This window comes from Oncorhynchus gorbuscha, linkage group LG18 (assembly GCF_021184085.1).
Source record: "Oncorhynchus gorbuscha isolate QuinsamMale2020 ecotype Even-year linkage group LG18, OgorEven_v1.0, whole genome shotgun sequence".
In the NCBI taxonomy this organism is placed as follows: Eukaryota; Metazoa; Chordata; class Actinopteri; order Salmoniformes; family Salmonidae; genus Oncorhynchus; species Oncorhynchus gorbuscha.
The window spans coordinates 36,564,928-36,637,016 of NC_060190.1; the positions used below are offsets into that span (position 1 = coordinate 36,564,928).

Consider the following 72,089-nt stretch of genomic DNA (forward strand, 5'->3'; position numbering starts at 1 on the left):
GATTATTAGTATATTATTATTTGTGCACTGGTCCTATAAGAGCTCTTTGTCACCTCCCTCGAGCCGGGTTGTGACAAAAACTCACACTCTTTCTTATGTTTCAGAAATGTATCCAATAGTGTCTGTGTGGCAGGCTTACAATGATGGCAAACAACATTTGAGAGTGCACTGACCCTCGTGCTGACCCTCGTGCTAGAGCGGATACGCAGCTGGAGGTTGAATGTTTGAAGGGGGACAGGACTATAATGCTGTTGATGTGAGCCATGACCAGCCTTTCAAAGTACTTCATGGCTTCCGACGTGAGTGCCATGGGGCAGTAATCATTAAGGCAGGTTACCTTTACTTCCTTGGGCACAGGGACTATGGTGGTCTGCTTAAAACATGTAGGTATTCCAGACTTGGTCAGGGAGAGGTTAAAATGTCAGTGAAGACACTTGCCAGTTGGTCTGCACATGCTTTGAGTGCACATCCTGGTAATCCGTCTGGCCCCACAGCTTTCTGAATGTTGACCTGTTTAAAGGTCTTGCTCACATCAGCTACTGAGAGTGTTATCACACAGTCGTGCCGGAACAGCTGGTGCTCTCATGCATGCTTCAGTGTTGCTTGCCTCGAAGTGAGCATAAAGGCATTTAGCTCATCTGGTAGGCTCGCATCACTGGGCAGCTCACTCCTGGGTTTCCCTTCGTAGTCCATAATAGTTTTCAAGTCCTGCCACATCCGGCAAGAGTCAGAGTAGTAGGATTCAATCTTTATCCTCACATCTAGGAAAATATTTGTAATGTTGTACTTCTTTTTGACAAAATTCGTGCCTACCTACCTAGTTAGATAGCCAGCTAGCCCATAGAGTGCATTGCATCGTGGATTTTGTAGTTGACTTTTGTAGTCGACATGTTGCTACCAACCTTATAATGGAAAAATGTAACGTTCGTTCACATATTATTGTTATTTAACACTGTAAATTAAAGGAAATAGTGTTTATGGGTGGATTTTTCTTTACATTTTTTTCTTCAGAAGGTTTTGTGATTCCAGGCCCTGGCTGAAATACATGTCTATTTAGGTATTTTTATTTGAAAATGCTCTTTTTTGAGTATTTTCAAATGAACAAGCCAATACTACAACTTACTTTAGAAGTATTTCTACAATGTATACATTAAACCAAATATTCTACCAGATGCAAAAATCCCAAGTTCATTGTGACTTGTTTCCTCTGTTATAAATTAAAATATGTTTTAAAAATTACATTATTCGACTCCACATCACATTGACTGGATTATTGTCCTAAGGTATGGTTCACAGCTGTTATTTGAAAGTAGTTTTGTATGAGGGATCTCCCCAGAATTCATGGGGATGTCAGTTTGTCAGTTTGTGTCAGTTTGAGGTGTTTGGTGCAGAGTGACAGTAGAGCTTCTTTTGACTAGTCCGAAGACAACTTCTGTTGCATCCGAACAGTTTGGGCTACACACTAATAGGTGAGAATCTCACGAACACGTACATGTCGGTTGTTTTGCTCTTTGACTCCCACAGGTCTTACAAGACTCGTCTGAGGGTCCATCGGTACCGTTTGAAAAAATATATGAGACAGTCAGTTTTATTGGACTCAATTTGATCAATCAGTTTCTCTTGAAATAAAGCCAATTCCGGGAGATTAGAAGTCAGTAGTAATTATATACGTATTCTTGTCTGAAAGCCTAAATTACGTTATTAGTTTACTGCCTAGTTATTATTTTACTGTCTAATCAGGCTATTTTAATAGGTGTTCATTTTTGCTGCTGACATGGAAGGTGTAGCTGATAACTAGTTCTTGTTTACAAGTGAGGTTATCACACAGCAACATTTGGCACAAACACAAGACCAGTGTGCAGAAGTTGCTTTTTGACAATGAAAAGGCTGTGGTTGAACTGTAAAATACCCAGCTAGCCCATCTGATAGCTCCCACGTCTATGCGACTGAGGAGAAAAGGAAAGCAGGGTTAAGGGCCATCATTTCCCGGCATCATTCAATTTAGATGTATGACATTAAGAGCCAGAAAATCTCTCCAAATCTGACAGGGGATGACCTACACAACAGTCCTCCTCTCCACTGCAGAGAGATCAGCCTGTAATATTCTGCAACACCCCCGAACACCCCTGCCTAACCCCTTACCAACCAAACCAGCTAAAACCCAGAGGAACTGGACTTATATAAATAGAGTCGGGCTCATTTTGTGGTTTTGGATGAATGGTAAGTGGGGCTTTTGAGTTTGCCTTCAGTACAGCGCCACAAACCAGTCATAAAAGACAAAAGGTAACAAATATACAGAACAAAAATATAAACGCAACATGTAAAGTCATCAAAAAGAAAGGAGGACCAAGGCACTCTTCATTCAATTGATTAAAATGCCTTTATTAGTATGGCATGTTCAATAGAAACAAAGTTGTTTTTTAAACAACACGTTTCGGCCTTCTTCAGGGAGTACTCCATGCAGCCAAAACGCGTCGGTTTTTAAAAGGCTTTGTTTCTATTGAACATGCCATACTAATAAAGGCATTTTAATCAATTATATGAAGAGTGCCTTGGTCCTCCTTTCTTTTTGATGACCAATTTACACCTTTTATACCAAAGAGGGCTACAATATCCGGATCGCTTCTACAGCCAGTACAACCCAGCAGATCCCCTATGACTGGAATACCGACATAATCTGCCCGAGGACTCCAACAGGCCCCTCAGGCGCGATGCCCGCTGAAGGCCCATTATGCTAACCAGCTAAGCCTGCTAGCTAGCTAGAGCTACATGGAACCCTACTAATTCCACGACCGGTCTATCGACGTCACCACATGAAGAGGCAAAAACAGACTTAACCCCATCGCGACGTCCCCCAAAGGCTTACTTTCTAGCCCCTGCTACATGCTTGCTTGCTAACCCGGCCTGCTAAATGCTAGCCTGCCCCTTGTTTAGCCCCGGTCTGCTAACTGCTAGCTTGTTTAGCCCCGGCCTACTAACTGTTAGCTTGTTAGCACAGGCCTGCTAACTGTCTGAATCGCCGTGTCACCAGCCAGCCCAACCACTCACTGGACCCATATTAATTTTCAATTTCTTTTCGATTTTTAATTCGATTATACCTTTCGGTAACCTGCCTCACCCAATGTGATACGGAATCGCTATTATTTTTAATTTTAGAATACATTCAAGAACCTCCAGAGGCTAACCCTATAATTAGCTACAAGCTGTTTAGTCATTGTTAGCCACTGCTAGCGGCTTTTACCTTCTACACAGCCAGCCCTGTTTTTAACCTGGATAATACTCGCCAGTCTACTAGTATCGAACTGCCTTTCCACAACCACGTCGGATTCCTGCCGTAATCCCTGGACCATTACTTCTGATCTTCACAGCTAGCTTGCACCCAGTACCAAAACTATCCCTGAGGCCCACCTCCCGGCCTACTCAGCTGTTCACCCGAACCCCACTCATACATGGGTAGAGCCCAATACTCCACCGGATCCTTGCTGTAAACTCTGGACCTTGGCTAACGCCACTGCCACGAAGCTAGCAACAGTTAGCCATGAGCCAGGCACATCTCCCTGCTAGCAAACTAAATTCTACAATACCTAATTTCGCCACCTGGTTTGGATTCTCTGTCGACACAGCCCCCTGCCGCACTACCAAGACTGGTCTGCCGATGAATACTCCATCCGCTATGCCTTCAACCGGCCTCCGTCTGACCCCCCTACCACCCCCGGGCTACTAACTTTAAACGCCGTGTTGCCCGCGTGCTAGCGCAGTGGCGGCTTCCCTGTTCCATCTACTGCTTCCCCCTGGACACTGTGATTACTTGGCTACATAGCTGATGCCTGCTGGACTGTCTGTTAATCACGGTACTCCATTCTGTTTATTTATGTTTTATCTGTCGCCCCCAGCTGCGAACTCAGGCTCTGTGTGTAGTTAATCCGACCCTCTCTGCCTAGTCATCACCATTTTCCCTGCTGTTGTTGTGTTAGCTGACTAGCTGTTGTTGTCGTCTCAACTGTTGTTTTAGCAAGCTCTCCCAATTAAGACCTGCGATTACTTTATGTCCTGCTGTATGTCTCTCTCAAATATCAATATGCCTTGTATACTGTTGTTCAGGTTAGTTATCATTGTTTTAGTTTCCAATGGAGCCCCTAGTTTCACTCCTCACACCTCTGATACCTCCTTTGTCCCACCTCCCACACATGTGGTGACCTCACCCATTATAACAGGCATGTCCAGAGATACAACCTCTCTTATCATCACCCAGTGCCTGGGCTTACCTCCGCTGTACTCGCACCCCACCACATTATGCCCTGAATATATTCTACCACGCCCATAAATGTGCTCCTTTTAATTCTTTGTCCCCAACGCTCTAGGCGACCAGTTTTGATAGCCTTTAGCCGCACCCTCATCCTACTCCTCCTCTGTTCCTCGGGTGATGTGGAGGTAAACCCAGGCCCTGCATGTCCCCAGGTACCCTCATTTGTTGACTTCTGTGATCGAAAAAGCCTTGGTTTCATGCATGTCAACATCAGAAGCCTCCTCCCTAAGTTTGTTTTACTCACTGCTTTAGCACACTCTGCCAACCCTGATGTCCTTGCCATGTCTGAATCCTGGCTTAGGAAGGCCACCAAAAATTCTGAGATTTCCATACCCAACTATAACACTTTTCGTCAAGATAGAACTGCCAAAGGGGGAGGAGTTGCAATCTACTGCAGAGATAGCCTGCAAATTTCTGTCATACTTTCCAGGTCTATGCCCAAACAGTTCGAACTTCTAATTTTAAAAATGTATCTCTCCAGAAATAAGTCTCTCACTGTTGCCGCCTTCTACCGACCCCCTTCAGCTCCCAACTGTGCCCTGGACACCATCTGTGAATTGATCGCCCCCCATTTGCTTCAGTGTTTGTTCTGTTAGGTGACCTAAACTGGGATATTCTTAACACCCCCGCAGTCCTACAATCTAAGCTAGATGTCCTCAATCTCACACAAATCATCAAGGAACCCACTAGGTACAACCCTAAATCCGTAAACATGGGCACCCTAATTGACATGATCCTGACCAACTTGCCCTCCAAATACACCTCTGCTGTCTTCAATCAGGATCTCAGCGATCACTGCCTCATCCTCACTCCCTGTATGCGCTACGGGTCCGTGGTCAAACGACCACCCCTCATCATTGTCAAACGGTCCCTAAAACACTTCTTCGAGCAGGCCTTTCTAATCGACCTGGCTCGGGTATCCTGGAAGGATATTGACCTCATCCCTTCAGTTGAGGATGCCTGGTCATTCCTTAAAAGTAACTTCCTCACCATCTTAGACAAGCATGCTCCGTTCAAAAAATGCAGAACTAAGAACAGGTACAGCCCTTGGTTCACTCCAGACCTGACTGCCCTCGACCAGCACAAAAACATCCTGTGGCGGACTGCAATAGCATCGAATAGTCCCCGCGATATGCAACTGTTCAGGGAAGTCAGGAACCAATACACGCAGTCAGTCAGGAAAGCAAAGGCCAGCTTTTTCAAGCAGAATTTTGCATCCTGTAGCTCTAACTCCAAAATGTTCTGGGACACTGTAAAGTCCATGGAGAACAAGAGCACCTCCTCCCAGCTGCCCACTGCACTGAGGCTAGGTAACATGGTCACCACCAATAAATCCGTGATAATCGAAAACTTCAACAAACATTTCTCAACGGCTGACCATGCCTTCCTCCTGGCTACTCCAACCTCGTCCAACAGCGCCACGCCCCCCCCCACAGCTACTCGCCCACGCCTCCCCAGCTTCTCCTTTACCCAAATCCAGATAGCAGATGTTCTGAAAGAGCTGCAAAATCTGGACCCGTACAAATCAGCTGGGCTTGACAATCTGGACCCTCTATTTCTGAAACTGTCTGGCCGCATTGTCGCAACCCCTATTACCAGCCTGTTCAACCTCTCCTTCGTATCGTCTGAGATCCTCAAGGATTGGAAAGCTGCCGCGGTCATCCCCCTCTTCAAAGGGGGAGACACCTTGGACAAAAACTGTTACAGACCTATATCCATCCTGCCCTGCCTATCTAAGGTCTTTGAAAGCCAAGTCAACAAACAGATCACTGACCATCTCGAATCCCACCGTACCATCTCCGCTGTGCAATCCGGTTTCCGAGCTGGTCACGGGTGCACCTGAGCCACGCTCAAGGTACTAAACGATATCATAACCGCCAAACGAGCTTCAATGCCATACAACACTCCTTCCGTGGCCTCCAACTGCTCTTAAACGCTAGTAAAAACCAAATGCATGCTTTTCAACCGTTCGCTGCCTACACCCACACGCCCGACTAGCATCACCACCCAAAGCCTCCTTTACTCACGCCGCAAAACTTATCCTAGTAAAACTGACTATCCTACCGATCCTCGACTTCGGCGATGTCATCTACAAAATAGCTTCCAATACTCTACTCAGCAAACTGGATGCAGTTTATCACAGTGCCATCCGTATTGTTACTAAAGCACCTTATACCACCCACCACTGCGACCTGTATGCTCTAGTCGGCTGGCCCTCGCTACATGTTCGTTGCCAGATCCACTGGCTCCAGATAATCTACAAGTCTATGCTAGGTAAAGCTCCGCCTTATCTCAGTTCACTGGTCACGATGGCAACACCCACCCGTAGCACGCGCTCCAGCAGGTGTATCTCACTGATCATCCCTAAAGCCAAAACCTAATTTGGCCGCCTTTCCTTCCAGTTCTCTGCTGCCTGCGACTGGAACGAATTGCAAAATTCTTTGAAGTTGGAGACTTTTATATCCCTCACGAACATTAAACATCTGCTATCTGAGCAGCTAACCGATCGCTGCAGCTGTACATAGTCCATCGGTATTTAGCCCACCCAATTTACCTACCTCATCCCCATACTGTTTTAATTTTATTTGCTTTTCTGCTCTTTTGCACACCAGTATCTCTACCTGCACATGTTCATCTGATCATTTATCACTCCAGTGTTAATCTGCTAAATTGTAATTATTCACTCCTATGGCCTATTTATTGCCTACATCCTCATGCCTTTTGCACACAGTGTATATATATTATGTTTTTCTACTATGTTATTGACTTGTTTATTGTTTACTCCATGTATAACTCTGTGTTGTTGTCTGTTCACACTGCTATGCTTTATCTTGGCCAGGTCGCAGTTGCAAATGAGAACTGGCTCTCAACTAGCCTACCTGGTTAAATAAAGGTGAAATAAATCAATAAAAATCATCCTGGTTCCATGAGAATATGAGTGAGATGTCTTATTATGGGATATGCCTGGCCTTGTCCACAAGTTTGAAGTAACCAATCACACAGCGTATGTTCGAGACTGACAGGTTGAGTGGTGAATAGGGTGAGCCCCTCTCCTTCATAAAGGGAGCCACTCGCCCGCTGACTGGTCATTCTCAAGCATACCTCTCTTCCTAGCACTCTTGACAGCAGGGAAAAGCTGAGACATCTCACTCGTATTCTCATAGTACCGGGTTTAGGCAAGGGACCCTAGACAGGAAGAGAATGTCACTTTTGTGCCATGTTCTTGCTCTATCCACGTAGATGCACAAGTTGCATAATGAACATAAACGGTGGAGACACCCTTCTTCCATAGAGGAGAAGGGCAGAGTTTGGAAAACAATAAGGGTCTTTCTTTAAACTAGGGTACCAGTGAGCATTTATTGTAGTGGAAAACATTTTGGAGCTGTTACAAATTCATGAATAATAATTCTCCTTTTTCATGTTTTTATTTTTTTATTTTTTTTATTTCACCTTTATTTAACCAGGTAGGCAAGTTGAGAACAAGTTCTCATTTACAATTACGACCTGGCCTTCCCCTTCCTGCCCTTCAAGGAGTAGCTTGTCTACAGCTCCTCTGTTCCAATTTTTCCTCATCATTCGTCTGATTCCCGATCCCAGGTCCTGGCCACAGCAGAGGGCCAGGTATCAGGTCTTATTTGAAAGATATATATATATATTTCCCACTCCTTTGTGTGTTCTTCGGCTAAAACAGTTGGCCATACAGTTCTGATTGATAGTAATGAGAAGTCATTTTTGTATTGTATCATGTAATCATGGGGTAAAACTTGTGTAAACAGGCAGAGGGCTGATTGTTCCTTCTTAAGATTAGATAAGTGTTTAAATGGGAAATCAATCCAAACACTAAATAGGCATATGGCATATATGACAACTGCATTTCATTGACATTAAGATATTTTGATTCAATAATATTGCAGGTTGCATTCAAGTGGCTCTCGATAAATAGCTAACTTTTTTTTGTCAATTGCTGTTCAAATACGTGATATCATTTTTTTTTTTTTTACAAACATATACATTTTAAATGGCCATCCCTACCATTTTCTTTCGGTAGTGTGAGTTTTTAAGTATTTCACAGATATCCTTCACTTCCTGATTTGTTTCTGCAGGGTTTTGCAGCATTTCAAGTTGTCCCAAGGACTCTGAATCGTTTGGCTGCTGGGCCTCTATGGCCTCCATCACTTGGTTCAGAGCAGTCTTGAACTCTGTATGAATCATCTCCAGCTTCATTATTATACTCATCTCCACTGCTTGAAGATCTGCAAAATAATAAAGACTCAGATTAGCTGCTAACAGCGTGACAACATAAGACACAAGTAACAGGCAGGACATGTATGAAGGCCATGTGGAATACCTCGATCAAAATATCCACCCTTCATATATATTAGTATTATTGATAACCATATAGCTGCTGACAGCCATTCATTTTGGAATTAATGTTGATAATAAAAGAGAAGCAACATTTTGTAACATATAGGCTTGCAATAATATACCTTCAATTTATCCAGCGGGCATGTCAGAAACCATGGACTCATCAAGCAGGGATTGCAACTCTTGGTCTAAAATATAAGTCAAAATCCATGCTGTTATTTAAACTGTCTACATTTACGAGTTCAATATCAATACCTTGATGGCTCAAGAAACCTGATTCGGGTGCTGTCTTGGCCAGCTTCTCCTGGCTGCCACTTGGACTGACTGAGAAAACTGAAGAAAAGACATACTTTTGCATGCTTTTGAAACTGACACCACAAAAAGTGAAGGAACGTCAGTATGGAGCTCAGTGGGAAGGTTAAAGAATCCCAACAAAAATATATTCTTAGCATCGTTTTGTTTTTAAATAATCATTTTAGTGTTATGGCAAATACATACAGATACTTACAAACATGGCATCACACTTGTGTTTTACTCAAGAAAATATGCTGATTTACTACAAGTTTCACCCATACACAGCACCACAAGTATTTGGAAAGTTGTAACATTATGCACAAAGTAATAATAATACTTTAAATAACCTAATATGAAAACATGTGATGGTAATGTATTATATTGAGTGGCTTTGAAATGTCTGTAATGCTATAACAATTCATACAATTCAATTCTTTACCCTAACACATTACAACCAGACACTAGACACCAGACGTTGTCACTCTGGCTTGAGGTGGCAAATGGCAGATGGCCTTGACATCTGCAACTTCAAAGAATATCACAGATGTCAAACCACAGTGCATCCCGCACAGTTGGTGGGAACAGAACTTTGAGAAAGTAGGCTCATTTAATCAGACTTGAAACATTTAAAACATGATGTGGCTTTTCAAAGACACTAGCAGTTGAAGTTGCTAATAGAAGAAAGAAATAGAACTGTTACACTTTGGTAATTTGGTTGGTAATGTGACTAATTACCAAGTATGTCAAGATCAGATGGGTGAGGTCATTTCTTCTCATATAAATAATAATAATATATGCCATTTAGCAGACGCTTTTATCCACTCTACTTAGGTTATGATTTCATGCCGCCTCTACAATTCTACACTTCCGGCGCCGACAGAAATGGACGCCTCGCTTTGCGTTCCTAGGAAACTATGCAGTTTTTTGTTTTTTTTACGTGTTATTTCTTACATTAGTACCCCAGGTCATCTTAGGTTTCATTACATACAGTCGAGAAGAACTACTGAACATAAGAGCAGCGTCAACTCACCATCAGTACGACCAAGAATATGACTTTCGCGAAGCGGATCCTGTGTACTGCCTTTCACACAGGACAACGGAATGGATCCCAGCCGGCGACCCAAAAAAAACGACTTCGTAAAAGGGGGAAACGGAGCGGTCTTCTGGTCAGACTCCGGAAACGGGCACATCGTGCACCACTCCCTAGCATTCTTCTCGCCAATGTCCAATCTATTGACGACAAGGTTGATGAAATCCTAGCAAGGGTAGCATTCCAGAGGGACATCAGAGACTGTAAAGTTCTTTGCTTCACGGAAACATGGCTCACTGGAGAGACGCTATCGGAATCGGTGCAGCCAGCGGGTTTCTCCACGCATCGCGCCGACAGAAACAAACATCTTTCTGGGGCGGGGGCGTATGCTTCATGGTTAACGTGACGTGGTGTGATCATAACAACATACAGGTACTCAAGTCCTTCTGTTCACCTGATTTAGAATTCCTCACAATCAAATGTCGACCGCATTATCTTCCAAGGGAATTCTCTTTGATTATAATCACAGCCGTATATATTCCCCCCCAAGCAGACATGGCTCTGAACAAACTTTATTTGACTCTTTGCAAACGGGAAATGGGAATGGCATATCATTGGAAGATTGACCATAAGAGACTACATTTGCCAGGTGTCCGCCTGGTGTCCTGCGTGGAAATTGGTGCACAAAACTCAGCTCCTGGTATTTTTCCATGGGATTCTGAGACGAAAGCAGGCTTCCACGAACGGCATATCAATGAAGAGATATGTGAAAAAACACCTTGAGGATTGATTCTAAACAACGTTTGCCATGTTTCGGTCGATATTATGGAGTTAATTTGGAAAAAAGTTTGACGTTTTGGTGACTGAATTTTCGGTTCGGTAGCCAAATGTGATGTACAAAACGGAGCGATTTGTCCTACACAAAGAATCTTTCAGGAAAAACTGGACATTTGCTATATAACTAAGAGTCTCCCCTTCTGAAAACATTCAAAGTTCTTCAAAGGTAAATTATTTTATTTGATTGGTTTTCTGTTTTTGTGAAAATGTTGCGTGCTAAATGCTACGCTAAATGCTACAATAGCTATCAAACCTCTAACAGAAATACTTGATTTTCTATGGTTCAAAAGCATATTTTGAAAATCTGAGATGAGAGTGTTGTTAAGAAAAGGCTAAGCTTGAGAGCAGGCATATTTATTTAATTTCATTTGCGATTTTTAGAAATCGTTAACGTTGCGTTATGGTACAATGAGCCTGAGGCTGTATTCACGATCCCGGATACGGGATGGGTAAGTTCAAGAGGTTAACTATGCCACTTTGTTTACATACTCATCTCATATGTATATACTGCACTCAATACCATCTACTGTATCTTGCCTATGCCGCTCTGTACCATCACTCATTCATATATCTTATGTACATATTCTTTATCCCCTTACACTTGTGTCTATAAGGTTTTGGAATTGTTAGCTAGATTACTTGTTGGTTATTACTGCATTGTCGGAACTATAAGCACAAGCATTTCGCTACATTCGCATTAACATCTGCTAACCATGTGTATGTGACAAATACATTTGATTTGATTTGATTTTTGATTTGATTTGATTTAAGACTTGTACTTGCATTAACTGTACGCTTTTCTTCACCCACATACTTGATTGTGTGTCAAACGTACTGTCAACTTGCTGATTATACATTTAATGACCTAGTTGCATAATGCAGGATCTTACCACTATGGACTGGTGGAAGCTGGGGCACTGGAAGCTGGTCATGTCTGGGTTCATTTGTCTTTTTCTGGAGTGCTTCACTTGCATCATCTTACAAAGCACAATACAAAAAAAGTAGTCCTTATTTTAATCTACTTCCTGATGCATGTAATGCACACAATGGAAGAAGAGTAGTTAAGAAATTCTCACCAGGTGGCTCTACAATCAATCTAATTGGTTTAGTCACCTCCCTCTTCGCTGGTTCCTCGTCAGAGTCAACATTGGAGGTGTCAACCCACCTTTTGGCTCATTGCTCTGCCACAGAGTAATTGTCTGTATGTGCAATTAACATTGTCATAAATACTTTCCTATTAACACTGACAAAAATGGGTCAATTGAGTATTAATAATTCACATAGTAATATTTTCAGAAAATACATATATTATAATTTTTAAAACATAACATTGATCAGAAATACAGTGTAGACATTGCTAATGTTGTAAATGGAAACTGCAGATTTTTTATGGAATATCTACATAGGCGTACAGAGGCCCATTATCAGTAACCATCACTCCTGTGTTCCAATGGCACGTTGTGTTAGCTAATGCATTGATCATTAGAAAACCCTTTTGCAATTATGTTAGCACAGCTGAAAACTATTGAGCTGATTAAAGAAGCAATAAAACTGGCCTTCTTTAAAAGTATTACTTTACTTTATTCCAACCTGTCCAACACACAATGTAGGGCATTTGAGTTGAAGGTCAAGATTATCCGGAAAATAAACTAAATAATGGAACATTATGGAGAAGTGGTTTGATGAACATGCACCCTCATTCCCATAGTATTTTCCCCGATATTGGTCCTTGTTCTTGTATTTAAACTGCACAAAAGGGGGTCAGGGTGTTACAAAGTAGCACTAGTCCTTTTCCCTTCGCTCAAAAATATGCGAAAAAATGTATTCATGAGACATTCTGAATAATAGAAGGCATTCCTATTTATATCTATCTAAATGAAATACAGACATCACCCAAAACTTTCGAAATGTACACCGTCACCTACAAAGTAATAGATTACATGTTTACCTTAAAATAAAGTGTGTAGTAAAGGATATGATAAACTGTAGATCAAAAACATGGTTTTATTATAAATACATTAGTGGAATGGCAAACACTCATTGCCACACATGGTTTCTCTGGTAGATCATTTTTATACAAACGTTTTAAGAAGAATAGTTCAAGTCCATTGGTTAATACTTGTTGATGGAATGGGCTCTTAGCTACCTCGTCTCCACCACTTCTCTGTCAGTCTCTGTCAAAATTGTAGCCAGTCTTAGCCCATAAGCTTTTCCTTTTTTAATCCATCACGTTCATTCCTCCTCTCTTCTTTGCAGCCTCTATTCAACTCTTCCACTCTCATTCTCGTTCCTCAGACCATGGAAGGGCCACTTCCTAGGAAGTTGTTGCGTAACGGAGGTAAGAAAGAGAAAGCATAGAGATAGTGAGAGAGAGACATGTAAGAGAGAGAGCTTCCCCTACCTTTCTATTCTCTCAGACCATAGAGGAGCTGTTTCCCTGGGAGAAGGACAAAAAGAGAAGAAAGAGGGAGAGATTTCAGTCTTCATGAAGCAGGAATATTGGGAGACTACTGCTTTCCACTAGACACATTGTGAAATTGTTATGTGCAGTGATCCTCTCTTTGTTGAAACATAAAAACCTAGACACAAACCTCAAGCAGTCTTGGAGTGGGCTAATGCATTGTAGTTTTTTTCCCATTGCTTTCTTAGCTCAAACAATGGTTCCCAAATGTACTTTTATATCTCCATTATTTTATGGGAAAATTATACAAATCATGCTTATAAATAAATCATAACTTATTATGTTTATACAAAGTTATGAGCCTGGCATAGTCACTGTCAGTTGAAAAAAATAAAGATTATTGCTCTCACCACATTGAGATAGGGGATATTAACCAACGATAAAATTAATCCAAACGCCACAGGGAAGAATGACCTGGAGGGAGATAGACAAATAAATATGATGTGAGAACATTCTGACCCAGCAAATGCTGTCAGTTCAACTACCACAGAGTGAGTCTGTCTTTAATGTTGCCCAGGTTTCCTAGGCAAATTTCCATTCGGAAAATATGACTGTAATCTTATTTTCTCTTAGAACCACAGGGAGGTATCAGACATTTGTGATTTTTTGAAATGTAAGCTTTCTCACATGTTTTGGCCATGGTAAAATGTTTGTCTTAGAAAGTGGTTCAAGGCTGGTCCCTGGATGTGGTCAGTAAAGTGATATACACTCTGTGGCCAGTTTAGTACGAACACCACCCCGTTCATGAAAAGTGATCACTCATACAAACAGTCACGTGGCCATGGTTTGATTTATAAAGCAGATTAAACTAGAGGCGAAAGAAACGCACACCTACTTAGGCGAGATGCTGGATAGCGAAACAGAACACTTGAAGAATTAAAGGAGAGCCGCACACTCTAGGAGCTCAGATGCAATAATTTAACAACCTAATATCCAACATTTTCAACAGACAAGCTTTATAAAGCAGGCAGACAGGCATTGAGGCATTCAGTTACTGTTCGACTGAAAGTTAGAATGGGCAAAATGAGTGACCAACGCTACTTTGAGCATGGTATGATCATTGGTTCCAGGCTTCCAGGTGCCTGGTTCCAGTATCTCAGAAAAGTTTGGGCTCCTGTGCTTATCACGCACGACAGGGTCTAGGGTTAAGTCTTGTGGGCAAAAACAGCTCTTTGATGAGAGGTTGAAGGAGAATCACAAGAATCGTGCAAGCTAACAGATGGGCCACAAACAGGCAAACAGTGGTGTACAGAACGACATCTCAGAGAGCATAGGGATCTAACTGAGGAACAGACAGATATAGGAGCGGCAATCAACACGGTAATGGAGTCCAGGTGAGCCCAGCAAGCGCTGATGTGTGTAATGATGGTGACAGGTGTGCGTAATGATGGGCATTCTGGCGTCCTCGAGCACCAGTAAGAAGGAGCCGGAGCAGACGTGACACATATGATATGTGAATGGGCAACATTCCATTCTGAAGTTTATATTCTCTTTCTTCAGTCCAAATAATTGCTGCCATCGATTTCAATTAATTTTGCGCCATTTTTTTGTGGTTGAAACGAGGCAGGCGTTTAAAAATACAGTGCTGTCGCAAGGTACTGTATGTTTCTCATCTAGCATAATCCTCTCCCAGCTATCCTGTTTTTTAAGTTGTTGTTCCAACTTGCTTCCATTAACGCATGTCTTCTACGATGCTCTGGATGTCTAAGACCCTCAATGATGAAAGTGTCTGCTGAATTCCTAAAATGTAAAATGTCCTCTTTGTCACTATCCTAGAGGTGCTCTTTTTTTACACACCTGAACAGGAGCACGAAGCCGTAGCTTTCCACAGCCATGCCGATGATTGGCCAGCGGAACAGCACCAAGGCCACGCCACCGAGGAAGAAAGTGGAGCCTCTGAGCTTCTGTCTCTGGAAGAAGAACCCTGCCGTCCTTCTCGGGCCAATGATGAACGCCAGGCCAGCCAGAAACAGAACCTGAAGGAAAGAAGGACGAGACAAGCTTTGTCTGAAACGTAAAACATACATTCTTCCTGTTTGTGCAGCTAATATTGTCACTGTCACTATTACTTCCTGTAAAAAAATATTTAGACAGTACAGTGCAGGTGTGTATTAATTCCTAAATATTGGTTATAGATTTACAGAGTACCATGTGAAAAGAGTATAAGTCATGCTGTGTGTAACATCATGTTATTAATGCTATATCAGTGGCCTCTGTTGACCTGTTACCTGCTTCCCCTAGCCAGGCGGTGAAGGAACGTTGCATGATGGTGAGAAGGGAGCACAGTGTCAGTGTGTGATAGCGATTATTACTCACATTCCCAAATGCCAGTAAGACAGAGTCAAAGTACAGCAGCACGCCAAAGAGCAGAAAGAAGAGGCCGAAGCCTGTGAGACCAACACCAATCTCTGGAACACACACACACACAAAACATTTGTGAGGTAGTTCAACCAACTATAGGCCTACAGACTGTTTACACATTTAGATCATCTTTAGAAGTAAAACTCACAGTATTCATATCCATAAAGGCTTTCACCATAACACACTTCAAAGTTCAAAGTCTTCACAATGACATCACTCAAGTCCAAGTACATGTTGCTTATTAACGCAAGTCTCAGAGTTGAAGGTAAAACAAATAAACACTGTGATTGTATGGACTGCCGTTCCTAACCACTTACTCTGAGTCTCTGTGATTGAAACCATGATGATGTTTTCGTCCTCCCCTGAATTCTCTCTCCTTCACTCCCCCATGTTGCGTATCTCTCTCGCTCCTTCTCCTTGGGAGTTCGGTGTAGATCTGTGGACTTTGTGGTGACCTTTGAACTGAGCTGTCACCATGTGAACATTAACCAGACTGGGGGGGGGAGAGATGGAGGGAACCCCCAAAAGCCACCAGATCTTAGCGATGAGAAATGTAGTTGTCAATCAATACTGGGATTGCCAATAGCATATGTTTATCCATTCATTTATCCTTCCATGAAAAGGTGTCTCTTTGAAAAGGATTCAGATTCAGAAGGGATTTCCAAATTTGAAATAATCCCTTAGTTTGAAGAAATGAACCAGGGTTGGATTGGCCATCTGGCAATTCTGGAAAATGCCAGATGGGCTGGGTAATTTTTTTGTTTGGTGGGCTAGTCGAAATTGACATGACCTGTTAAGATGTAGTTTTATACATTTTGCTCAATTTCTCTGGTGCATGCTGACTAAACTGGCCGCGTTGCGTGCACAAGTGTTGCAAAATAAATGTACATGTAGAGTGCATTCAGAAAGTATTCATAGCCTTTGACTTATTTCACATTTTAATGTGTTACAGCCTGAACTCAACCATCTCAAATAAAATCAATTACAATTTTATTGGTCACATGGTTAGCAGATGTCATTGCGAGTGTATAGAAATGCTTATGCTTCTAGATCTGACAGTACAGCAGTATCTAACAAGTAATATATAACAATTCCACAACAAAACTTAATATACTGTATAACAAATTCCACAACAAAACCTAACACACACAATCTAGTAAAGGAATGGGATGAGAATCCATAAGTATAAAATATATGGACAGAGTGGCTAAGATGCAATAGATACTGAAGGATACAGTATACAGTATATACAGTTGAAGTCTGAAGTTTACATACACCTTAGCCAAATACACTTAAACTCAGTTTTTCACAATTCCTGACATTTAATCCTCGTATTAATTCCCTGCCTTAGGTCAGTTAGGATCACCACTTTATTTTAAGACCACCACTTTATTTTAATAAGAGTAAAGTGATTTATTTCAGCTTTTATTTCTTTCATCACATGCCCATTGGAAGAAGTTTACATAGTTTACATCAGAAGTTTACATACACTCAATTAGTATTTGGTAGCATTGCCTTTAAATTGTTTAACTTGGGTCAAATGTTTCAGGTAGCCTTCCACAAGCTTCCCAAAATAAGTTGGGTGGACTGGCCCATTCCTCCTGACAGAGCTGGCGTAACTGAGTCAGGTTTGTAGGCCTCCTTGCTCAAACACGCTTTTTCAGTTCTGCCCACAAATGTTCTATAGGATTGAGGTCAGGGCTTTGTGATGGCCACTCCAATAACTTGACTTTGTTGTCCTTAAGCCATTTTGCCACAACTTTGGAAGTTTGCTTGGGGTCATTGTACATTTGGAAGACCCATTTGCGACCAAGCTTTAACTTCCTGACTGATGTCTTGAGATGTTGCTTTAACCTCTTGAAGCTAGGGGGCACTATTTTTATTTTTGGAAAAATACCGTACCCAAAGTAAACGGCCTATTTCTCAGGATCAGATGCTAGAATATGCATATAATTGACAGCTTAGGATAGAAAACACTCTAAAGTTTCCAAAACAGTAAAACTATTGTCTGTGAGTATGATAGAACTGATATTGCAGGCGAAAGCCTGAGAAAAATACAATCAGGAAGTGACTCTTATTTTGAAACCTCTGTGTTCCTATGCATCCCTATTGACCATTGAAATGAATATCAAACAGATTCCTTTTTATATGGCTTCCCTAAGGTGTCTACAGCCGTTAGACATAGTTTCAGGCCTATATTTTGAAGAATGAGTGAACAACCACATTACGAGAGGGAGGCAGCCATTGTTCACCCGGTCCTAGTGAAAAGAAAACTGTCCCGGTTGATATATTATCGAATAGATATTTGAAAAACACCTTGAGGATTGATTATAAAAAACGTTTGCCATGTTTCTGTCGACATTATGGATATAATTTGGAATTTTTGTCTGCATTGTCGTGACCGCTATTTCCATTGGATTCCTGGGCATTACACACCAAACTAACAGAGGTATTTGGATATAAAAAATATCTTTATGGAACAAAAGGAACATTTGCTGTCTAGCTGGGAGTCCCGTGAGTGAAAACATCCAAGATCATCAAAGGTAAACGGTTAATTTGATTGCTTTTCTGATTTTCGTGACCAAGCTTCCTGATGCTAAGTGGAAATAATGCTATGCCAGGCTATCGATAAACTTACACAAATGCTTGTATTGCTTTCTCTGTAAAGCATAATTTCAAAATCTGAGATGACAGAGTGATTAACAAAAGGCTAAGCTTTGTTTCACTATATTTCACTTGTGATTTCATGAATATGAATATTTTCTAGTAATATTTTTTGACTGTTGTGCTAAGCTATTCAGCGGTTGCTTATGACATTTTTTTTTCGTCTGGGTTGATAGAAATGAGGTAAAACTGATTTAGGTTTCCCTGCATTAAAGTCCTCGGCCACTATGAGCGCAGCCTCTGGATGAGCATTTTCCTGTTTGCTTACACTTTGTATTCAGGACAAAAAGTTAATTGCTTTGCCACATTTTTTTGTAGTATTACCTCAGTGGCTTGTTGCAAACAGGCTTCCTTCTTTTTAGTTTGTCAATGAGGTTAGTATTGTAGAGGAACTACAACGTTGTTGATCCAACCTCCGTTTTCTCTTATCAGAGCCATTAACATTTAAAAATACCTAAAGTTGTATGTGTTAATAAAACAACAAAACCAAGACCACACCACTAACATCAGGCAGTATGACGATACACAAGAACAATACCAAGTGGTGAGTGAACATGGGAGATTGATATATAAACGGGAGGAAATTATGAAGGTAATGGAGTCTAGGTGTGAATCACAATGATTTACAGGTGCGAATAATGATGAGTGCCAGGTGTGCGTAATGATGATTCCCATGACTGGTGGTTAGTACTCTGGCGACAGTGTACGCCGGAGGGGAAGAGCAGGAGCAGATGTGACACTAACCGACGTGGGTGATTGAAAGATGAACAAGGTTCAGTTGGTGGTGATAATGCACCTTAAAGTTGGTTGGTAAAATCCACAGAAGTAGGAGATAGATGAACAAAAGATTATTACAAGAAAATTAACTAAAAACAAACTAGTATCCCCCCTTTTATCTGTGGATTAATTGTCGTAGATTAGAGAACACGCAATTTTGTATGACTGAAAATGGGTCATAATTATACACAAAAGAAGAACATGCATTTCAGGTCAAATAACCACCCAAATGTCCCAGGTCAAATTAGCGAGCAACAACAATCTAGCTAAATGTCCATGAATAGTTCTATGTGTTTCGACCCATTCCCAAACTAATATAGCAGGTTCAGAGTTGGTTTTGGTATTTTAAACTCTGAAATTTGTAATCATGTAATCTCCAAAAGTAATTATTTATCATGACAGGGACATAAACAATCACTAGTAAACCTGCATACTCCAAGAAAGGTTAAAATCTCATCATTCTTGTAAAAATAGTTAGTTGTCACTTTTGAGGACACAAGCACAAGTATACTGCACAAATATGATACATTTTATATGATGTATTTCCTATTCAACAAAACTGTATGAAGTAAGATTTTAAATTACTTATTTTTCTAAATATATATAATTAAATAAAAAAATGACTAACTATAAAATGTCACCTTCCTTATAACTGTAAAATAAATATTTGCATATTTAGTGTTAGAGAAAATGTGCATATTGTCCAAAGGTCTCTCCTGATCAAAATGTCTGCCCCCATCGCTGTGAATGTCACATAGAATTCTAGCTTGGCTTCCTGAACTCCCTAGGAACTCACCTTTCCTTGTCCATCTATGACAAACAGAGAGTGGATTCTGTTTAAAATCTATTCATTAAGTTAGGTTATTGTCAACAGCAGCACTCTCTCCTGCTGCGATATGATGCAAGGATTCCAGGCATATAAACTCAACAAAAAAAGAAACGTCCCTTTTTCAGGACCCTGTCTTTCAAAGATAATTTGTAAAAATAAAATAACTTCACAGATCGTCATTGTAAAGGGTTTAAATACAGTTTCCCATGCTTGTTCAATGAAATATAAACAATCAATGAACATGCAACTGTGGAACGGTCGTTAAGACACTGACAGCTTACAGACGGTAGGCAATTAAGGTCACAGTTATGAAAACTTAGGACACTAAAGAGGCCTTTCTACTGACTCTAAAAAACACAAAAAGAAAGATACCCACGGTCCCTTGTCATCTGCATGAACGTGCCTTAGGCATGCTGCAAGGAGGCATGAGGACTGCAGCTGTTGCCAGGGCAAAAACTTGCAATGTCCGTACTGTGAGAAGCCTAAGACAGCGCTACAGGGAGACAGGAGGGACAGCTGATCGTCTTTGCAGTGGCAGACCACATGTAACAACACCTGCACAGGATTGGCACATCCGAACAGGGACAGGTACAGGATGGCAACAACAACTGCCCGAGTTATACCAGGAACGTACAATCCCTCCATCAGTGCTCAGACTGTCCGCAATAGGCTGAGATGCTGGACAGAGGGCTTGTAGGCCTGTTGTAAGGCAGGTCCTCACCAGACATCACTGGCAACAATGTCGCCTAGACAGGACTGGCAAAAAGTGGTCTATAATGATGAGTCGTGGTTTTGTCTCACCAGGGGTGATGGTCAGATTCGCATGTATCATAGAAGGAATGAGCATTACACCGAGGCCTGTCCCCCAGAGTGGGATCGATTTGGAGGTGGAGGGTCCGTCATGGTCTGTGGCAGTGTGCCACAGCATCATCGGACTGAGCTTGTTGTCATTGCAGGCAATCTCAATGCTTTGTGTTACAGGGAAGACATCCTCCTTCCTCATGTGGTACCCTTCCTGCAGGAAGTCTGAGACTTGTATCGGTCCCAGAGTCCGTGGAAATGCATCGCGCCACAGATTTCGTTTCAGGGCTGCTGAAGGATGTTCTTACCTTAGATGAAAAGCCCCTGATTGATCGAGCCCACCGGTCGCTGCGCCCAAATCCCCGGGATGGGGAGAGGCCCCGTGACATAATTCTTCGAGTGCACTTTTTTCATGAGAAGATGGAGATCCTCCGACGAGCCCGCAATACCACCCTGAGCTTTCAAGGACAGAGCTTTTCCATCTACCAGGACTACTCCCCCACTGTTTCCAGGCAGCGCGTAGCTTTCGGACAGGCCAAACGAGTACTTCGGGACCATCCAAGTGTGAAGTATGGACTGCGATTCCCGGCCCGTTTATGGATATCTCATGAGGGTAAAGACTACACATTTGAATCTCCGGATGAGGCTATGGCTCACATTCAACGTCACATCAAGAAGTCTTGAATATGCTCACAGTTCAGCAACTGTTGCTTGCGAACTGTGGATAGTAAGTAACCCACTTGTGGTACAATTATGCTTAGATATAACAGGCTAGTCTTGTATAGTTGGTGAAACTATTCAGGCTTATTTGATGTGATCTAATGTTTTGATCATCTAGTGTGCGTGCCTTATCTCGCTCACCTATTTAGTTTGTTTACACATTGTCTCGGTGACTCAAAATATTTTTGGTTATTTGTTTACTGCATCCGTTTGCATTGACCCAGTAAACAGTGAATGTCTCCCGAGGCTACACGGTTTTTGGGGCCTCACTTTAATTTTAAAGGTTTTGAGCGTCATTTATGCCCAGCAAACGTTCAACGTTGCGCACACGTAGGTTTTTGGTATTGGTTGTAAGCTGTCTCAGCTTCAACTAGACTACTATTATAATTACTATTATTTTTGATTGTCTTACTACGATTTCCTTACTTCAATTTAGATTTTTGGCTGAGAGCCTTTATACATTTGATTTATTTTCTCTCTCAATGCCTGTTATGAGACTGGAAATACAATTATATACATCTACAAGTGGTGCTTTTGTCATTCCGTTTGCACAAGTGATTCGCCTTATTTTTATTTGAAAAAATACATACAAATCTTTCTTTTTGCTGCTTGATCCACTAACAAAACACGACTTTAAAGAGCGGGACTGTGGGTTTAGGTTTAAGACCGCACTCTCACAGACATACTGTGTGAAGACAACATGTTCTACTTAGGCTTGTACCTCGTTTGGGGAGGTATTGTCTGGAATGGGGTGAGGGGGTGGGGGGGCAGGTTGAATTGTTCAGTTCCAATGTTGTCATTCTGTCTTTTTAGTTTTTTTTAATCTGTTTTTTTCTGTACTTTTTCCAAACATTTACCACCGTATATTATTACTCTGAGACAAGTTATTCTGGGGGTTTTGGGCGCTCATTGCTTTTCCATTCTATGCTCTAATGACAGGGTTGAATAACGGGAATGCCCAGAGGGGCCGAAATAATACGATCAAGTACATTTCTTGGAATACCAAAGGGGTTAACAACCCGGTGAAGCGTAAGAGGGTGTTGACACACTTAAAGGGTTTGAATGCAAATATTGCATTTCTACAAGAGACTCACTCGAGGACTGGTGAGCATTTAAAGATGCGTAAGGACTGGGTTGGTCAAGTGTCACACTCAAACTTTCATAGTAAATCAAGAGGTGCTGCTATTCTGGCTGATAAAGCTACTCCCTTTGTAGCTTCTGAGGTTATTGCTGATCCTAAGGGACGATACGTCATAGTAACCGGTGAACTGTTTTCTACCCCTCTTGTTTTGGCTAGTGTTTATGCTCCCAATTGGGATGACACAAGTTTAATTTCTTCCTTTCTGTCTGCTATTCCCAATTTAGATTCTCATTTGTTGATTTTAGGGGGGGATTTCAACTGTAAAATGTCCCCAGTTCTTGACAAGTCCTCACAAACAAATACAGGCCCATCTAAATGTGCCCATATTCAGAAATATGCTATGTTTGAGGCCTGGCGTTTCCTACATCCTACAGATAGACAGTATTCCTTTTATTCTCATGTTCATCAAACATACTCCCGGATTGATTACTTCTTTTTGGACAAAAAATGTCTGCCTAACCTTCGGCAGTGTACTTATGAGAGTATTGTTATCTCTGACCATTCACCATTAGTGCTTGAACTAGAGTTTCCCCAGCGACCTCCTATGTGTTATCAATGGCGGCTCAACCCCATTTTACTCTCAGATAAGGAGTTTGTCAATTTAATTTCTTCTGAAATCACCTTATTCCTAGAAATGAATTCAACATCAGGTATGTCCTGCTCTACCCTATGGGAGTCTCTCAAAGCATACCTACGTGGCCAAATTATTTCTTATACAGCCAACCAAAACAGAGTTCGCTCCCAGCGACTTCGGGACCTGAGCAAGTCCATAGCCACACTAGATGAGAAGTATGCTACGGATCCTTCCTCTGATCTGCATAAAGAGCGCCAACTACTCCAATCTGAATTTGATGAGCTTTCTACCAGGCAAGCTGAACAGTTACTCTTGCGAGCTCGATACAAAGTCTATGAACAAGGCGACAAGGCCAGTAAACTCCTTGCGCATCAGATCCGTAAATCTCACAAATAAGGACCCCGTCTGGTGCCACCACAGTTATACATAAAGAGATCAATGATCAATTTAAACTATTTTACTCTGCGCTATACACCTCTGAATCCCCTCAAGACCCCTTGCTGATTGACTCCTTCTTTAATGGCTTGAATATGCCTTCAATTGATACAGACTCCCATGACTGTCTAGAAGAGGAATTTACGTTTGAGGAGATTGCAACAGCAGTGTCCACAATGAAAAGTGGTAAATCACCGGGTCCGGATGATTTTCCAACCAAATTTTACAGGACGTTTTCTGGTCTGCTTTGCCCATTCTTGTCTCGACTATTTGCAGAGTGCCTCAATACTTCAAAGCTACTGCCTAGTGTTTATCGGGCTTCAATTTCATTACTACTAAAGAAAAACAAAGACCCCCTGGAATGTGGATCCTATCGCCCAATCTGGCTTTTAAACTGTGATTACAAAATCCTAGCTAAGCTTTTAGCCATCCGTATGGAAGGCTTACTGCACCAAGTAATACACTCTGACCAGACTGGCTTTGTGAGAAATAGGTATTTATTTTTCAATATTAGGCGCCTTATGAATATACTGTACTCCCCAGCGTCGGAGGACCCGGAGGTGGTGGTCTCACTTGATGCCGAAAAAGCGTTTGACCGCGTTGAGTGGGATTACCTAACAGCTGCCCTTTATAGATTTGGCTTTGGCCACAAATTAATTTTCTGGATAAAGATTCTTCATTTTGTTTTGGCTTCGGTACGGACTAATAACTTGTCCTCTGACTATTTTCCCTTGCACTGCAGATCCAGACAGGGTTGCCCACTCTCCCCCTTGTTGTTTGCTTTGGCAATCGAGCCTCTCACCATTGCACTACGCTCTAATGATGCCATTCAAGGCATAATCAGGGCAGGCTGGGAGCAGAAAGTCTCGCTATATGCTGACGACCTCCTTTTGTTTATCTCCAACCCCGATACCTCATTGCCACGTGCCCTATCTGTTCTTAAAAAGTTTGGATCAATCTCAGGGTACAAGCTGAATCTAGGCAAGAGTGAGCTTTTTCCAGTAAACAAGGCTGCTTTAAAGTGCTCTTTTACAAGTTCTCAGTTTAGGATTGTCCGGGATTAATTTACTTACTTGGGTGTAAAAGTGACAAGGAAATATTCAAATTTGTTTCAGGAAAACTTTGTTGCTCTAGCAGACAGATTGAAACAATCTTTTACTTTTTGGAATTCACTACCCCTTTCTCTTATCGGAAGGATTAATGTCATTAAAATGAATGTGTTGCCCAAATTCTTATATTTATTTCAATGTTTACCCATTTTTATTACAAAATCTTTTTTTACTTCACTGGATCAAACATTCATTCATTTTATGTGTGATGGCAAGGTACCATGGATTGGTAGAAAACATTTACAGAAGCCTAGGTCATTGGGGGGGTTTAGCTCTACCAAATTTTCAGACATACTACTGGGCTGCAAATTTCAGAGCCGTTCTGTACTGGCTGCAGACTGATCCTACTGGCCCTAGACCACTCTGGGTCCAGATGGAGTCTGAATCGTGTAAACCTGCAGCACTTTCCTCTGTGCTGTGCTCATCTCTCACAGTGTCCCTAGGCAAAAGGTGTGTCAACCCAATTGTAAAGCAGTCTCTTAAAATTTGGAATCAGTTCCGTTTAGCCTTTAGCCTCCGAGGCTTTTCTCTATCAGGCCCAATCAATCAGAACATTTTATTTCCTCCATCTTTGAATGCTGGGGCTTTTGGCATTTGGCACTCACTAGGCCTCTCCTCGCTAGCCCAATTATTCTTTGATGATACATTTGCCTCTTTTTCTCAGCTGCAGGAAAAGTTCAATCTCCCCCAATCCCACTTTTTCCGCTATCTCCAGACTAGAAACTTTGTCAGGGCTAACACACTTGGATTTCCCAATAGGCCTGCGAATACAGCTATAGAGAGCATCTTGGAGCTGAACAAGCTTCCTAGGGGCGCAATTTCAGATGTATATGCAATCATTCATGACTTACAGAACCCTTCTTTGGTGCCTTTAAAGACTCGATGGGAAAAGGATTTGGGGGAGGAACTTGGGGAAGACGCCTGGGAATCTGTGCTGCACAGGGTGCACTCGTCCTCTTTTAGCACTAGACACAGCCTCATTCAATTCAAGGTGGTTCACCGTATCCACTGGTCGGGGGCCAAACTTGGAAGAATATTCTCTGATTTTGATCCTACCTGTGTCAGATGTAAAATGGAACCAGCCACACTGTTGCATATGTTTTGGGGCTGTCATAAACTGTCAGGTTTCTGGGAATTAATATTTAAATGTTTCTCTGATATATATGACACTGTTATAGATCCGTCTCCCCTTACAGCCCTTTTTGGAGTACTGCCCATGGGTACCCCCCTATCAAGAATCCAGTCGGACACTGTTGCTTATACAACTCTTTTAGCTAGACGGCTAATACTACAGAACTGGAAGATGGCAGCTCCCCCATCTTATAAAAATTGAGTGAGGGATGTGTTGTGCTCTCTGAAACTATAATTTTTTTAAATTAAATTCCCGTGGGAACCCCAAACTGTTTGATGAGGCTTGGGCTCCATTCCGGTCTTACTTTAAACCGTCCATCCTCTGATGGCATTCCAATTAATACTAAAATAAGTCTGTGACTTAAGGGTTGGAGGAGCCTCTCCGTGTTTTTGCTGGGGGATGCATTAAGGTCCATGTGCTTATTGATTGTGATCCGCAGATTCCTTGTTCATCTTGCTCGGGCAGAGACTGAAGTGTGAGCTTGTTTTTCCCAGTTATTTTTACATTTTGTTCACGCCTACATGAATAATCATTTTTTTTTATGTTAAAGCATTGTAAACTTTTTTTCTGTCCAGTGGATGGAACAATGGTGAGGTGTTTGCTCTGTCCCAGTACTATAGATTGCCCTTTAACCTCTGTAGCCTTCTGCCTGGTATGTTTAACTTGTCTAAAGTATGGTTTTATTTGTATTTTTTTTCTTCTAGTTGAGTATATTATTTATATTGCTTTGTCTTGTCTGTGTGTGTGTGTGTGTGTGTGTGTGTGTGTGTGTGTGTGTGTGTGTGTGTGTGTGTGTGTGTGTGTGTGTGTGTGTGTGTGTGTGTGTGTGTGTGTGTGTGTGTGTGTGTGTGTGTGTGTGTGTGTGTGTGTGTGTGTGTGTGTGTGTGTGTGTGTAAAACTTAATAAACAGAGTTTTAAAAAACTATGACAGACAAAATGAGAAGAAAAAATCCAGAAAATCACATTGTAGAATTTTTAATGGATTTATTTGCAAATTATGGTGGAAAATAAGTATTTGGTCAATAACAAAAGTTTATCTCAATACTTTGTTATATACCCTTTGTTGGCAATGACAGAGGTCAAATGCTTTCTGTAAGTCTTCACAAGGTTTTCACACACTGTTGCTGGTATTTTGGCCCATTCCACCATGCAGATCCCCCTCGAGAGCAGTGATGTTTTGGGGCTGTTGCTGGGAAACACGGATTTTCAACTCCGTCCAAAGATTTTCTATGGGGTTGAGATCTGGAGACTGCCTAGGCCACTCCAGGACCTTGAAATGCTTCTTACGAAGCCACTCCTTCGTTGCCCGGGTGTTTGGGATCATTGTCATGCTGAAAGACCCAGCCACGTTTCATCTTCAATGCCCTTGCTGATGGAAGGAGGTTTTCACTTAAAATCTCACGATACATGGCCCCATTCATTCTTTCCTTTACACGGATCAGTCGTCCTGGTCCCTTTGCAGAAAAACAGCCCCAAAGCATGATGTTTCCACCCCATGCTTCACAGTAGATATGTTGTTCTTTGGATGCAACTCAGCATTCTTTGTCCTCCAAACACGACGAGTTGAGTTTTTACCAAAAAGTTATATTTTGGTTTCATCTGACCATATGACATTCTCCCAATCTTCTTCTGGATCATTCAAATGCTCTCTAGCAAACTTCAGACGGGCCTGGACATGTACTGGCTTAAGCAGGGGGACACGTCTGGCACTGCAGGATTTGAGTCCCTGGCGGCGTAGTGTGTTACTGATGGTAGGCTTTGTACTTTAGTCCCAGCTCTCTGCAGGTCATTCACTATGCCCCCCCGTGTGGTTCTGGGATTTTTGCTGGGTTCTGGGTAAAATGCCGTTGACTAGGCAGAGAGGGTCGGATTAACTACACACAGAGCCTGAGTGTGGTTGGGGCCGACAGATAAAACATAAACAAACAGAATGGAGTACCGTGATTAATGGACAGTCCAGCAGGCATCAGCTATGTAGCCAAGTGATCACAGTGTCCAGGGGGCAGCAGTGGATGGGGCAGGGAAGCTAGACTGGCAAATATTATCCAGGCTAAAAAAAGATAAAAGCCGCTAGCAGTGGCTAACAATGACTAAATAGCCTGTAGCTAGTTAGCTGGTTGGCTTCTGGAGGTTCTTGAATCTGTTCTAAAAATTTAAAATAATAGCGATTCCGTATCACATTGGGTGAGGCAGGTTACCGGAAGGTATAATCAAATTAAAAATCGAAAAGAGATTGAAAGTAAATATGGGTCCAGTGAGTGGATGGGCCGGCTGGGGACGCGGCGATTCAGACAGTTAGCAGGCCTTTGCTAACAAGCTAACAGTTAGTAGGTCGGGGTTAAACAAGCTAGCAGTTAGCAGGCCGAATTAGCAAGCAAGCGGATAGCAAGGGCAAGAAAGTTAGCCTTTGGGGGATGTCGCGATGGGGGTTAAGTCTGTTTATGCCTCTTCATGCGGTGACTTCGATAGACCGGTCGTGGGTCCGGATATTGTAGCCCAGGAGTATGCTTCGGTGGTAGCACAGGAGCTCTGGCCGGGCTAGCTTCAAGCTAAGTGGATGGAATTGCTAGCCAGGAGTAGTCATCCGGGGTTGCAGTTAGCTAGTTGTGAAGATCCAGATGAAAAAGTTCCGTTTGCGGTGGGAATCCGGGGATAAAAATAATAGGTCCATTATGCTCTGGTTAGAGTCGCGTTGTTCGTACTGGCGAGAGCTTTCCGAGCTAAAGGTTAGCTGATGACCGCTAGCAATGGTTTGCTGACTGATAGCGGGTAGTTATAGCTGGCTAGTTTCAGTTGAGGGGTTCCGGATCCGAAGTAAATATAAATACTTTAGAAAAAAAAGCAGATCCAAGTTACATTGGGTGAGGCGGTTTGCAGGAGAGTATTTGGATGTTGAGGTTTAGATTTTTTTTTTAAAGATATGCGAAGAAAAATATGTTTAAAAAAACGAATATATACAAGGGACACGACACGACAAGACGTCTGACTGCTACGCCATCTTGGATTGTCCGTGAGTGAAAACATCTGAAGCTCATCAAAGGTAAACAATTTAATTTGATTGCTTTTCTGATTTTCGTGACCAAGCTTCCTTCCATTCAGAAATGTTGAATTTAAGACCTGAGATAACAGAACCTGGGTGTAGGAGAGAAGAGAGGGGGACGGCACTCACTATCACCAAAGAGGGCCACGTCATAACACCTCTTATAAACTATATTAGGCCCAGCCATTGGAACTTTGGTTTTCCTAGATATGGCTACTATATTGTGATGACTGCATCCAATGGATCTGGATACTGCTTTCAAGCAGCATTAGTAAAGATGTGATCAATAAATGTTGATGATTTCATTCCTGTGCTGTTTGTAACTGCCATGGTAGGTTGACTGATAACCTGAACCAGGTTGCAGGCAATGGTTACAGTTTGAAGCTTTTTCTTGAGTGGGCAGTTTGATGAAAGCAAATTGGCTCACTCCGATTACTACAGAATGTCACGGATGGCTGCCGATTTACGGGCTCAAAGATTGATTCCAGCTTACAAGCAAAAACTAATGCAGGAAGTATCAGTGACTCACTCGATACGGAAGTGGTCTGATGATGCAGATGCTAAGCTACAGGACTGTTTTGCTAACACAGAGTGGAATATGTTCCGGGATTCATCCGATGGCGTTGAGGAATATAACACATCAGTCACTGGCTTCATCAATAAGTGCATTGACGATATCGTCCCCACAGTGATAGTACGTGCATATCCTAAAGAAGCCTATAAGAAATCCAACTAAGCCCTCGACGAACCATTAAAACGGCAATGCATTAATACAGGTCTAAGATTAAATACTACTACAACGGCTCTGACGCTCATTGGATGTGGCAAGGCTTGCAAACTATTACGGATTACAAAGGGAATACCAGCCGCCAGCTGCCCAGTGATGCGAGCATACCAGATGAGCTGCTTGCTCACTTCGAAGCAAGCAACACTGAACCATGCATGAGAGCACCAGCTATTCCGCATTACTGGGTGATCACGCTCTCCGTAGCCGATCTGAGTAAGACCTTTAAACAGGTTGATATTCACAAGGCCACAGGGCTCGACGGATTACCAGGATGTGTACTCAGAGCATGCACCAACTGGCAAGTCTCTTCACATTTTCAACCTATCCTTGACTGAGTCTGTAATACCTACATGGTTTAAGTAGGCATAGTCCCCGTGCCCAAGAATGCGAGGTAACCTTCCTAAATGACTACCGCCCCATAGCACTCACGTCTGTAGCCATGAAGTGCTTTGAAATTGCTATTCATGGCTTACATCAACACCAGTTCATGACTCACATCATCCCAGAAACCCTAGAGCCACTACAATTCGCATACCGCCCCAACAGACCCACAGATGACGTAATTGCCACTGCACTCCACACTGCCCTATACCACCTGGACAAAAGGAACACCTGCGTGGCCACGCATGACTCCAACACCATCATTACATTTGCAGACGATACAATGGTGGTAGGCCTGATCACAGACAACGATGAGAACCTACAAGGAGGAGGTCAGAGACCTGACAGTGTGGTGCCAGGATAACAACCTCTCCCTTAATGTGAGCAAGACAAAAAGAGCTGATCGTGGACTACAGGAAAAGGGGGGCAGAATACGCTCCCATTCACATTGACGGGACAGTAGTGGAGTGGGTGGAAAAGCTTAAAGGTCCTTGGCATCCACATCACTAACAAACAAACATGGCCCAAACACACCAAGGCAGTCGTGAAGAGGGCACGACAACACCCTATCCCTCCTCAGGAGGCTGAAAAGATTTGGCATGTGTCCTCAGATCCTCAAAAAATGTATACAGCTGCACCATCGAGAGAATCTTGACTGGTTGCATCACCTCTTGGTATGGCAACTGCTCGGCATCCAACCGCAAGGCACTACAGAGGGTAGTGCATACGGCCCAGTACATCACTGGGGCCAAGATTTCTGCCATCCAGGTCCTCTATACCAGGCGTTGTCAGAGGAAGGCCTTATACATTTGCATTGACACCCTTTTTTATGCTGCTGCTACTCACTGTTTATTATTTATGCATAGTCACTTTACCCCTACCTACATGTACATATTACCTCAATTACCTTGACAAACTGTACTACCGCACACTGGTACCGGTACCCCCTGTATATAGCTTCGTTATTGTTATTTTTTTGTTACATTTTGTTGTTATTTTGGTTTTATTTTGTATTTTAGTTTTAAAAAATGTTAATATTGTCTTTGGTTAAGGGTTTGTAAGTAAGGTCTAAAACGGCTTTAAACTTCTTCACAACAGTATCTCGGACCTGCCTGGAGTGTTCCTTGTTCTTCATGATGCTCCCTGTGCTTTTAACGGGCCTCTGAGACTATCACAGTGCAGGTTACATTTATACAGAGATTTGATTACACACAGGTGGATTATATTTATCATCATTAGTCATTTAGTTCAACATTGGATCATTCAGAGATCCTCACTGAACTTCTGGAGAGAGTTTGCTGCACTGAAAGTAAATGGGCTGAATAATTTTGCACGCCCAACTTTTCAGTTTTTGATTTGTTAAAAAAGTTTGAAATATCCAATAAATGTCGTTCCACTTCATGATTGTGTCCCACTTGTTGTTGATTCTTCACAAAAAAATACAGTTTTATATCTTTATGTTTGAAGCCTGAAATGTGGCAAAAGGTCGTAAAGTTCAAGGGGGCCGAATACTTTCGCAAGGCACTGTATATGTGTTCAATAGTCAAATCAAATCAAATTGTATTTGTCCCATACATGTGTTTAGCAGATGTTATTGTGGGTGTTGCGAAATGCTTTTGTTTCTAGCTATAACAGTGCAGTAATATCTAACAGTAATAACTAACATTTTCACAACAAAACACACAAATCTAAAGTAAAGAAAACTAAAGTAAAGAAACGGAATTAAATATCGGGTGAGCAATGTCAGAGCGGCATAGACGTAGATACAGTAGAATAGGATAGAATACAGTATATACACATGAGATGAGTAATGCAAAATATGTAAACATTACTAAGCTGCAACTCTCAATGCTGTGGTGAATGGTCACACATTCAGATGTTAACTGATTTCTTAGCTTTATTTTCTACACTCAGTATGCATATTGGCATGGCTGCCAATATTGCATCCTGGGAGCACATGCTGGTTAGGCTCTGTATACATCACCTAGGTGAATGTTGTGCTTATTCATGCACTGGCTAGTATGTTCTGCATCACCTACACATAGTCGTTATGGCATGGGTGCTATCATTGTTATTGCAAGAGCACACAGTGAGTTTGTGGTGACTTAGAGGGCAAAAATAGCTATCCCTTTCACAGCATCTGCTGGGGAATTGCAGTACGATGGCACATCATTTTAGGATAGTAGTAAGCAAGTTTATATGCATTTTCATGCATGCTTGTCCTTAGTGTGCATGCAGGCATCTTATATCCTGTTGCAGCTCACTATTGGAGCTAGGAACACAAACATTTCTCTACACCCGCAATAACATCTGCTGAATTTGTGTATGTGACCAATTAAATTTTATTCACGCGTGACTCATGTTTACTTGTGGTGGCCCGTGTGGGTGTGTGTGTTAAATGAGATGGTTCAGCAGTCGCACAGCGTGATATCGTGCTACTCAAATGGCGTTAGTCAGTCGTTGGCTAAACAATACGAGGTCTTTTCATCACTAAGTATATATTCACAGGAGTACAGCCTCATTTTCAATCCTAACCTGTATTTATAGCATACACATATTTAGCAGATGTTATTGCAGATGTAACGATATGGTTATGTTCCTAGCTCCAAAAATGGAGTAATATTTAAAAGAATACACACAAATACACACAAAGTAAAAGAATGGAATGAAGAAATATATAAATATTAGGACAAACAATGTCGGCATCCGGAGTGTGTGTGTGTGTGTACTGTATATAGTGGCAAGAAAAAGTATATGAACCCTTTGGAATTACCTGGACTTCTGCATAAATTGGTCATAAAATTTGATCTGATATTCATCTAATTCACAACAATAGACAACACAGTCTGTTTAAACTAATGACACACAAACAATTATACGTTTTGATGTCTTTATTGAACACACCGTGTAAACATTCACAGTGCAGGGTGGGAAAAGTATGTGAACCCTTGGATTTAGTAACTTGTTGACCCTCCTTTGGCAGCAATAACCTAAAACAAACGTTTTCTGTAGTTGCGGATCAGACCTACACAATGGGCAGGAGGAATTTTGGACCATTCCTCTTTACAAAACTGTTTCAGTTCAGTAATATTCTTGGGATGTCTGGTATGAACCGCTCTCTTGACGTCATGCCACAGCATCTCAATCGGGTTGAAGTCAGGACTCCGTCTGGGCCCCTCCAGAAGGTGTATTTTCTTCTGTTGAAGCCATTCTGTTGTTGATTTATTTCTGTGTTCCGGGTCCTTGTCCTGTTGCATCACCCAACTTCTGTTCAGCTTCAATCGGAGGTGAGATAGCCATACATTCTCCGGGAAAATATATTGAAAAACTTGGGTATTCATTTTTCCCATGATAGCAAGCTGTCCATGCCCTGAGGCAGAAAAAGTAGCTCCAAACCATGATGCTCCCTTCACCAATCACCATACACCATACAGTCGGGATGAGGATTCGATGTTGGTGTGCTGTGCTGTGCCTTTTTTCTCCTATGAACACCATTCTTGTTTAGTGTTTTTTACGTATCGTAGACGCATTAACAGAGATGTCAACATGTTCCAGAGATTTCTGTAAGTCTTTTGTGTAAGTTCTTCTTAACTTCATATGGCTGCAGGGGCAGTATTGAGTAGCTTGGATGAAAAGGTGCCCATTGTAAACGGACAGCTCCTCAGTCTCAGTTGCTAATATATGCATATTATTACTGTTATTATTGGATAGAAAATACTCTAAAGTTTCCAAAATGGTCAAAATATTGTCTGTGAGTATAACAGAACTGATACTGCAGGCGAAACCCTGAGGAAAATCAAAACAGGAAGTGGCTTCTATTTTGAAAACTCCATGTTCCATAGCCTCCCTTTGCTGGATTTAACCTCTTGCTCCTACCTGACACGCAGGCGTCCCATCTAGACATCTGGAAATGCAAATGCGCTACGCTAAATGCTAATAGCATTCGTTAAAACTCAAACGTTCATTAAAATACACATGCAGGGTATTGAATTAAAGCTACACTCGTTGTGAATCCAGGCAACAAGTCAGATTTTTAAAATGCTTTTCGGCGAAAGCATGAGAAGCTATTATCTGATAGCATGTAACACTCCAAAAGACCCGCAGGGGACGTAAACAAAATAATTAGCATAGTCGACGCTACACAGAAAGCACAAATAAAATATAAAACATTCTTTACCTTTGACCATCTTCTTTGTTGGCACTCCTAGATGTCCCATAAACATCACTATTGGGTCTTTTTTTCGATTAAATCGGTCCATATATAGCCTAGATATCGATCTATGAAGACTGTGTGATCAACGAAAAAAATAGCGTTTTATAACGTAACGTCATTTTTTTTTATTAAAAAAGTCGACAATAAACTTTCACAAAACACTTCGAAATACTTTTGTAATGCAACTTTAGGTATTAGTAAACGTTAATAAGCGATCAAATTGATCACGAGGCGATGTATATTCTATAGCTGTACGTCTGGAAATAATGTCCGGGTAAATCTCAACCAAAATATCCGGTCGGAGACCGGAAGAACTGCGCTGCCTTGCGACTATTTGACCAAGAAACAAATCGTAGGCAAATGACAAGACTGTTGACATCGTGTGGAAGCTGTAGGTATTGCAACCTCGGCCCCATTTAATGTGGTTCACCTTTATCAATCGGTTGAAGTGGCGCATGGATATATTTTTCCATTTTCAGTGATCAGATTTTCCTGCACTTTTCGATGAAACACACGTTCTGTTATAGTCACAGCCGTGATTTAACCAGTTTTATAAACGTCTGAGTGTTTTCTATCCACACATACTAATCATATGCATATACTATATTATATGAGTAGCAGGGCGCTGAAATGTTGCGCGATTTTTAACAGAATGTTCGAAAAAAGTAGGGGGTAGGAGTAATAGGTTAAAGGGATATGAACCAGATTCCTTTTCCTATTGCTTCCTCAAGGTGTCAACAGTCTTCAGACATAGTTTCAGGCTTTTACTTTGAAAAATGAGCCAGAACGATAACATCGTGTCAAGTGGTCATATGAGTTTTGCTCGCGCAACAGAGTTTGGATAGGTATGTTTGTCTGTGTTGTTGTGACCACTCTTTCTTGTGGATTTCTGAACATAACGCGACAAACAAACAGAGGTATTTTGGATATAAAATAATCTTTATGGAACAAAAGGAACATTTGTTGTGTAACTGGGAGTCTCATGAGTGAAAACATCCGAAGATCATCAAAGGTAAACGATTCATTTGATTGCTCATCTGATTTTCGTGACCAAGCTTCCTGATGCAAAGTGGACCTAATGTTTTGTCGTGTGATCGATAAACTTACACAAATGCTTGGATTGCTTTCCCTGTAAAGCATAATTTCAAAATCTGACACGACAGGTTGATTAACAAAAGGCTAAACTGTGTTTTCCTATACTGCACTTGTGATTTCATGAATATAAATATTTGTAGTATATTTATTGAATAGTTGTTGATTGAGCGGTTGTTGATGACACTTATCCCGATAGGGGGATTGTAGCCATAAAAGGTTTAACCTAATTGTGCATTCTGCTCTGTGCTCTTGCAGTCATCTTTGCAGGATGGCCGCTCCTAGGGAGAGTAGCAACAGTGCTGAACTTTCTCCATTTATAGACAATTTGTCTATAAAGGCAAGACGTGGCAAGACGTGAGGCAAGACATGGGATGGGAGACTGCCAAGCCAACCGAGGCAAGAAAACCTCTCGAGCCAGCTAAGGCATGAAAGCCTGGTGAACCAGCTGAGGCATCCTCGGTTCCTTCAGCAGTGGCACCCGGACCCGATGTCACCAACCAAAACAAAAAACAAAAAAACTCCCTGATGCTTCCTATATTAGTGTCAGCATTCTGTGAGGACAGACGTGAGGACAGACAGATGCTGGGAGACAAGAAGAAGGTACAGGGAGTGAAAATTTAATAAATAACAGACATGAAACGAAACACAGACAGAGTCTGTACAAGGGAAACATAACAACATTAATGCTGACACGGGGCTCAAACTGAGGAATATACAGATATAGAGGAGGCAATCAATAAAGTGATGGAGTCCAGGTGAGTCCAATGAAGCGCTGATGAGCGTAATGACAGGTTTACGTAGTGATGGGTAGCCTGGCACCCTCGAGCGCCAGAGAGGGGGAACGAGAGCAGGCTTGACAGCTTCTGATGGTCTGAGAGTCCTTTTGGCAAACTCCAATCGGGTTGTCGTGCCTTTTACTGAGGAGTGGCTTCCATCTGACCACTCTACAATAAAGGCCCGATTAGTGGATCGCTGCAGATATGTTTGTCCTTATATAAAGTTCTTCCATCTCCACCATCTCTGGAGCTCTGTCAGAATGACCATTGGGTTCTTGGTCACCTCCCTGATGAAGGCGCTTCTCCCCTGATTGCTCAGTTTGACCAGGTGGCCAGCTCCATGAAGAGTCTTGGTGGTTCCAAACTTCTTCCATTTAAGAATGATTGATGCCACTGTGTTCTTGGGGACCATGTCACGCCCTGACCTTAGATCCTTTTTTATGTCTCTGTTTTAGTTTGGTCAGGGCATGAGTTGGGGTGGGCATTCTATGTTTTTGTTCTAGGTTTTGTATATCTGTGTTTGGCCTGGTATGGTTCCCAATCAGAGGCAGCTGTTGATCATTGTCTCTGATTGAGAACCATACTTAGGTAGCCTGTTTTCCCACCATGAGAGGTGGGTGATTATTTTCTGTTTAGTGTTTTTGTTGCACCTTGCAAAACTGTTCGTTTGTCGGTTTGTCGTTTTTGTTCCAGTATTCATCTTTATTAAAATCATTATGAATACGTACCACACTGCTCTTTGGTCCTCTTCTCCTTCTCCCGACGACAATCGTTACAGACCATTAATACTGCAGACATGTTTTAGTACCTTTTCCCAGATCTGTGCCTCGACAAAAACCTGTCTCAGAGCTCTACGGACAATTCCTTCAACCTGGCTTGGTTTTTGCTCTGACGTGCAGTGTCAACTGTAGGACCTTGTACAAAGAGATCTGTGCCTTTCCAAATCGTGTCCAAACAATTGAATTTACCACAGGTGGACTCCAATCAACTTATAGAAACATCTTAAGTATGATCAATGGAAACTAACTGAGCTCAATTTCGAGTCTAATAGCATAGGAACTGAATTCTTACAGTTGAAGTCGAAAGTTTTCACTATTCCTGACATTTAATCCCAGTAAAAAATCCCTATTTTAGGTCAGTTAGGAACACCACTTATTTTAAGAATGTGAAATGTCAGAATAATAGAAGAGACAATTATTTATTTCAGCTTTAAATCAGATGTTTATATACCCTCAATTAGTATTTGGTAGCCTTGCCTTTAAATTGCTTAACTTGGGTCAAACGTTTCGGATAGCCTTCCACAAGCTTCCCATTGTAAGTTGGGTGAATTTTGGCCCATTCCTCCTAACATAACTGGTGTAACTGAGTCAGGTTTGTAGGCCTCCTTGCTCGCACACACCTTTTCAGTTCTGCCCACACATTTTCTATAGGGTTGAGGTCAGGGCTTTGTGATGGCCACTCCAATACCTTGACATTGTTATCCTTAACTTCTTAAGGTATAGGGGGCAGCATTTCCCTTTTGGATAAATAGCGTGCCCAATTTAAACTTCCTGCTACTCATGCCAAGAATATAAGATATGCATATTATTAGTAGATTTGGATATTAAACAATCTGAAGTTTCTAAAACTGTTTTAATCATGTCTGTGAGTATAACAGAACTTCTGTATCATGCAAAACCCTGAGGACTAACCTTTCAGAATTGTTTTCTTTTAGGTCTCTGTCTGTTCAGTGAGTTCACATTGGGAAACAATATTTCTTAGGAACTTGTTTTCAGTTCCTACCGCTTCCACTGGATGTCACCAGTCTTTAACATTTGGTTGAGGTTATTCCTTTGTGCAATGAAGAAGTATGGCTATCTAGGAACTGCGTAACACTGTTGAGAGTTGCGCAAGACTTGAAAAGTAACCTGGTTTGTTGTCTTCCTGTATTGAACAAAGATAGACCCGTCTTCAATTTGATCGATTATTAACGTTTACAATACCTGAAGTTGTATTACAACAGTAGTTTGAAATGTTTTGGCAAAGTTTACAGGCAACTTTTTAAATATTTTGTAGTGACGTTGCGCAATTTGAAAGCTGTTTTTTTCTGGATCAAACGCGGCAAATAAATTGACATTTTGGATACAGTGGGGAGAACAAGTATTTGATACACTGCCGATTTTGCAGGATTTCCTATTTACAAAGCATGTAGAGGTCTGTAATTTTTATGATAGGTACACTTCAACTGTGAAAGACAGAACAAAAATCCAGAAAATCACATTATATGATTTTTAAGTAATTCATTTTTTTATTTCACCTTTATTTAACCAGGTAGGCAAGTTGAGAACAAGTTCTCATTTACAATTGCGGCCTGGCCAAGATAAAGCAAAGCAGTTCGACACATACAACGACACAGAGTTACACATGGAGTAAAACAAACATACAGTCAATAATACAGTATAAACAAGTCTATATACGATGTGAGCAAATAAGGTGAGATAAGGGCGGTAAAGGCAAAAAAGGCCATGGTGGCAAAGTAAATACAATATAGCAAGTAAAACACTGGAATGGTAGATTTGCAATGGAAGAATGTGCAAAGTATAAATAAAAATAATGGGGTGCAAAGGAGCAAAATAAATTAATTAATTAAATACAGTAGGGAAAGAGGTAGTTGTTTGGGCTAAAGTATAGGTGGGCTATGTACAGGTGCAGTAATCTGTGAGCTGCTCTGACAGTTGGTGCTTAAAGCTAGTGAGGGAGATAAGTGTTTCCAGTTTCAGAGATTTTGTAGTTCGTTCCAGTCATTGTCAGCAGAGAACTGGAAGGAGAGGCAGCCAAAGAAAGAATTTTGGGGGTGACGAGAGAGATATACCTGCTAGAGCGTGTGTTACAGGTGGGAGATGCTATGGTGACCAGCGAGCTGAGATAAGGGGGAACTTTACCGAGCAGGGTCTTGTAGATGACATGGAGCCAGTGGGTTTGACGACGAGTATGAAGCGAGGGCCAGCCAACGAGAGCGTACAGGTCGCAATGGTGGGTAGTATATGGGGCTTTGGTGACAAAACGGATTGCACTGTGATAGACTGCATCCAATTTGTTGAGTAGGGTATTGGAGGCTATTTTGTAAATGACATCGCCAAAGTCGAGGATTGGTAGGATGGTCAGTTTTACAAGGGTATGTTTGGCAGCATGAGTGAAGGATGCTTTGTTGCGAAATAGGAAGCCAATTCTAGATTTAACTTTGGATTGGAGATGTTTGATATGGGTCTGGAAGGAGAGTTTACAGTCTAACCAGACACCTAAGTATTTGTAGTTGTCCACGTATTCTAAGTCAGAGCCGTCCAGAGTAGTGATGTTGGACAGGCGGGTAGGTGCAGGTAGCGATCGGTTGAAGAGCATGCATTTAGTTTTACTTGTATTTAAGAGCAATTGGAGGCCACGGAAGGAGAGTTGAATGGCATTGAAGCTTGCCTGGTGGATTGTTAACACAGTGTCAAAAGAAGGGCCAGTAGTATACAGAATGGTGTTGTCTGCGTAGAGGTGGATCAGAGACTCACCAGCAGCAAGAGCGACCTCATTGATGTATACAGAGAAGAGAGTCGGTCCAAGAATTGACCCATGTGGCACCCCCATAGAGACTGCCAGAGGTCCGGACAGCAGACCCTCCGATTTGACACACTGAACTCTATCAGAGAAGTAGTTGGTGAACCATTTGCATTTTATTGCATGACATAAGTATTTGATCACCTACCAACCAGTAAGACTTCCGGCTCTCACAGACCTGTTAGCTTTTCTTTAAGAATCCCTCCTCATCCTCCTCATCCTCCACTCATTACCTGTATTAACTGCACCTGTTTAAACTCGTTACCTGTATAAAAGACACCTGTCCACACACTCAATCAAACAGACTCCAACCTCTCCACAATGGCCAAGACCAGAGAGCTTTGTAAGGACATCAGGGATAAAATTGTAGACCTGCACAAGGCTGGGATGGGCTCCAGGACAATAGGCAAGCAGCTTGGTGAGAAGGCAACAACTGTTGGCGCAATTATTAGAAAATGGAAGAAGTTCAAGATGACGGTCAAACATCCTCGGTCTGGGGCTCCATGCAAGATCTCACCTCGTGGGGCATCAATGATCACGAGGAAGGTGAGGGATCAGCCCAGAACTATACCACAGGACCTGGTCAATGACCTGAAGAGAGCTGGGACCACAGTCTCAAAGAAAACCATTAGTAACACACTACGCCATCATGGATTAAAATCCTGCAGCGCACGCAAGTTCCCCCTACTCCAGACGGCGCATGTCTAGGCCCGTCTGAAGTGTGCCAATGATCATCTGGATGATCCAGAGGAGGAATGGGAGAAGGTCGTGTGGTCTGATGAGACAAACATAGAGGAAGAAGAAGGATGAGTACAACCCCAAGAACACCATCCCAACCGTGATGCATGGAGGTGGAATCATCATTATTTGGGGATGCTGTTCTGCAAAGGGGACAGGACGACTGCACCATATTGAGGGGAGGATGGATGGGGCCATGTATCGTGAGATCATGGCCAACAACCTCCTTCCCTCAGTAAGAGCATTGAAGATGGGTCGTGGCTGGGTCTTCCTGAATGACAATGACCCGAAACACACAGCCAGGACAACTAAGGAGTGGCTCCGTACGAAGCATCTCAAGGTCCTGGAGTGGCCGAGCCAGTCTCCAGACCTGAAGCCAATAGAAAATCTTTGGAGGGAGCTGAAAGTCCGTATTGCCCAGCGACAGCCCGGAAAACCTGAAGGATGTGGAGAAGGTCAGTAATGGAGGAGTGGGCCAAAATCCCTGCTGCAGTGTGTGCAAACCTGGTCAAGAACTACAGGAAACGTATGATCTCTGTAATTTCAAACAAAGGTTTTTGTACTAAATATGAAGTTCTGCTTTTCTGATGTATCAACTACTTATGTCATGCAATAAAATGCTAATTAATTACTTAAAATTCATACAATGTGATTTTCTGGATTTTTGTTTTGGAGTCTCTCACAGTTGAAGTGTTCCTATGATAAAAATTACAGACCTCTATATGCTTTGTAAGTAGGAAAACCTGCAAAATCGGCAGTGTATCAAATAGTTTTTCTCCCCACTGTATATATGGACAGAATTAATCGAACAAAAGGACCAATTGTGATGTTTATGGGACATATTGGAATGCCAACAAAATAAACTCGTCAAAGGTAAGGCATGTTTTATATTTTATTTCTGCATTTTGTGTAGCGCTTGCAGGGTTGAAATATGCTACATTCTTTGTTTACTGTTGTACTATCATCCCCTATACCTTAAGAAGTTAAGCCATTTTGCCACAACTTTGGAAGTATGCTTGGGGTCTTGTCCATTTGGAAGTCCCATTTGCGACCAAGCTTTAACTTCCTGACTGATGTCTTGAGATGTTGCTTCAATATATCCACATAATTTTCCATCCACATGAAGCTATCTATTTTTTGAAGTGCACCACTCTCCTGCCGCAAATCACCCCCACAACATGATGCTGCCACCCCCGTGCTTCACGGTTGGGATGGTTTTCTGTGGCTTGCACGCATCCCCCTTTATCCTCCAAACATAATGATGGTCATTATGGTCAAACAATTCTATTTTTTGTTTCATCAGTCGACAGGCCATTTCTCCAGAAAGTATGATCTTTGTACCCATGTGTAGTTGAAAACCGTAGTCAGGCTTTTTTATGTGGTTTTGGAGCAGTGGCTTCTTCCTTGCTGAGGGGCCTTTCAGGTTACGTTAATATAGGACTCGTTTTACTCTGGATATAGATACTTTTGTACCTGTTTCCTCCAGCATCTTCACAAGGTCCTTTGCTGAGCTTTATGACAGCTGCATGGTCTTATGGTGTTTATACTTGCGTACTATTGTTTGTACAGATGAACATGGGACCTTCAGGTGGTTGGAAATTGCTCCCAAGGATGAATCAGACCTGTGGAGGTCTACAATTTTTGTTTCTGAGGTCTTGGCTGATTTCTTTTGATGTCAATCAAAGAGGCACTGAGTTGGAAGGTAAGCCTTGAATTTGATCCACAGGTACACCTCCAATTGACTCAAATTATGGCAATTAGCCTATCAGAAGCTTCTAAAGCCATGACATCATTTTCTGGAATTTTCCAAGCTGTTTAAAACCTCAGAGCTCCCCATCCCGGATCCGGGATCGTGACTACGGCTCAAGCTCATTACCATAACGCACAATGCGAAAAAATATTCCTAAAAATATTTAACCTCCACACATTAACAAGTCCAATAGCTCAAATGAAAGATAAACATCTTGTTAATCTACCCAGCAAGTCAGATTTCTAAAATGTTTTACGGAGAAAACATAGCACATATTTATATTAGATCACCACCGAAACAAAAGGCAAGCGGCGGCCATTTTGTCCCATAAAAAATACAATTTAAAAGTAGGATTAAAAAATAAATAATTCACTAACCTTTTGAAAATCTTCATCAGATGACAGTAATATTACATGTTACACAGTACATTTAATTTTTTTTCAATAATATGCCATTTATATCCATAAATCTCGGTTGACGACATTTAAAAAAAAAATGCTACTCAAATGTCCGGAGAAATGATGATAGCTCCGACAGATAACGTCAGATAACAAGCAATAAACATGACTAAATATACATGTTCTACATATATTTACAAAGATACACTTCTTCTTAATGCAACCGCTGTATTACATTTATTTTTAACGTTACAGACATCGTTCACTGGGCTATACTATGAGTCGGCGCTCAGATATTAGCAGTATGTCTCCTCTACGTTTGGAGTCCACAGAAACCCCAAATAACCACATAAATATTCCCTTACCTTAGATGTTCTTCCATCAGAAGACGTAGAAGGAGTCATACTTACCCAATAAATCGTTTGGTTTCACGTTGTGTGTCCCTGTATTAGCATATGATAACAGCTTCAGTTGAAATGCTTCAAAAATGACTTCTGGTCCAGCACTCTTGCGCATCAAAACTTCCAATTTACATATTATATGTCGATTAAACTGGTCAAACGATGTGCAAAATCGAGCTTTATGATGTTTTCAGCATGTAGAACAAAGAGCAACGCTAACAGACAAACCCGCTTCAAATGCTGGATCATGGAAAAAGACGTACTCCAAATCGGCCGCACGCAATAGAGTGCATGTTTTTCAGAGGGATACGAGCAATTTCGCCTGCCAAACGTGCAGGGCTCGTGGGATTCTCACAATGAACATGCCATTTGAAAGCAGACATCGCGCTGAACAGATAGAGACTGTTCCTGGATCGGTAGCTGCCTGGGAAGGGTGGGGGCCATGACCTCAAAGTTGACCCAACTTTTCTCTTCACAAGAGAGAGTTTGGGAGAAAGGCTGCCCTGAGAGTTCTGCTTTACATACAGACATAATTTAAACAGTTTTAGAAACTTTAGAGTGTTTTCTATTCAATAATATTTTTTATATGCATATATTAGCAATTTTGGGAAAAAATATTTTCAGTTTAATACGGGCACGCACTTTCTCCAACGGGGGCAGTATAGAGAGGGGAGCTCTAAGGCTAGGCGTCCCGCTGGTGGGACACCTGTCGAAACCATCCGGTGAAATTGGAGGACGCGCAATTCAAATAAATAATCGGAATATTAAACATTTATGAACATACAAGTATCTTATATCGTTTAAATGCTTAAATATGTGTTAATCAAACTGCATTGTCTGATTTGTGATAAACTTTACAGCGAAAGCATACCATGCAATTGTTCGAGGACGGCGGCCCACATAAACATATTTTTCAACCAGCACAGGCTTTATAAAATCACAAATTGTGATTAAATAAATCACTTTCTTTTGAAAATATTCCTCTCTTTTCAATCCCAGGGGTCCCAGCTACAACATCAATGGTCATTTTGTTTGATAAAATCCTTCTTTATATACCAAAAAGTAAGTTTCAAACAAGTCAAACTATGTTTCTATATGATCCGCAGGTGTCCTAAAATGTAAATAAACTATAATATTTCATTCGGAAAGAAGTATGTTCAATGGAAAAGTAAAATTAGTAAGCACGCATCCTCTTCATCGCGCAACAACAGACTGATATTATGCCGGGACTCTTTGTACAAAAACTCATAAGTCTTGCTCGTTTTTGAAGAAACAAGCCTGAAACAATGAACAAAAACTGTTGACATCTAGTGGAAGCCATATGAATTGCAATCTGGGAGCTGGAATTACATAAAACCCATAGCTTTCCATTATAAGAGCCTGGGAGCGACAAAATAAAATTCTGGTTGGTTTTTCTTTGGATTTCTGCCTGCCATATCAATGGTGTTATAGTCTCATTCATTATTTTAACATTTCCACAAACGTCAAAGTGTTTTCTATCCAGTGCTACAAATGATATGCAATTCCTGGCTTCTGGGCCTGAGTAACAGGCAGTTTACTTTGGGCACGTCAGTCAGGTGGAAATTCAGAAAAAAAATGACTCTAAAGGCACAGTTTTAGGCACAGTCAACTTAGTGTATGTAAACTTGTGATTCAGTGAACTATAAGTGAAATAATCTGTCTGTTACAATTGTTGGAACAATTACTTGTGTCATGCACAAAGAAGTCATTTGTGGAGTGGTGGAAAAATGTGTTTTATTGACTCCAACCTTTGTGTAGGTAAACTTCAACTGAATACAGTACCAGTCAAAAGTCTGGACACACCTTCTCATTCAAGGCTGACCTTTATGTCTTAAAGTAATGACAGACTGTCATTTCTCTTTGCTTATTTGAGCTGTTCTTGACATATTATGGGCTTGGTCTTTTACCAAACAGGGCTATATTCTGTATACCAACCCTACCTTGTCACAACACAGTTGATCAGCTCAAATGCATTAAGAAGGAAAGAAATTCCACAGAAAGAAAGGCACACCTGTTCATTTAAATGCATTCCAGGTGACTTCCTCATGAAACTGGTTCAGAGAATGCCAAGTGTGTGCAAGCTGTCATCAAGCTACTTTGAAGAACCTGTTTAACACTTTTTTTGGTTACTACTTGTGTTATTATATGTGTTATTTCATAGTTTTAATAGTTTTCACTATTATTCTACAATATAGAAAATAGTTTTAAAAAAGAAAAGAAAAACCCTTGAATGAAAGCGTGGAGATAAAATACGGTATCTTTCCTTTAAGACCACTTTACTAGTTTGCCTGGGAATTTTAAAAGGTTACCTTCTTGCCCAGCCCTGCCTTTATACTTAAGGTTAGCGACAATTACAATTACAATTACAATTGTCTTGGAGCATGTGGCTTTCCTCCTGCCGCCTTTGCCTTCTATAGAAGGGGAGCGGCTACACCATTTGTGTCCAAATGGTGCATATACAGTACTTGCGCATATACAGTACTTTAATTACATGTATCACATCCGGCCACGATTGGGAGTCTCATTGGGCGGTGCACAATTGGAATTGGCCCAGCGTCGTCCGGGTTTGGCCGGGGTAGGCCGTTATTGTAAAAAATAATTTGTTCTTAACTGACTTGCCTGGTTAAATAAAGGTTAAATAAAATAAATACAAATAAAACATTTGGGAGCCCTTTGCGCAAGAGCAACAAACTCTTTGTGTCCTGGGTCTATCCCTGCAAGGGTTGACCCCTTTCTTATCAACGGTTATCACATTAGATTGTGGAAGTGATTACAATTTATTGGCCTATAATAGCAAGGGATTCTGTAGGGCCTGAGGTCTGCATACTTATTTACTAAACATTACATCATAAATAGTATGCGGCGATGAGTACATACTATCGGAGAGCATCTGCGATATGTGAGTTGGCCATATCCCGCTAGTGATATGTCAAAACAAATAATTGAAAGAGAACTGAAGGTTACTTGCTCAACCCCAGTTCTAAGATACCACATTCACGAATTCGCAGGACTGCGAGGATGTTGGTTATGCTTGATAATGATCAGAGGGGCAGGCGAGTGGCTGTTCAGTATGAGGGGAGGGGCTCCCTCATTCTCCACTTGCCCTGTCTGTCTCCCCGAAAGAAGTGCATGATCAGTTATTTGAGCTGCTTAGAGATTCTGGTGAATCCCACTAGTCAGAAGTCTCACTTTTATTATCAGAGAACAGGGGTTACACAAGTAACCTTCATTTTTCCGAAGGCTTTGTCATCTGATTGGATTGTCTGAGAGACTCTTCTCTCTATCATGATCAATAAATTCACTGTTTTCACAGACTCTGTGGGATTGTTATGGCATGGTTATAATATTTTCAAAGAGGCTACAGGCACCACATGGTCTTACAAGAAACAAGATATCCAGCATACATTGGCGCATGCACAGACCCCAGGGAGTTTAATCCAATCTCAACCTGTTTTTGAGTAATGACGCAGGCAAAAGGCAGGTGGTCTCCCTACAAAGGACAAATATTGGCAAAGCAGCAGGACTGTCTTTGTCCACAGTGTGGAATCTCACTTAGTACTCTCTCTCTCTCTCTCTCTCTCTCTCTCTCTCTCTCTCTCTCTCTCTCTCTCTCTCTCTCTCTCTCTCTCTCTCTCTCTCTGTGTGTGTGTGTGAGAGACATGCAGATGCATGAAGACAGACAGTCAGAGTGAGGGAGAGAGAGCTCTGTGTGAACTGATGATTGAATCAAGGTGATTGTGATGTTTTTATATAGGTCCCTCTTGAGGAAGGCTTGGGTCATTACCAGTAGTCCAAATTACCACCCAATACACAGAGCCACAAGCCGCATCCGAATTCCCATACTAGCGTACTACATACTTAAACTGCATAGTATGTACTCATCATCACGTACTATTTATTACGTAATGTTTAGTAAAAAGTACGCAGTATGCCACGGCGTTAGCGTCCTACTTTGCTATGGATTCGGATATATAACTGGCTAGCTAGGTTAAATATGAAGTTGCCGCTCAACAACAGCAAGCTTATCAGATATTCAGTTAACTTCAAATCCTACTAAAGCAGGATTGCACTGTTGGTGTGAAACTCCAGAAAAGTTTATAATGCTACCTGAGAAGCCAAAATGATTGACATTTCACATACTATTTTTGTCATACTCAAATGGCGGACAATTTAGGATGCTGGTATTAGTGTTTGGACTGCCACTAAACAGAGTTTGACATACTAATCTATGTGTTTGCAACACATTTCTTTGACAATAAAAGTATTTTGGGGGATTTTTTGTTGTTGTTGCCAGATATAAAATTTTGCCAAACACTACCACTAGGCTACTCATGCCAGTAAGAACAAACAGATGATAGCTTTGCCTTATAATAATTCAAATATACTTTATTGGAGTGTGTAAATGAGTTACCTATGAAATCCAGTATTGTTGACCACATAGCACAGTCCAGAAAGTGTTCTTCATGCGAGCCCCATAATTTCACCATGTCAATGATGGGTTTGACCTCGAACCACCGAACTCAGGTCTCCATTGTGATCATCTTTCAGTCAAATTTGTACAAGACACAGGATACATGTTTTTTTCCAAAGGAATACTGAAAGTGAAATGACAGTTGATTTCATACTATGTCTTCCACACATCCAGTCAGTCTTCAAAGTCTACATGATATCATCAGGTTTATTTATCAGACATACACATAGAATAGAATATAACAAAGTAATATAAGAGTCCTTATGATATAAGAGTCCATATCATATAATGAGTCCTTATGATATTGTCAGTAAAGGTCTATTAATATAACAGACAGAAAGTATGATGATCAGTAGTATAATTATTTTGGCAGTGATACTCAACATCAATAACATGATCAAAACAATAACGGTAATAATATCAATGATTATGATTATAATTTTTCTTAGAAAGTACGGCGGAATATTCCTAAAACATCTAAAGAGAAACACATACTGTATATATTTGTATACATTCACTTTATTGCAAGAAGGTTTTCCTAAAGCAAGCATATGATTTTTTCACTTTTTTATTTGCATAGTTCAAGCATTTTGTGTATTTTCGCCAAAATAGCAACAGTTGATGTTGTTATTATTAAGATATACGTAGTTGAAATGGGAAATATGTACATAGACCAATGTGCTAAATCTTTCCACATCATTATTAGCCATAAATGCTACATTTTTTATCAAATATTGGACACCCCGTATCTGGCTGTTTTGTGTTTCTCAACACATTATGAGGCCAATTGTTCCAAAAATACCAATATTTTCAAAATCATCTTTAAACCAGGGCCTTCAAGACAAATCTTAAAAGCAAATTAAAAAAATATTTTTGCAATAATCATTTTCCCCCAATATTGTGAAAAACGCTAAACATTCCTGATTACATGCTAAAAATGTAACCTGTCGGCTGAAACTTTATTTTAGTCATCAAATACCCATGAGTCTAAAAAAATATGTACTGCATCTTTTGACCTTAGTTGTCCCTTTCTCAAACAAGAAAAAAATATAACTATTTTCTTCAGACTTTTTAAAACGTTTTTTAATAATAATCTGCTATGTGTACACAAAGGTTTCCCTTGCCTCCAAACATGATGGCTTGAGTCTGAAGAAAGACATCCTCTTTTACAGACACAGCATTGCCTCTGAGCCAGTATGACAAAGGGGGAGAAACGAATGGATGAAGGAAAAAAGACAGAGAAGGAGAGATGGGTGGATTGCGATGGAGGAATGTAGACAGAAATAGAAAGGGTTGCGCTTTCAGAGGGCCACAGGTTAAATCTGGAGACGCTAACAGTGATCGACTGACAAACAAAATGTTCTTTATTAAGAGACAGCCAAAATGCAAAAGGATGGGCCGGCAACTTATATTAGAGGACAGGAGGACGACGAGGATGTTGCACATACCGGCACCATGATACATCCTCCACTTAGAATGTGGAGTGACTTGTCATATACGTGTATAATATATGAGTTCCTCCAAACCTGACCAGGACAGCAATATGTCTATATATTTCTGTGTCTATCTATCTCTCACCCAAAGTGGTTGATCACGTTAGAAGTGATGGTTCATAGAAAAATAATTAGATGTATTTTGAGAGGTAAAAATGTATTGATCAGAATAAACGATCTCTATATGCTAAGAAAGGTTCAGTCTTCAACATAGCACTGTATAATATTAGGGATATGATACATGTAGGATGCATTTAGCTTTCTGATATGTACACGCTGTAAGTTGGCTGTGATGCAGGTTGCTGGCCCATCTTAACACAAACAAGTGTTTCAACTAGCAGACTTATTCTAAGGTCACTTCTTTTCTTTTTTTTACTGACTTCTTTCCACATACTATATACTGTACTGTATATATATATATATATATATATATATAAATGTAGATATAGAGAGATTTTATCTACACATGTATCTATTGACATACTGTACCACTGAAGTAAGGTCTTATAGCAGTGAGAGAACTAAGAGGAGTCCAATGGCTTTAATGCCAATGGTGTGTGGGCTGTACTCACATCAAGACACACAGTTACCAGAGAACTAACAGTGGTTTCAGAGTGAGGCAGGATAGGTCTTCCTGCACACAGTCACACACATACACATATAGGTCCCAACCAGCCCTGGGTGTAGGACGGGAAAGGGGACAGAGGGGGTGTAGCCTAGCCTGGAGAAAAGGTTGGGAGGCAGGCGTCACAGTGGGTTAGGTGTTCAATATGGGTGTTCCTCACCTGGGATGAGAGGTGTTGGAAGGAATCGAAGGGAGACTCATGCAAACACTGCTGTACACCAATGTCCTGCGACCACTGTATTGAGGGGGGGGGGGTACTTTCATACAGTACAGCTCTCCCACTAATGGCCTCTGAAGATGACGCCAGGAAGTCGAAGGGCAAGGGCTGTTTAACTGAGTTTGAAACAATTACCTGGGAGCCAATCAGAGACAAAACAACATTGCTCTGAAGAGGCCATTTCCTGTTGTGTCAGCGTTTCCCCAAACTCGATCCTGAATCAGCTGTTTAGTGCTAGGGCAAAAAACAAAATGTCCACCCAGGGGGGCCCCAGGATCGAGTTTGGGAAACCCTATGTTATGTTACTGTTCCCACTCCTATCTCTCTTTATGGTTCTTGAACTACCATCTGTCCGCCTCCTCTTCTGTGACCATTTCCTGTTACACTGTAACATCAGCCTCTGATTGGTTCTACTGCTCTCTGCACCAATACGAAGCTCTCACTCCCCAGTCCCTCTTCCTGAAGTCCAGCTCCGGCAGTCCTAATCCCTCTTCATCTTAACAGAGATCCGTGCATCACGTACGTTAAGTCCCCTCCTGAACCGTTCAGTCACAGAACTCTACTGTCCTGGGCTTCTACTCTCTGTGGACCTTCTAATCTCTCTATATAGCATACACCTTTCCTGAGCTGAGTAACGGAGAAAAACTGTTGAAACAGTCTCACTGTCAGTGTAGCATGGAGGAGAGCATGTTTGAGTGCTGTATACACCCCCTGGTTTCTGGCTAGCTTAGTAGTATCAAATGCTGTGTCAAACGCATCATCCCCAAAATAGTGAAACATGACAGCATTGTGTTTTATTTGCATTTGTTTAGTTTGCGTTTACCTGCCCTTATAGAGAAGCTATTTTCTACCTGGCCTAGACTAAGAAGAATTGTGTAAGTGTGGTGAAGGATAGAGAGAGAGTGGAGGGTGCCATCATAGACCCCCTTGTGGTGGGAGGTGTGGGCCTCCATCATAGTCTGTTTGCCTTGAAAAAGTCCTCAGGTGGTCAACTTCCCAAACTTCCTGTGACCACTTCATGTTTCCGGTGGTGTTGTTGTGGGGGTCATTGGGTTTATACACCGGCGGGCAGGTGGTCTGGGAGATTAACCAGTTTCTTTGGGCATTTTTTTTATATTCCAGTGGATCCTCAGAAGGACGCTCCGTCAAACTTGACGGCAGCCAGAGCTTGAGCTAGAGATGAAAGAGAGCGAGATGAGAGAGAGAAAAAATAAATACCCCTAATCCCAGAAAAAATCACTTTTACAAAACACTCAAACAAAGACACAATGAAAATTGAAAGCAGAGAAAGGAAATGTTTCCAGACTCAGATGAGTTCCCTTTCTGCTATTTGTTTGTGTGACTCTCTAAATGCTTATTTGACCACAGGACAACTCTCTGTGCTGCCTCATTTTTGGTAAACCACTCCACTTCAGGCCAGTTTGTAGCAATCACTGCTGAGGGTTCTGTCGTTGAGTACAGGATGTGCCCCTTTTATCTTTAAGAGTGGTTATTGAGGGGACTCAAATAGATGTTACAAGAAGGCTGAGAAAGCTGCAGTGCAACATCGACTTGAGTCATTTCCCACTGAACATACTCTGCATGGTTGCAATTTGGGTACAAGTCCACAATGGTGCTTTTCACCATTTTACTTGTTAGAAATAACTGCTCTGTCGGTACTAGAAGCACAAGAATTTCGCTACACTCGCATTAACATCTGCTAACCATATGTATGTGACCAATATCATTTGATTTGATGAACTAACATCAGCTTGAAAACAACAACAATGGTAATAGAAAGTCATTGAAGTGGGACCGCCGCTTTATACAATACATTTAGAATCAAACGGTTTGGTATGCAGACAACAGACCCTGAACACCATAAATCAAGCAGAAAGACATTAGGTTGGAACTAACGATACTACGCAAGGACTTCAAGCTCTTTTACGGTATTGCATTGTTGTGCCATTTGTGCAAGTCTGCATTCAATTTGCGCACCTGGGTTTTGGGAAGGGCCATGTGTGACCCTACCAATGTTTAAAAGTAAGGCGGATATCTCAAGATGTTTTTGCCAATATCTCAAGTTGTTTTTGTCAAACACAATGCGGGGAAGTAAATCAGGATCGTTGGTGAGCTGTATGTTTTTGTCCAGGAATGACAGGACCATGATTATGGTCATAACCAAGCACATAAGCTAATGAAAAATGACAGAAACGGTCTGATATTTGATCCCTGCTGGTCCAAATGGTGCTGACAGGAAGCTTGATCCTCCTATTAGTTTAATGAGACAGCTGTTTGCTTCAAGTCTGAAACAGCAGTTTATCATTATTGGCATTTATTGCTGAGTATGTGTTGGACGTGGCAGCCAGGCTTCATTCAAAGAACATAGCTCTAAATTGACTGGTCCATGGCAGAGGCCCCATCTTGAATTGCCCCTGCTTAGCACTACTAATTTAACCCTGTGTACAAGTACAGGGTAGATAACTTCACATCTGAGTCAGCTGTCTGCACTCTCTCTAACAGCGTCATTTCAGTCTCACTTCCTCTCCGTGTCCTACATCAGCACAAGCTGAAAGACAGATAATCCCGACTTCAGGGGGAGGCTTCCACAAATCTTCAAGGGATATTTTACTGGTAGTAATATACGATTGTCGTACGGTTATTTCGGTATAGTAAACATAAATATTGTGTTAGCACTGTTCATTGAGAGCATTCCAAACCAGTTTTCAGTTAATAAAACAATTGAGTAAAGCAGATAGCAATACAATTTCCACTTGCTGCCATTGGTCAAGACATCACATGAGTGAAAAACTAAGATTCCTGCCCAAACCAGGAGAGGTGAAGGAGGAGGTGTGAGGTAGGAGGTGGGGACCAGAGAGGGGGTGAAGAGGGAGGGGGTGGCAGGTGTGGTCGGTGGGCGGGGACTCACCTTCACAGACTCACACCTTCATGATGTGAACGGAGTCGGAGAAGTCGGTGGAGGACGGGGGAGGGGCCAGGTTGGTCGGGGAGGCGGGGAGGCTGGGGGCGCACTGGGCTGGAATGGAATGGGGGTGTGAGGTGAGAACGAGCAAAACAAATAGCAAAACATGAAGGTGTAAAGCAATAATAAAGGCAGCTACGACAGGGAGGACTGTGCACTCACTCCACCCCACAAGCATAACAGGATATGGTTATGCTTGTGGGGATACATCTGTAGGGATATGGTGCTAAGCCAGTATGGCTTTGTACTGCGTAAGCAATAGAATGTTGCAAGGAAGAAATTGTTACACCTGGATCTGGAGTTTGGCTACACACATTCAGAAGACTTTAGAAAATGAAGCCGTTTGAACAGCTGTCACCTCAATTACATTTACAAAGTAAATGCTTGTAACGACAGAAAGCATGAACGCAAGTAACACATTGTAGGTAAACTTGCAGAATATATGTGGATAGGATATTATGACTATAAAGATAATATGGTTGCACATTTTGCAAAGTGATTTTCTGGACGCAAGATAAAACAAAGTCTGCGATCTGGCACCAGCAGCGTAACAGACACGTGGTTTGTACTGAACTCTGTGCAGCTGGACAATAACAGTATCTGTCCAGTCAAGGGTGGACCATGCTGAAAAGTATGGTTTTACGACGGACAGCAGGCAGCACACAGTATGATTGACAACTTTAACAGTCCTATGAGACTTGATTAAAAAAAGAAGATTTGTTTTCCTTCATGTCATCACTTTACATTGACAAATTTATGTTCAATTTCCCATTATCATAATCTGTGATGACTATGCATAAGTGATATGTGGTTGGTTGTGGTAGGGTAGAGACAGAGATAGTGATATGTGGTTGGTTGTGGTAGGGTAGAGACAGAGATAGTGATATGTGGTTGGTTGTGGTAGGGTAGAGACAGAGATAGTGATATGTGGTTGGTTGTGGTAGGGTAGAGACAGAGATAGTGATATGTGGTTGGTTGTGGTAGGGTAGAGACAGAGATAGTGATATGTAGTAAGCGGTGAGAAATTGTGCTGTAGTTTTCAGAAAAAAATGTCAATCTCACTATTCATGGGTTGCACCTCCACCACTCATTCATGTCATGCCATTGTTATGAACGTTCTTAAGATTCCTCCAGCATATTGGTGCCAAAAGGGCTACTGGGGGCGTTGCTCCAGTGGGGTGGCAGGTAGCCTAGTGGTTAGAGCGTTGGGCCAGTAACCGAAGGTTGCTGGATCGAAACCCCGAGCTGACCAGGTAAAAATCAGTTGTTCTGCCCCCGAGCAAGGCAGTTAACCCACTGTTCCCTGGGTACCGAAGACATGCATGTCGATTATGGCACACCCCCCCCCCTGCACTTCTCTGATTCAGAGGGGTTGGGTTACATGCAGAAGACCATTTCAGTTGAATGTATTCAGTTGTACAACTGACTAGGTATTCCCCTTTCCCTAAGTGGGTCGCAACTCTACATCTGAATTAAAATGTGCTCTATGCAGGACCTAAAAATTCTACCTGTTGGACCACCTTGGCATAAGTCCTTCTGTGAGCTACTCCTGGGTATTTATTCTCAGTCTAGTAATGGAGCAGGTGTAGGGTATTAAATTGGCAATGATAGCAATCTATATCTTGAAAAGAATGTGACTCTCGTGTTCATATTTCAGAACCTCCGAATGCTTTGCGAGTTTCCTATGCACGACTCAATAGCAAAATAGTACACTTGATTTATGCTACATTATAGCATGCTAAATGTATCTGAGCAGGTATTATCAATCTACACTAAACAAAAATATAAATGCAGCATGTAAAGTGTTGGTCCCATGTTTCATGAGCTGAAATAAAGGATACCAGACATTTTACATCCACAAAAAGCTTATTTTGCATACATTTGGTGCACAAATTTGTTTACTTCCCTGATAGTGAGCATTTTATCCTTTGTCAAGATAATCCATATCAAGAAGCTGATTAAGCAGCATGGCTATTACACAGGTGCACCTTTTGCTGGGGACAATAGAAGGTCACTCTAAAATGTATTTCTGTCTGTAATAAAGCCCTTTTGTGGGGAAAAATGAATCCTGATTGGCTGGACCAGGCTCTCAAGTGGGTGGGCCTAACCACTCCAAGGTCCACCCATGGCTGTGCCCCTGCATAATTAGGGCATAATTCAATTGACTGATTTCCATATATTAACTGTAACTCAGTAAAATCTTTGAAATTGTTGTATGTCGTTTTTATATTTTTGTTCAGTGTAATATATAAGCTGCCACCTACACTAATTTGCCCAGCGAGAGATCAAACAACCAACTATATAGACGGAGATTGTTTGAAACAAAATCACATTGATTGATTATCAGACAAGTCAAAGGCATTCAGTCGGGATATAGCCTTGGCAAATTAATCCACCTGTTATACTGGGCTACCGTAGGCTACATAACATGCTAGCAAATTTTTCTGATAACACTGTTTGACGAGCAAACTAGTCTAAAGATTATCATCATGAAAACACTCACCTCAATTTCGCAAACATTCTCCCGGCCTAATTGTAACCAAATATCAAAATGGAGATTCAGTGAAAACAGAAATATTATATTTATTGATTTATCAATACGAGTCTTGTCTCAATGCAGCGTGATAACACTGTCCCAATCATAACGTTGTTGAAATTATAGTTGACCACACACGGCTATTGCTTTAAAGTATTTAAAACAGTTGGATGACTTAATTTCAGTAAGCAATAATAGTGTAACGACCCTGGGTTTATAAGCGCGGATATCGACTCAGCCGTATGAACATGCTTTTGGGGCAAAGTGGATTTCGGGCTTGAAGGTCGAGGGTTCGATGCCTGCTCCCTGCCTGTTTCATTACAATATGATAAATGCCTTTAATGGCGTTAGCATACTTTACCCCAATATTTTTGTAATTCAGTGATATTCATTCTCACAGCAATTATTAATTAATCCAGCCAGTTGTGGTTAACAAAACATTCATGCATGATAGGCTTTGCGAAGTGATGGGACATGCCTCGCAAAGTTTAGAACTGCCACAAAGATGGTAACAGTCTAGTAACAGGCGCTGCCTAGCAACCATCACTTTGAAGCATCACATCTAATGAACGCGCATTGCTTATGCCGGATTTGGCTACTACAAGTTATTATTTTTTTTTATTTTTTTTTTGGGGGGGGGGGGGGGGGTACAACAAGTGTAAATCCTGTTACCAAAGTCGGACATATCCAAGCCGAACTAGTATTTAGGACCAACTAGTTTATGCACAACCGGTGCAAACCACTCCTGGTGTCCAGTCACTGAAGAGGGGCTAAGGAATCTAAAGTACACTACAGTGGCCTGGAAATATGATGGCATTGCTAAAGTGGGCAAATAATTAGTAGGAAACCACTTTTTCATCATTATGATGTCGTCAAATGTACTTCAATGGAATGGAAATGTTACCATTAGCTAATTAAGTACATCAAATGCAGCAACGCTAATGTTAAGGGCACTGCGTTCATCCACCTCTGGCCTGCTCGTCTCCCTACCACTGAGGAAGTACAGTTCCCGCTCAGCCCAGTCAAAACTGTTCGCTGCTCTGGCTCCCCAATGGTGGAACAAACTCCCTCACGACGCCAGGACAGCGGAGTCAATCACCACCTTCCGGAGACACCTGAAACCCCACCTCTTTAAGGAATACTTAGGATAGGATAAAGTAATCCTTCTCACCCCCCCCCCCCCTTAAAATATTTAGATGCACTATTGTAAAGTGGCTGTTCCACTGGATGTCATAAGGTGAATGCACCAATTTGTAAGTCGCTCTGGATAAGAGCGTCTGCTAAATGACTTAAATGTAAATGTAATGTTAGCTGGCTACAATCCGATGCTGTCCCCTCAGTCTTAGCTAGCGAGATAAAGTGCTACTGCATCTAAAGGCAATCTGGCTACATCACAATGATGACAAAAGGTTGTCATACTCATTATTTGCCTACTTTTGACACGTCATCGTGTTTCCAAGCACCTGAAATGCACTTTAGATAAAATCTTCATCAGCGTCAATTGAGAATGCATTGAGAAGAATACTCAGTTGGGCGTTGAGTCCTAAAACGAATGTCCAAAACAATATTGTGGTCAATTGTGCATCGCATGGACAGAAGTGGACTAGTGAAACAGACAGCATGAGTTAGAGATAACAGTTTGGTAAATCTTCCCTGCTGGCACCATACTTTCCACAACAATGCATTCTTATTTGGATTTCTCAATGGAAGATGATAATTTTAGAACGCTTGGTGGTAACATGGCGACATTACAGATTCTAAATCTTGGTTCATCTGAGTTGATCATATCTCTGTTCAACTATTGCTCTGGGGACAGGGACAGGTAACATGTGACATTGTCTTTGGATGCCCTGTGAAATGACAAGGTTTATGAACCCTTTTTGTGGGAGAGGATACAGATCTTTGAATAGCAATGAGTGTAACTGTGACCAGTTTTTTTTTCTTCATTAATGCACTGTGTCGCAAGCTCTTGCAAAATGTTTTGTAATGGAAAATGTACCGCAAAGACAACGAGAGTTGTTCCTCACACGGTGAGGAACTGAGGGTGTGGTTGGTTTGGGTTAGGTAGTGGTTGAGTAGTGGACAGTGGATAGTGGAGTATATTGCAGTACAGCAGACAATGAGGGAGTGAAGGAGTGTGGTTGGCTGGGTTTAAGCAGCGGATATTTTGCAGACATTTGACAGTGAGATGTAACTAGGGGTTATATTGGGATTTTAATTCTTCATGAAACTGGGCCTTAGAAAACTTTCCCCCCAAAATTACTGTATATATTTTATCAAAATATTTTTCTTTCGAACAAGGCAGTTCCACTATGTTCACCTCCAATTTAACCCCTAAAAAGCTGTCATTGATGTTGAATGTTGAGTGTGTTGCAAACAGGAGAGGGATTGATCATTTCAGTGATTGGTAGAGGAAATGTGTGTCATAGAGGGGAGGAGGGAAGGGGTTTTGGAGGAAGGGGGAGGTGTTTCAGCAACACATCGCCTGTCATCGCTAGGGGGTCTCCTCAGTGGCAGGGGGGCAACAGGGCCACGGTCGGGGTGGACAACGGTAACTGTGAAGGCAGTAACCGTGGTGACAGGGTGGTCGGGGTGGTGGCAGTGGAGCGGCAGGCGGCTGAAGCGTCCTCACCGGAGAGCAGGCGGGAGCGTCGCGAGGCCTCGGCGGCCAGAGCACAGGAGATCTCGATCCTCTTCTCCTGCTCCTGGATCTTCTGCTCTGGGTTGCCCTGGTGATGAGGACCGCCCCCCTCAGTAGGACCGTCCAATAGGGGAACCACATTCTGGAGACTGGAGGGAGAGGGAGAGGTGGCAGGGGAGAGAAGGGAGGGAGAAAGTGTGACAAAGAGAGCAAGAGAAAGGAGATTAAATTATAACTTTTAATACAGAGCATGTAGCATTTCATAAACCTTATATGAAACAGAAGATGGAGCGGAGAGAAAGTTTAGTCAAAATTTGAGTAAATACACTTCTGTACATATGTGTGAGTGAGAGGTGTGTTGGACAGTAGTTTGTGGTGTCTGTACTTACTTTGATTTGGCAATGAGAGTCTTGATCCTCTCTACTTTCTTCTGTTTCTCCTTCTGCTCCTCTGGGCTGAGAGGAGTGTTGGGCTCCACATCCAGGTAGCGCTCCGGGATCAGAACCTTGTCTGGAGCACCTAGCTGAAGACACCACACATGTCAGAAGAGGTTTTGTAACATTTTACTTTATGGGCCATTTATACTGAACTAAATATAAATGCAACATGTAAAGTGTTGGTCTCATTTTTCATGAGTCCCAGAAATGTTCCATACGCACAAAAAGCATACTTTTCTAAAATGTTGTGCACACATTTGTTTACAGCCCCCCCCCCCATCCAATTTCTCCTTTGCCAAGATAATCCATCCACCTGACAAGTGTGGCATATCAAGAAGCTCATTAAACAGCATGATCATTACACAGATGTACCTTGCGCTGGGGACAATAAAAGGACACTAAAATTAGCTCTTTTGTCACACAACACAATGCCACAAATGTCTCAAGTTTTGAGGAAGCTGACTTCCTCGATTCATGCTGACTGCAAGAATGTCCACTAGAGCTGTTGCTAGAGAGTTTAATGTTCATATAAAACTAAGCAATTACCATGTCATTTAAAAATATAAAACAATTACCATCTGAGACAGCAGTACAGAATGAAGTGTTACTGAAATCACTTCAGGCTGTTATCAAAGTGTTTCATTAACTTTGCATTAAGCGCTAACCCAGCAAACATGTCCAGATTAACACAATGCAGGCTAAAATATTGGCCTCAAGTAGGCTGCCCACATTGGGCCCATGTGCCTTTCCTCATCGAATCCACATTGGACCCCAAGGCATTGCCCCAGTGTGTCCCAGTGTGGGCAGCCCATATCCTGTAAGGGCAGCCTTCACTTTGCTTGAAATAAGCTCCTCTTTTCCCAGCAAACAAATGTGCCGATGCACCTATGCTCATCGGCTCCATATTGGCCCCACGGTAGTTTGCTCCAAGGGCAGCCCTCACTGCCTGAAATAATTCCACCCTTAAGAAGCAGGATGTGCAGGTCATGGACTGGCGTGGTTACACGTGGTCTCCGGTTGTGAGGCTGGTTGGATGGACTGCCAATGACTTTGGAGGTGGCTTATGGTAGAGAAATTAACATTCAATTATCTGGCAACAGCTCTGTTGGATGTTCTTGCAGTCAGCATGCCAATTGCAAGCTCCCTCAAAACTTGAGACATCTGTGGCATTGTGTTGTGTGACAAAACTGCACAGTGTGGCCTTTTATTGTCCCCAGCACAATGTGCACCTGTGTAAGGATCATGTTGTTTAAGTAGCTTCTTGATATGCCACAACTGTCACGTGGATAGATTAGCTTGGCAAAGGAGAAAGGCTCACTCACAGAGACGTAAACACATTTGTGCACCAACATTTTTGAGAAATACGCTTTTTGTGTGTATGGAACATTTCTGAGATCTTTAATTTCAGCTCATGAAAAATGTGACCAATACTTTACATGTTGCATTTATATTTTTGTTCAGTTCACACAGCCAAGATAATGCAGGAGTGGCTTCGGGACAAGTCTCTAAATGTCATTGAGTGGGCCAGCCAGAGTCCAGACATGAACCCCATTGAACATCACTGAAGAGATCTGAAAATAGCTGTGCAGAGACGCTCCCCATCCAACCTGACAGAGCTTGAGAGGATCTGCAGAGAAGAAAAGGAGAAACTCCCCAAATAAGGGTGCACCAAGCCATACCCAAGAAGACTTGAGGCTGTAATCGCTACCAAAAGTGCTTTGACAAAGTAATGAGTAAAATGACTGAATACTTATGTAAATGTGATATTTCAGTCTAAAAACTTTTTTTGGTTTTGTCATTATGGGGTATTGTATGTAGATTGATGAGAGAAAAAAAAGAAAAAAAGGCTTTAATGTAACAAAATGTGGGAAAAAATCAAGGGGTCTGAAAACTTTCCGAATGAACTGTATATACAGTACCAGTCAAAAGTTTGGATACACACCTACTCATTCAAAGGATTTTCTTAATTTATTACTATTTTCTACATTGTAGAATAATAGTGAAGACATCAAAACTATGAAAAACACACATGGAATCATGTAGTAACCAAAAAAAGTGTTTTAGATTCTTCAAAGTAGCCATCATTTGCCTTGATGACAGCTTTGCACACTGTTGGCAATTCTCTCAACCAGCTTCACCTGGAATGCTTTTCCAAAAGTCTTGAAGGAGTTCCCACATATGCTGAGCACTTGTTGGCTGCTTTTCCTTCACTCTTCACTTAACACCCTGGCCGTCCTACAATCTAAACTAGATGCTCTCAATCTCACACAAATTATCAAGGAACATACCAGGTACAACCCCAAATCTGTAAACATGGGCACCCTCGTAGACATCATCCTGACCAATTTGCCCTCTAAATACAGGATCTCAGCGTTCACTGCCTCTTTGCCTGCGTCCGCTATTGGTCCGCAGTCAAACGACTACCCCTCATCACTGTCAAACGCTCCCTAAAACACTTATGCGAGCAGGCCTTTCTAAACAACCTGGCCCGGGTATCCTGGAAGGATATTGACCTCATCCTGTCAGTAGAGGATGCCTGGTTGTTCTTCAAAAGTGCTTTCCTCACCATCTTAAAAAAGCATGCCCCTTTCAAAAACGGTTAGAACTAAGACCAGATATAGCGCTTGGTTCACTCCAGACTTGACTGCCCTTGACCAGCACAAAAACATCCTGTGGCACACTGCACTAGCTTCGAATAGTCCCCGCGATGTGCAACTTTTCAGGGAAGTCAGGAACCACTCTTCAAAGTCAGTTAGGAAAGCAAAGGCTAGCTTTTTCTAACATATATTTGCATCCTACAGCACAAATTCCAAAAAGTTTTGGTACACCATGGAGAATAAGAGCACCTCCTCTCAGCTGCCCACTACACGGAAGCTAGGAAACACTGTCACCACTGATAAATCCACGATAATTGAGAATTTCAATAATCATTTCTCCACGCCGGGCCACGCTTCCCACCTGGCTACCCCAACCCCGGCCAACAACTCTGCAGCTGGGGGGGGGGGTGCTTTTCCTTCACCCAAATCCAGACAGCTGATGTCCTGAAAGAGCTGCAGAAACTGGATCCCTACAAATCAGCTGGGTTAGACAATCTGGACCCTCTCTTCCTAAAATCATCCACCGCCATTTTCTCAACCACTATTACTAGTCTGTTCAACCTCTCCTTCGTATCGTCTGAGATTCCTAAAGTTTGGAAAGCGGCCGCTGTCATCCCCCTCTTCAAAGGGAGACATTCTAGACCCAAACTGTTACAGACCTATATCCATCCTGCACTGCCTTTCTAAAGTCTTCGAAAGCCAAGTGAACAAACAGATACCGACCATCTCGAATCCCACTGTGCCTTCTCCGCAATGCAATCAGGTTTCCGAGCTAGTCACGGGTGCAGACACACTCAAGGTCCTAAATTATATCATAATCACCATCCTGAGCAGGATGACAGCAGCGTGGTCCCATGGTGTTTATACTTGCATACCAATGTTTGTACAGATGAACATGGTACCTTCAGGCGTTTGGAAATTTCTACCAAGGATGAACCAGACTTTTGGCTGATTTCTTTTGATTTTCCCATGATGTCAAGCAAAGAGGCACTGAGTTTGAAGGTGTGCCTTGAAATACATCCACAGGTACACCTCCAATTGACTCAAATTATGTCAATTAGCCTGTCAGAAGCTTCTAAAGACATTTTTAAAAATCTGTAATTTTCCAAGCTGTTAACTTCTTCGAGATAGGGGGCACTTTCTGTCGTTTCCCCAAGGTGTTTGCAGCATTGTGACGTATTTGTAGGCATATCATTGGAAGATTGACCATAAGAGACTACATTTACCAGGTGTCCGCCCGGTGTCCTGCGTCGAAATTATTGCGTAATCTCCAGGTCCATGCACGTTCCATTTCTTCAGGGGAGAAACCAAACTGCCACGAATGATTTATCATCGATAGATATGTAAAAAACACCTTGAGGATTGATTCTAAACACCGTTTGCCATGTTTCTGTCAATATTATGGAGTTAATTTGGAAAAAAGTTTGCGTTGTAATGACTTAATTTTCATTTTTTTTCTTACCTAAACGTGATGAACAAAACGGAGCGATTTGTCCTTCACAAATAATATTTTTGGAAAAACTGAACATTTGCTATCTAACTGAGAGTCTCCTCATTGAAAACATCTGAAGTTCTTCAAAGGTAAATGATTTTATTTGAATGCTTTTCTTGTTTTTGTGAAAATGTTGCATGCTGAATGCTAGGCTTAATGCTATGCTAGGCTATCAATACTCTGACACAAATGCTTGTTTAGCTATGGTTCAAAAGCATATTTTGAAAATCTGAGATGACAGTGCTGTTAACAAAAGGCTAAGCTTGAGAGCAAATATATTTATTTAATTTCATTTGTGATTTTCATGAATAGTTAACGTTGTGTTATGCTAATGAGCTTGCAGCGATAATTACACTCCTGGATACAGGTTTTTTCCGTAGCCAAACGTGATGAACAAAACGGAGCGATTTGTCCTACACAAATAATATTTTTGGAAAAACTGAACATTTGCTATCTAACTGAGAGTCTCCTCATTGAAAACATCTGAAGTTCTTCAAAGGTAAATGATTTTAATAATAATAATATAAATAATTTATTTGAATGCTTTTCTTGTTTGTGTGAAAATGTTGCATGCTGAATGCTAGGCTTCATGCTATGCTAGGCTATCAATACTCTTACACAAATGCTTGTTTAGCTATGGTTCAAAAGCATATTTTGAAAATCTGAGATGACAGTGTTGTTAACAAAAGGCTAAGCTTGAGAGCAAATATATTTATTTCATTTCATTTGCGATTTTCATGAATAGTTAACGTTGCGTTATGGTAATGAGCTTGAGGCTATAAATAGGATCCCGGATACGGGATTGCTCGTCGCAACAGGTTAAAGGCACAGTCAACTTAGTGTATGTAAACTTCTGACCTACTGGAATTGTGATATAAGTGAAAAAATCTGTATGTAAACAATTACTTGTGTCATGCACAAAGTAGATATCCTAACTGACTTGCCAAAACGATAACGAGACATTTGTGGAGTGGTTGAAAAACTAGTTTTAATGACTCCAACCTAAGTGTATGTAAACTTTAGAATTCAACTGTATCAATGATGTCGCTCTTGTTAATTCTTTGATCCACCTCTACACAGACGACACCATTCTGTATACATCTGGCCCTTCTTTGGACACTGTGTTAACAAACCTCAAAACAAGCTTCAATGCTACATAACACTCCTTCCGTGGCCTCCAACTCCTCTTAAACTATTCTTCCAGACTCATATTAAGAATCTCCAATCACAAAATAAATCTAGAATTGGCTTCCTATTTCGCAACAACGCCTACTTCACTCATGCTGCCAAACATATCCTCATAAAACTGACTATCTTGCCGATCCTTGACTTCGGCGATGTCCTTTACAAAATAACCTCCAACATTCTACTCAAAAAATTGGACACAGCCTATCACAGTGCCATCCGTATTGTCACCAAAGCCCCATATACTACCCACCATTGTGACCTGTATGCTCTCGTTGGCTGGTCCTCGCTTCATATTTGTCGCCAAACCCACTGGCTCCAGGTGATCTATAAGTCTTTGCTAGGTAAAGATGTGCCTTATCTCAGCTCACTGGTCAACATAGCAACACCCAACCGTAGCACGCGCTCCAGCAGGTATATTTCACTGGTCATCCCCAAAGCCAACACCTGCTTTGGCTGCCTTTCCTTACAGTTCTCTGCTGCCAATGACTGGAACAAATTGCAAAAATCCCTGACGCTGGAGACATATATCTCCCTCACTAACTTCAAGCATCAACTGTCAGAGCAGTTTACCGATTGCTGCCGCTGTACACAGCCCATCTGTAAATAGCCCATCCAACCAACTATCCCCATATATATAGATTTTCTACTTGCACATCCTCATCTGCACATCTATCACTCCAGTGGTAAGTGATACATTGTAATTACTTCACCACTATGGCCTATTTATTGCCTTTACCTCTTTACTTCATTTGCACACACTGTATACAGATGTTCTATTGTGTTATTGACTGTATTTTTGTTTATCCCATGTGTAACTAACACTTTGTTGTTGTTTTTGTCGCACTGCTTTACTTTATCTTGGCCAGGTCACTTTTGTAAATGAAATAAAACATTTAAACTCATCCCAAACCATCTCAATTGGGTTGAGGTCGGGTGCTTGTGGAGGCCAGTTAATCTGATGCAGCACTCCATCACTCTCCTTCTAATAGCCCGTACACAGCCTGGAGGTGTGTTGGGTCATTGTCCTGTTGATAAACAAATGATAGTCCCACAAGCGCAAACCAGATGGGATGGCGTGTCACTGCAGAATGCTGTGGTAGCCATGCTGGTTAAGTGTGCCTTGAATTCAAAATTACAGACAGTGTCACCAGCAAAGCACCCCCACACCATCCCCCACACCATCACCCCTCTTCCTCCATGCTTCAGGGTGGGGCCTACTCATGCAGAGATCATCTGTTCACCTACTCTGCATCTCACAAAGACACAGCAGTTGGAACCAAAAATCACTAGCTTGGACTCATCAGATCAAAGGACAGATTTCCACAAGTCTAATGTCCATTGTTCGTGTTTCTTTGCCCAAGCAAGTCTCTTATTATTGGTGTCGTTTAGTCGTGGTTTCTTTGCAACAATTTGACTATGAAGACCTGATTCACGCAGTGTCCTCTCAACAGTTTAATGTTCAGATGTATCTGTTACTTGAATTCTGTGAGGCATTTATTGGGCTGCAATTTCTGAGTCTGGTGTACTCCAATGAACTTATCCTCTGCAGAATAGGTAACTCTGGGTCTTCCTTTCCTGTGGCAGTCCTCATGAGAGCCAGTTTCATTATAACGCTTGATGGTTTTTGTGACTGAACTTGAAGAAATTTTAAAAGTTCTTGAAATGTTCCGGTTTGACTGACCTTCGTGTCTTAAAGTAATGATGGATTGTCATTTTTCTTTGCTTATTTGAGCTGTTCTTGCCATAATATGGACTTGGTCTGTATACCACCCCTACCTTGTCACAACACAACTGATTGGCTCAAATGCATTAAGAAGGAAGGAAAGAAGGAAAGAAATTCCACAAATTAACTTTTAATAAGGCACACCTCTTACAATTTTCAAACGTGAGTTCCACATTTCTTCAACGGTCACCCCAGAGTGAGTTGTTTTATGCACGTGATGTCAGAATGCACTCACTGTTCCAAAATGTGATTGTTACGCAACAGAACAGTTAACATGAGCTGCCTATTAATTATCTATAGGGTATGTTTCAACTTGTCAATGTCACACCCTGACCTTAGATATCTCTGTTTTCTTTATATTTTGGTTAGGTCAGGGTGTGACTAGGGTGGGTACGCCAGTTTTTGTATTGTCTAGGGTTTTTGCATGTCTAGGGTTGTTGTAGGTCTAGGGTTTTTTGTATTTCTATGTTGGCCTGATATGGTTCTCAATCAGAGACAGCTGTTTATTGTTGTCTCTGATTGGGGATCATATTTAGGCAGCCATTTCCCCTTTGTGTTTTGTGGGATCTTGTCTATGTGTAGTTGCCTGTCAGCACTCGGTTGTATAGCTTCATGTTTCGTTCTTTTAATAAATACGAATTACCCGCATTACCCGCATACCACCCTGCCCCTTGGTCCGATCCTTATAACGAACGTGACAGAAGATCCCACCAACAAAGGAACAAGCAGCGCATTTAGGAGGAATGGACCTGGGAAGAGATTCTGGATGGAGCAGGACCCTGGACGCAGGCTGGGGAGTATCACCATCCTAAGGAAGCATCCAGTATTTATGCTGCAGTAGTTTGTGTCGGGGGGCTGGGGTCAGTTTGTTATATCTGGAGTACTTCTCCTGTCCTATTCGGTGTCCTGTGTGAATCTAAGTGTGCCTTCTCTAATTCTCTCCTTCTCTCTTTCTTTCTCTCTCTCGGAGGACCTGAGCCCTAGGACCATGCCCCAGGACTACCTGACATGATGACTCCTTGCTGTCCCCAGTCCACCTGACCGTACTGCTGCTCCAGTTTCAACTGTTCTACTTTATTATTATTTGACCATGCTGGTCATTTATGAACATTTGAAAATCTTGGCCATGTTCTGTTATAATCTCCACCTGGCACAGCCAGAAGAGGACTGGCCACCCCACATAGCCTGGTTCCTCTCTAGGTTTCTTCCTAGGTTTTGGCTTTTCTAGGGAGTTTTTCCTAGCCACCGTGCTTCTACACCTGCATTGCTTGCTGTTTGGAGTTTTAGGCTGGGTTTCTGTACAGCTCTTTAAGATATCAACTGATGTACCAAGTGCTATATAAATACATTTGATTTGATAGAGGCAGCGAAAGCGGAACGGCGATATTACGAGGAGTTGTACCAATGAGACAAAAACGAGAGGCAGCCCCATAAACATTTTTTGGAGGGGGCACACGGGGAGATTGGCTGAGTCAGGTTGGAGACCTGAGCCAACTCCTCGTGCTTACCGTGGGGAGTGTGTGGCTGGTCAGACACCATGTTATGCAGTGATGCGCACGGTGTCTCCAGTTCGCATTCATAGCCCGGTGCGCTCTATTCCAGCTCCTCGCATTTGCAGGGCTAGAATGGGCATCCAGCCAGGGCGGATGGTCCTGGATCAGCACTCCTGGTCTCCAGTACACCTCCTTGGACCAGGATATTCTGCGTGTCTCCGGTGCGTCTGCACAGCCTAGTGTGTCCTGTGCTAGCGCCCCGCACTTGCCGGGCTCAAGTGAGCATCCGGCCAGGACGCATTGTGCCAGCTCTACGCTCCAGATCTCCAGTGCGCCTCCACTCGCCCTGAAGTGCGTGTCACCAGCAATACAGTGTGGCTAGCTCAAATCCTGACTGTTGAGTCAATCGAAACTGGATGTTCTAAATAAGCATTCTTATCAAACCGGTTTGAGCATACCCTCCAGGGACCACTGTTGAATGATCTCACCCATTTGTTGGTATGTGTGAAAAGGTGAATTGAAATGCATTCCAGGTGTCTACCTCATGAAACTGGTTGAGAGGAAACCAAGAGTGTGCAAAGCTGTTATCAAGGAAAAGAGCTTTGAAGAATCTCAAATAAAAAATATATTTGGATTTTGAAAATTGTAAAAAATAAAGAAAAACCCTGGAATGAGTAGGTGTGTCCAAACTTTTGACCAGTACTGTGTGTTATTATTTTTACAAGCGAAAATTCCTAATATATCAACTGTACAGACTTCATCATTGGCAAAATACAAGACAATTTTTTTTTCACATTGCCTACCGAGTGGTGCAGCGGTCTAAGGCACTGCATCGCAGTGCTTGAGGCATCACTACAAACCTGGGTTTGATTCAAGGCTTGATTGATTTCCTCTCACACATTGGTGCGGGTGGCTTCGGGGTTAAGTGGGAAGATATTAAGAAGCGTGGTTAGGCGGGTGATGTTTCGGAGGACATATGACTCTACCTTTTTCTCTCCAAAGCCCATTGGGGAGTTGCATCGATGAGACAAGATTGTAATTGAATATCACAAAAATGGGGATTAAAAAAAACACAAGTTTTACATTATACGACAGAACACATTGTTTCCATGTCAGTTGTGTCTGTGAGTACCTGTACTGTGTTGTTTTGGCTTTTGTGCCGTGCCAATTGTGCAAATATGATTACGGGTCTCATCCTGTGGTGTATCATTGTACTCTTGTGTTTTCGGTTCTCGTCCCGTGTATGTATTCAAGGTACTCCTCGCACTTTTGTTCGGGTTTCAACCCTGTGTTTTGTATACATGTTTGTTTGGTCTTTGTCCCCATGCCTTTACATGGCACAATATAATTGGGGCAATAAAAAATCCTATTACCCATTCCTGCGCCTGTTTCCCGATCCTTCACACAACATTACAGTCACCTTGGAACTATAAGGTTCTAGCTGAAAAAATGTGATTCCAAAACAATTGGCTTGAAAATTACGAACCCTGATTGGTTTGAATGGTGTCAGTCATTTTTATCTTGTATAATTTTTTAACCAAACAACATGAATTGGGGTATTTGCAAACCATGTCCCTGAATATTCAAATTATCCCCCAACTCTACATTATTAAGTAGTGGGCTAGCCTGTGCTAGGGTTGGTGTGGGCTAGCCAATTCTGGGATAGTCCATGTTGGGCTGGTGTGGGCTTGGTGAGTACTTTGTGTGGGCTAACCCCTGCCCACCTTCCCCACCAAACACACACATGGGGCCAATGGGGTCATATTTGCTGGGATATCATTTCACGACTGGATCATAGTCACATAGGGATTTTATTACACTGTTTTGGTTTCCAGAGTGTGTCTCACCTCTTTGCCGATGTCCAGGTCGTAGTGGTCAGGTTCCATCTGTAACCGTCTGAGGCGAGCAATCTCCTCCCTTGGTGATTCCAGCACCCCCTCGCCTCGTACTGCAGCCTCCAGGTCCTTGATGTCCACCTCATGGGCTGTTAGCCTCCGCTTCACCTGGACACGCACAGAGATAAACAATTAGGAAAGAGACTGGGAGGCCATACCAAAGGCTCAGCCAATCAACATGGCCAGGAGAGACAGCCAAGGGGCCAGAATTAGTATTCATGGATCCACCCAAATCCGAATACCCGAGATCTGACCTGGGACACGAGCAGATTGGGGCCCAAAATTCAAACTTTTCCTCTGGTCCGGATCGGATCCTGTTTGATTTTCATCGGGTTTCGGATCTATGTAACTACAGCTGATAGACCTGTGTGGAACTGAATGTACCTGACCACAGCTCGGCATGGCCTGTTGTATATTTATTTTACACTAATAAGATTAATTTATTGACAGTCCTAGCCAACATATAAAAATGTATTCATAAATCAGAAGAGCAAATTGGCTGAAAAACATATATTTTTTGTCACTCAGGTCTAGGTCTGGTTGTCGTCGGGTCCATTCGGGTTCAGGTTTGATGGTTCTCGGGTCCAGATCCCCCTTAAAAAAATACCGGGTCCGTTCAGGTCCGGGTCTGAATTGTCCTCACGTCTGTCCGGGTTGGGGTCCAACTTTTTAGACCCGAGAATAGCTCTAGCCAGAACAATATATTGGATCCTACTCAAGTTACATTTCAACGTGCAGTACATATTCTTGGTGGCTGACTATCAATGTATATGTATATGTAAATAGTTATGAGAGCCTACCACTCTGTAGTTTGTGCCTGCCTGGCTACCCAGGTTCAGACTGCGTCTCTTGTCCCTGACAGAGCTGCTCTGGTTCCTACGGATACGCTCGTTTTGCTCCTCAATGCTCATCTTGGACTTCACCTCAGCAGGGAACACTGCACTCTTCGGACGCTCCTGTGACACAGGAATGACATGGAAATGATGGTGGAGGGAATGACAAACGAATATGATAAAACTTCAAATGTCTTGATCTTTTAAAGGATCAATTTGATTGCACCCTTCAATACACCAGGCATAGGCCCACAACATAAAGGCAACATCAAATCGGTAAAATATCATAATATAGTTACAATACATCATGTCTATTGATCACATCACATCATCCACATGATGATAAGCTTCCTGAGTTCCATAATGCCCTGTCCGGCATGCTGCCTACCCTGGAGATTCCATTGGGCACTTTGCCGTTGCGTCGGGTGATTCCATGGTCGTAGGAGTGGCCCTGGTCCTCCATGGGAGACTTCGTTCTGGGAGGAACAATCCCCACTGGTCAGGGGACAGACAAACAGCGTGTCAGAGGATGACATGATGCGTCCCAAATGGCACCCTATTTCCTATATAGTCTCTGGTCAAGAGTAGTGCGCTATGTAGGGAATAGGATAACATTTGGGACACATCCACACAGAGGATGAGTCACGGGGGCTATAATAATCCAATCTATTATTCTGTAAACAATTGACTTTTATAAGGTCCAGCTAGTCATGAGGACCATATTAGTAATCTAATTTTATTTTTGTGCTAGCAATAGTATATACTTGATTATGATGTAATTTATTCTATTATTAGATTTGGTTTGACATTTGAAGTGGATTTCATTCCGAGTCTGAGGGGAGCCTTCTTTTTTTTTAAGGTTTAGCATTGTCTAACAGTTGGGGATTAGATCAGAAATGCATTTGCGAAAGAAGTCATATGTAATATTAATAAAGAAGTTCACAGTAGCTCCAGTACAGGTTTAGAGAACTGAAATATAACTCCCCTTTTTGGCGCCATAGAGATTGTATAACTCTGCTAGTTTAAATGCAAGGTAGCATTACACGTTTACGCACAAAGGCCTCAAACAGTAGACTACAAGGTATGAGTCATTGCTGCCTATGCAGACTGACGAACCAGAACTACATTACTCAGGCTCCATTGCTTCCTGTACCTTTATTCATGTTGGCCTGTCGATCCTGATCCAGCTCCTGAGCTTCGTTGCTATTGGTCCGTTCTCCCGGTGACACATCCTGTCGGTAACCATACTTTTGCTGCAACACAGAACACGAGGAGGAGATAATGACTCATCGCCCAATCAATAGTAAGAGCTTTACACACCAGGAGAGTGTTGGCACTAGTCAGGCAACAGCATCATACCCAGCTACGCAGGTAGCTATTAGCCATATGGTTACCCAAACACAGAATGCATTACATAATATGCATTAGTGTGGACAGCAATGACGGGGTTATTGACAGATATAGTGGCAGACTCCAGAGCTCAATGGTTGGAAAGAGATCCGGCATAAGTGGAAGCGCACGGTCTACACACTACAGCACAGACACAGCACTAGCACAGGGACGAGCACAGTCACATTACTATCACATCACTACACCAACTGACAAACAGACAGCATGCTAAAGAAACCACCACCGTAGCGTTCCTATGGGAACCTGCAACTCGCCCTTAGCTTAGCCGTAGCATTCAGAAGCACCCAGTACACTAGAATGAATTGTTAGATTAGATTTAAAATACGGCATTGTGTTTTTGTTTTTGTTTGATATTGTTGCTTTAGAACTTGTTTGATTAATTACTGGTCAACAGATGCATATATTGTTGACCACACAATAACCAAATGTGCTGTTAAATGTATGAAGAGTTTGCAGTACCAACCATAGAAAGTGATTGATTGACAGCTGTTGTCCAATGTGTAAGAGCATACTAAGGTGAGACCAGTGTCACTGAAGAGAATAATCATTTCTAGTGCTGGTGCTTTTGGAGAGCTGAAACAGGCCGAGATGGAGAGCGAGAGAAAGAAGGAAGAGATGGTGGAATAGGAGCCATGAGTAGTGAAGCACTAGAACAGACGGAGAGGTGTGAGAGTGTGTATGGTGGATTGGGTGATGAGGAATGAAAAAGCTTTAGGAGTTCGGGAACGTTTTGGGGAAGACAGTGATGGCTTCAAGGACAGGTAACAACTGCGCTTGTGGTAGAAGTTGCCTTAACCACAGATCTAGGATCAGTTTATTATACCGCTTATCCTTACTTTACCCAGTAGGGGTATGAAAATAAATCTGTCCCTGAATCAGTGGTTATGGACATATGCCTCCTTGGGGGCGTGGCCGGGGGCATGGCAGGGACGGTAACTCCCTCCCACCCTCCCGTCACCAAATACCTTTCTGCTGTGGGACTCTTCATCGTCAATGTAACCGTCCTCCAGACCCAGGCTGCGTGGCCAGGCAGAGCTGTCGAACGGCAGAGGGGGGAT

The 72,089-nt window shown here is 42.0% G+C and overlaps 2 protein-coding genes across 18 annotated transcripts in view; both read right to left on the reverse strand.

Moving 5' to 3' along the window:
- Positions 1-12,816: 12,816 nt before the first annotated feature.
- LOC124003853 (vesicle transport protein GOT1A-like) lies at positions 12,817-16,104 on the reverse strand. Of its 4 annotated transcripts, none has more exons than XM_046312463.1 (6): positions 15,972-16,104; positions 15,610-15,701; positions 15,091-15,269; positions 13,644-13,707; positions 13,234-13,261; positions 12,817-13,146 (listed from the first exon to the last, which is right to left on the reverse strand). In XM_046312463.1, the coding sequence occupies exons 1-5, from the start codon at positions 15,994-15,996 to the stop codon at positions 13,238-13,240; spliced, it is 384 nt and encodes a 127-aa protein (XP_046168419.1). In that variant the 5' UTR covers positions 15,997-16,104; the 3' UTR covers positions 12,817-13,146; positions 13,234-13,237. The 4 variants fall into 4 exon arrangements, with proteins under 4 accessions (XP_046168419.1, XP_046168417.1, XP_046168418.1 ...); XM_046312461.1 differs by having other exon boundaries at positions 13,234-13,269; XM_046312462.1 differs by having other exon boundaries at positions 12,817-13,261.
- Positions 16,105-47,676: 31,572 nt separating this feature from the next.
- LOC124002453 (pleckstrin homology domain-containing family A member 6-like) overlaps positions 47,677-72,089 on the reverse strand; it is a 137,154-nt gene continuing 112,741 nt past the window's right edge. For 12 of the 14 annotated variants that reach the window (XM_046309851.1, XM_046309849.1, XM_046309850.1 and 9 more), the window contains 9 exons: positions 71,997-72,089; positions 70,775-70,874; positions 70,010-70,116; positions 69,589-69,744; positions 68,741-68,896; positions 58,353-58,486; positions 57,955-58,112; positions 52,733-52,840; positions 47,677-50,997 (listed from right to left, as the gene is read on the reverse strand). The exon at positions 71,997-72,089 is cut by the window's right edge and continues 63 nt beyond it. In XM_046309851.1, the coding sequence (XP_046165807.1) occupies positions 52,743-52,840; positions 57,955-58,112; positions 58,353-58,486; positions 68,741-68,896; positions 69,589-69,744; positions 70,010-70,116; positions 70,775-70,874; positions 71,997-72,089 (1,002 nt within the window). In that variant the 3' untranslated portion in view covers positions 47,677-50,997; positions 52,733-52,742. The remainder of the gene's footprint in view (positions 50,998-52,732; positions 52,841-57,954; positions 58,113-58,352; positions 58,487-68,740; positions 68,897-69,588; positions 69,745-70,009; positions 70,117-70,774; positions 70,875-71,996) is intronic. The other 2 variants (XM_046309854.1, XM_046309853.1) reach the window with 1 other exon arrangement.

Bases quoted from the DNA above. Each gene is read 5' to 3' on its own strand.
- LOC124003853 (XM_046312463.1), bottom strand. From the start codon at position 15,996: ATGGTTTCAATCACAGAGACTCAGA. The intron at 15,270-15,609 runs GTGAGTAATAAT...TCTTTCCTTCAG, and splicing joins TCTTACTGGCATTTGGGAAT to GTTCTGTTTCTGGCTGGCCT. The intron at 13,708-15,090 runs GTGTGTAAAAAA...ATCTCCCTCCAG, and splicing joins GGCTTCGTGCTCCTGTTCAG to GTCATTCTTCCCTGTGGCGT.